At 45.7% G+C, this 71,541-nt stretch overlaps 2 protein-coding genes across 6 annotated transcripts; both read right to left on the minus strand.

Annotated features, from left to right (window-relative positions):
- Positions 1 to 6,409: 6,409 nt before the first annotated feature.
- LOC106634197 (putative high mobility group protein B1-like 1) lies at positions 6,410 to 7,652 on the minus strand. The gene is given in 2 exon segments (XM_014343100.4): positions 6,410 to 7,433; positions 7,436 to 7,652. Coding segments are annotated over 2 exon segments (615 nt in total). The 3' UTR covers positions 6,410 to 7,035.
- Positions 7,653 to 15,001: 7,349 nt separating this feature from the next.
- Positions 15,002 to 44,362, minus strand: CTCFL (CCCTC-binding factor like). 5 transcript variants are annotated; one of them, XM_003806164.3, is made up of 11 exons: positions 43,726 to 44,186; positions 42,358 to 42,911; positions 41,763 to 41,973; positions 37,904 to 38,074; positions 37,455 to 37,588; positions 34,416 to 34,536; positions 33,320 to 33,469; positions 31,325 to 31,485; positions 27,319 to 27,501; positions 21,989 to 22,154; positions 15,002 to 17,261 (listed from the first exon to the last, which is right to left on the minus strand). In XM_003806164.3, exons 2-11 carry the CDS (start codon positions 42,898 to 42,900, stop codon positions 17,110 to 17,112), a joined length of 1,992 nt encoding a protein of 663 aa, XP_003806212.2. In that variant the 5' UTR covers positions 42,901 to 42,911; positions 43,726 to 44,186; the 3' UTR covers positions 15,002 to 17,109. The 5 variants fall into 5 exon arrangements, with proteins under 5 accessions (XP_003806212.2, XP_034803035.2, XP_003806213.2 ...); XM_034947144.2 differs by having other exon boundaries at positions 15,002 to 17,258; positions 43,726 to 43,853; XM_003806165.4 differs by lacking the exon at positions 33,320 to 33,469 and having other exon boundaries at positions 43,726 to 44,362.
- Between the last annotated feature and the right edge of the window lie 27,179 nt (positions 44,363 to 71,541).

The following is a 71,541-nucleotide window of genomic DNA, read 5'->3' on the forward strand; positions in this document are numbered from 1 at the left end:
AGATGTTCCCTGGGACACCTGCCCCCAGCTCTAGTCCACATAATGCTGCCCTCCACCTCCAGACCCAGGGGAGGGGAGTGGCCAGGGCCGGCCAAGCCAAGCACTGTATGGCCGGCCCCTGGTTCAGGACATCGCTGGGACCCAGAGGCCAGAGACCTTCAGCTGGGATCCCCAAGGATCCCTTGGGGCCCCTGGGACTGTTGTCCACCTCTGTGCCACCAGGAGAGGAGAGCCCCACTAAGACTGGAGTGACACCGGAAGGTGCAACCAAGAGCAGGCGCTGCCGGAGCCCCTGCCCTGGGCTGTGTCGGGGTAGCTACTGTGGAACTTTCTGTCTATGCAGGCTCAGCAGGCCGCAGTGTGCACCACCCGGCTCCTACCAGTGAGCCTACAAACGCTGATGGCTAGATTATTTGCATATGTGTTGTTAAATATGGCCAATATTAAAATTAAATGATACAAACATGTAATTAAAGGAATTACATTAAAAACAGAGATAATAGCTCCTCAGGACACCTCACTCCCTAATTAGCATACTGCACTTCACCATTCCCCAGGCTCTTGAGGTGCCACCTCGGCTGCATTTGGGGGAAGGAAATGCTTTAGGTCTGGACGTGCATTCCTGTGCGTCCTCTGGATAGCAGGAAATCTGCCAGCATGGAAATGGGCAAATGCTACAAACAGGGGTCCCCCCAAAGCCATTGCTTCCCAGCATGCCTCTGAGAGAAGCCCTGTAACACAGGCCAGGGGGCACCTGCTCTGCAGGACCCCAAGCAACAGGAAGGAAACAGGAAGGAGAAGGGGAGGAGAGGGGGAGGAGAGGGGGAGGAGAGGGGGAGAGGGGAAGGAGAGGGCAAGGAGAGGTCTTCGGCATCCTTATGGTGAAAACCACATTTTCTCTTCCCCATTTCCCTGGTAGCTAGGAAGCGCATTCAATTAACGTGTATCGATTGGCTTGAGGAAATCGGGCTCCCAGAAGTCTAGGGCCTTGCTTAAGGTCACCTAGCGGTGGGGCAGGAACTGGGACACAGTTTTAATTTGACTCCGGAGCCCTGGACTGGCCTTGTAATTGGTACTTCTTGTGCAGTGCTCACGGACACCTCAGCTGAATGAAGGCCCTGCAGGTGGCTGGACAGAAACGCCCTGTAGCCCGCATCCCTCACGTTCAAGGCTTCTGTTTTGAGCACTCATTTCTAAGTGGCTTGCAACCTTGCAAGATGAATTGTGGAAGTGCATGGGCACAGTACTTAAAAACATGGAGTCCCGAGCTGAGGCAGGTCTGCCCTTTCCAGTTATTTTCCAATCCTTGTGATTACAAAGAGGTTTCTTATTTAGGGGTGAGCCTGACTTTCACACTCGGGCAGGCTCCACTGGCAGCCTCCTGTGTCCCAGCCTCCAACAGAAGTTAAAGACACGAGGAGGGTTCAATGCATTCACTTTGGGGGATCCCTCCTGCTTATTAAGAAAATGATTTTCCACTTTTGGTAACAGTAGAGTTTTCTTTTAAAATTATTTAAGTAAATTTGGGGAGCAAATGCTACAGATAGTTATGGAAGGCATCCTGAGCTGATGGGCAGTTGTTGGATTTGATGGGAAACCAGGGTCCAATTCAATTTCCCAGAGAACCCGAGGCCTGGTGCGGGCAGGGAGGGTCAAGGAAGGGAGGAGCCCAGGGTCCGGCCCTCAGCCCCACTCAGGGAATGCGGCTGCCTCAGAAAATGCTGGCTTTCGTATGTCAGGGACAAAAGGGACCCTTTTTTCTCCCCTTTTTTTAGTTAGAAGGAAACCTTTGAGCCATTTATAAAGACAGGCTCGCTGACTTATGGGAAAGTGGGCTTCTCTGCTGTCATTTACTAACTGGTATGCTTTAGCTCTGTGTCCCCACCTGAATCTCATCTTGAATTATACTCCCATAATTCCCACGTGTTGTGGGAGGGACATGGTGGGAGATAATTTGAATCATGGGGGCAGTTTCCCCCATACTGTTCTCATGGTAGTGAATAAGTCTCATGAGATCTGATGGTTTGATCAGGGGTTTCCGCTTTTGCATCTTCCTTATTTTCTCTTGCCGCCGCCAAGTAAGAAGTGTCTTTCACCTCGCGCCATGATTGTGAGGCCTCCCCAGCCATGTGGAACTGTAAGTCCAATTAAACCACTTTTACTTTCCAGTCTCGGGTGTGTGTTTATCAGCAGTATGAAAACCGACTAATACGCTGTCATGTGTCTGGACGTGCAAAAAATCCCTAAATGGGTGAGAATCATGTGTTTCTGCTACGCTCTGTTGCAGCAATGCAAGTCTTGGGATGGATTAGATCAACCTTAAGTAGTAAGAACAAACCCAGTCTTCAGAAAACTTTTGGGGGTTCCAATAGCATTTACCATGGGGCCTGGTGAAACATGAGCTTTGTTTCATCCGGCTGCTGCTTTGCGGGAGGATGGAGCAGAGCAGGAGGGGGCATGGCTCCAGACAGGTCGGGAACATTCTCAGAGTTGGGCCCCTGGATGACCCTGTCCTGGTCAATGCAAATACAGAGCCCCACCCTGGCAAGAGGGGAGAGGCACTGCCGTGATTTCAGTTTGTCTTCTGTCATGTTCTGGCGACCTCTCAACAGTGCTGTGGTCCTTGGGGCATGTGCACTGGGAGTGGGGGGCTTTTCGCTCACCTCTGAGGAGATTCTTTCTCCCTCCAGTGTTGATTCATTCTCATTTAATTAAACTTCAAGTTTTAAAAATGAGAACTGTCCAACCCAAGTGTCATCAATAGATAAACAGATAAAATGTGATCCCCCTCATGCAAAGGAAAATTATTCACCCTTAAAAAGGTAAAAAAAATTCTGACACAGGCTACAGCATGGATGAACCTCAGTGAATTATGCTCAGTGAAATAACCCAGGCACATAGAGTAGTGAAATTCATAAGGGATGGGAAGGAGAATGGAGGTCTCCAGGGGCTGGGTGGAGGGGGATAGGGAGTTAATGTTTAATGGGGGCAGAGTTTCAGTTCGGCAAGATGAAAAGAGTTCTGGAGATGGGAGTACAACAAGGGGAATGTGCCTAACACCCCTGAACTGTACGTATCATGGCTAAGATGGCCAATTTTCTTTTTTTTTTTTAAGACGGAGTCTTGCTCTGTCGCCCAGGCTGGAGTGCCGTGGCGTGATCTCGGCTCACTGCAAGCTCCACCTCCTGGGTTCACACCATTCTCCTGCCTTGGCCTCCTGAGTAGCTGGGACTACAGGCACCCACAACCACGCCCGGCTAATGTTTTTTTTTTTTTTTTTTTAGTAGAGACGGGGTTTCACTGTATTAGCCAGGATGGTCTTGATCTCCTGACCTCGTGATCTGCGCACCTCGGCCTCCCAAAGTGCTGGGATTACAGGCTTGAGCCACCGCGCCCGGTAAGACGGCCAATTTTATGTGTATCTTCCTACCACTTACAAAAAGGAGACCGTCAAGAGCAGTGGAAGTCTGTTTGCCAGCGTGCTGGGTCCTAACAAAAGACCCCACTGACTTCAGTCCTGCCCAGCTTGCTCACTGCAGCCTGCTCTGGGCTCTGATGTTCATCATGGCTTGGAGTTGCTTCCCCAGACAGAGTACAGCGTAGCTGAAAGTTCACTGTTAGCAGGTTATTGGAGGAGAGCGCTTACCAGCGGCTCACCTCTGCTGACTGCTGTGCCAGGCTGTGTGAAGCACTGTACTCCCATTCTCACCACAGCCACAGAGGACAGCCCGTGGTCACTCCTGGGGAAAAGCAGACAGCCGAGGCTCTGATGGGCCATAAAAAATAATCCAAAAAGTGGCAAGGAAAAAGAGAAAACAATACAACTACAGAAATAATAACATTACATGTAAGTGGTCCAAATATACCAATTGAAACACAAAGATGGTTGGACTGGATGAAAAAGAAACTGTATAAATAATAAACACCTATTTTAAATATGAAGATATGTCATTTAAATAAAATAGAAATAAGTAAATATAAGTATGTGAGAGTAAAGAGAAAATAACTAGAATAAAGAAATAGAAATTTTAAAACATGTCCTTAATCTGATAAAGAGTACCTACAAGGGTACTTGATATGATTTTGATTTTCTTCAATTTATTGAGACTTGTTTTGTGGCCTATCATATGGTCTGTCCTGGAGAATGTTCCATGTGCTGGTGAAGAGAGTGTATATTCTGCAGTTGTTGGGTAGAGGGTCCTGTAAATAGCTGTTAAGTCCATTTGTTCTGGGGTATAGTTTAAGTCCATTGTTTCTTTGCTGACTTTCTTTCTTGACAACATGTCTAGTGCTGTCAGTGGAGTACTGAAGTCCCCCACTACTATTTTGTGTTGCCATCGAACTCATTTCTTAGGTCTAGTAGTAATTGTTTTATGAATTTGGGAGCTCCAGTGTTAGATGCATATATATTTAGAATTGTGATATTTTCCTGTTGGACTCATCCTTTCACCATTATATAATGTCCCTCTTTGTCTTTTTTTCCCCCACCGTTGTTGTTTTTAAGTCTGTTTTGTCTGACGTAAGAATAGCTACTCCTGCTTACTTTTGGCTTCCATTTGCATGGAATATCTTTTTCCACCCCTCTACCTTAAGTTCTATGTGTTAGGTGAGTCTCTTGAAGACGGCAGATACTTGGTTGGTAGATTTTTAGCCAGTCTGCCATTCTGTATCTTTTAAGTGGAGTATTTAGGCCATTTACATTCAAGAAGAGCCTGCATAGCCAAAGCAATACTAAGCAAAAAGAACAACTCTGGAGGCACACATTACATAGTCTTCAAACTATACTACAAGGCCATCCTTATCAAAACAGCATGATTCTGGTATAAAAACAGGTATATAGACCAATGTAATATAACAGAGAATAAAGAAATAAAGTCCAGTACTTAAAGCCAACTGACCTTTGACAAATCAAACAAAAACATAAAGTGGGGAAAGGACACCCTATTCAACAAATGGTGCCAGGATAATTGGCAAGCCACATGTAGAAGAATGAAACTGGACCCTCATCTCTCACCTTATACAAAAATCAACTCAAGATGGATCAAAGACTTAAATCTAAGGCCTGAAACCGTAACAATTCTAGAAGATAATATTGGAAAAACTCTTGTAGACATTGGGTTGGGCAAAGAGTTCATAACCAAGAACCCAAAAGCAAATGCAACAAAAACAAAAATAAATAGATGGGATTTAATTAAACCAAGAAGTTTCTGCACAGAAAAATAAATAATCAGCAGAGTAAACAGGCAACCCACATAGTGGGAGAAAATATTTGTAAATTATACATGTGACAAACGACTAATATTCAGAATCTACAAGGAACTCAAACAAATCAGCAAGAAAAAAACAAATGATCCCATCAAAAAGTGGGTAAAGAACATGAACAGACAATTCTCAAAAAAATATATAAATGGCCAACAAACATGACAAATGCTCAACATTGCTAATTATCAGAGAAATACAAATTGAAACCACAATGAGATGCCACCTTACTCCTACAAGAATGGCCATCATTAAAAAATAAAAAAAATAGATGTTGGTGTAGATGTGGTAAAAAGGGAACACTTTACTGCTGGTGGGAATGTAAACTAGTATAACTAGTATAACTAGTACGGAGAATCCTTAAAGAACTAAAAGTAGAACTACCATTTGATCTAGCAATCCCAGTACTAGGTATCTAGCCAGAGGAAAAGAAGTCATTATATGAAAAAGACAGTTGCACATGCATGTTTACAGCAGCACAATTTGCAACTGCAAAAATATAGAACTGGCCTAAATGCCCATTAACCAATGAGTGAATAAACAAAATGTGGTATATATATACCATGGAATACTACTCAACCATTAAAAGGAATGAAATAATGGCATTCATAGCAACATGGATGGAGTTGGAGACCATTATTCTAAGTGAAGTAACTCAGGAATGGAAAACCAAATATCGTTATGTTCTCACTTATAAGTGGGAACTAAGCTATGAGGACACAGAGGCATAAGAATGATACAATGGTCTTTGGGGACTCGGTCGAGGGGAAGGGTGAAAGAGGGGTGAGGGATAAAGGACTCCGTATTGGGTACAGCGTATGCTGCTCAGGTGATGGGTGCACCAAAATCTCAGAAATCACCACCAAAGAACTCATCCATGAAACCAAAAATCACCTGTTCCCCAAAAACTCTTGAAATAAAATGTAAAAAACAGTACCTACAAAAACTTACAGCTAGCATCATACTTAATGGCAAAAAACTCAATGATCTTCCACTAAACTGGAAACAAGGCAAAGATGTCCGCTCACCGCACTCCTGTTCAACATCATGTCCGAGGTCCTAGCAAGTGCCATATGGCAAGAAAATGAAAACAGACACATACAGTTTGGAAACGGGAAAATAAAACAGTCTCTATTTGCAGATGGCATGATTATCTATACAGAAAACCCCAAGGAATCTACAAATAAACAATTTCAACTCACACGTGAGTTTAGCCAGGCTGCAGGTTACAAGGTCAATGAACAAAAATTAACTATACTAGCACCAAAGAACTGGAAATTGAAATTGCAAAAACAGTACGATTTATTTTTTTATTTTTTTAATAAAAAAATTGTATTTACTTAGAAGCATTCAGAATGTCAACAAAACAGCTGCAACTTTTTTTTTTTTTTTTTGCAATTACAGAGTGGTATTCAGTTAACAGAACAATTATTTCATATAAGCTGCATCAGAGACAACTGAAGATGAAAAAACTACCATCCCCATATATAACTAATTTGTGCTGCGCACCAACAAGAACCCGCTTTAAATTTCCATGCCAATTTACAGCCCCCATACTCTACCAGGCAAGGTTAGTGACTATTGAAAATACCACCAGGACAGGGCCATCTAAAGACACATTTGGTAGTGTGTTAACCATACAAAAAAAAGACACTGTACAGTTTAAAACAAATCTTACACAGCCTTACATTTCAATTTTTTTCTTTAAAAGGAGTGAGTTGTGTACAGGGGGGTTAAATGCTTTAAGACAAGAAAAAAAACTGCGCTAGAACCAACTTATTCATCATCATCTTCATCTTCCTCCTCATCCTCTTCATCTTCCTCATCTTCCTCCTCTTCCTTCTTTTTCTTGCTTTTTTCAGCTTTGACAACTCCCTTTTTTGCTGCCTCAGGCTTTCCTTTAGCTTGATATGCAGCAATATCCTTTTCGTATTTTTCCTTCAGCTTCGCAGCCTTCTTTTCACCAGGCTGCTTGTCATCTGCGGCAGTGTTATTCCACATCTCTCCCAGTTTCTTCGCAACATCACCAATGGACAGGCCAGGATGTTCTCCTTTGATTTTTGGGTGATACTCAGAGTAGAACAGGAAGAAGGCCAAAGGAGGCCTCTTGGGTGCATTGGGATCCTTGAACTTCTTTTTTGTCTCCCCTTTGGGAGGGATATAGGTTTTCATTTTCTTTCATAATGGGTCTTGTCCGCCTTTGCCATATCCTCAAATTTTCCTTTCTCTTTAGCAGACATGGTCTTCCACCTCTCTGAGCACTTCTTAGAAAACTCTGAGAAGTTGACTGAAGCATCTGGGTGCTTCTTCTTATGCTCCTCCCGACAAGTTTGCACAAAAAATGCATATGATGACACATTGCCTCTCGGCTTCTTAGGATCTCCTTTGCCCATGTTTAGTTATTTTTCCTCAGTGAGGCACAGAGTCGCCCAGTGCCCGTACGGCTCTCACTTGCCCCGGCGCTGTCTCTATGGAGCTCAATGTACTGCAGTGGCTAACAGTACGATTTATAATAGCACTCTCCCCAAAGGAAAATCCACGACAAACTTTGATACAGATCCAACGTCTGTGCAAGATGTCTACGATACATACAAAACAATGATGAAAGAAATCAAAGAAGGCCTAGATGATTGGAGGGTTACACTCTTCTGTTCACGGATTGGGAGATTCAGTATTGTTAAAGTGTAAAATTCTTTCCAAATTGATCTATACATTCATTCCCCCAAAGATCTCAGCAACATTTTCTTTTTGCATAAATTCACAAGTGGATTTGAAAATTTAGATGGAAAGGCAAAGGATTCAGAATCACCAAAAACAACTTTAGAAAAGAAGAACAAAGCTGGAGGACTTGCATTATCTGAGTTTGAGGCTGACTATACGCCCTCATCAAGACAGCCTGGTTCTGATGAAGGACTAGCTTGGGAAAGAATGGAGCTAAAACACCCACACATGTGGCCAATACTTTTTTTTTTTTTTGAGACGAAGTCTCACTGTAGCCCAGGCTGGAGTGCAGTGGTGTGATCTTGGCTCACGACAACCTCCGCCTCCACGGCTCAAGCCATTCTCGTGCCTCAGCCTCTGAGGAGCAGGGACTACAGGTGTGCGCCACCACACCCAGATAATATTTTGTATTTTAGTAGAGATGAGGTTTCACCATGTTGCCCAGGGTGGTTTCAAACTCCTGAGCTCAGGCGATCTGTCCTCCTCGGCCTCCCAAAGTGCTGGGATTACAGGCGTGAGCCACCGTGCCTGTCAATACATTTTAATACAGCTGCAAAGAGAAGTCAAGGGACAAGGGATAGTTTTTAAAATAAATGGTGCTAAAACGATACATCAACCATGTGTGGAAAAGCGAACCTTGATCCACACCTTGGGTCATAAGCGCTGTTTGGCTCAAAAGGAATCACAGACTTAAATGTAAAACATAACATTGTAAAACTTCCAGAAGTAAACCTGGGAAAAGACCTTCACAACCTTGAGTTATGCAAAAGATTTCTTAGATAATGACATCAAAAGAATGATTCATTGGTCGGGCGTGGTGGCTCACGCCTGTAATCCCAGCACTTTGGGAGGCCAAGGTGGGTGGATCACAAGGTCAGGAGATCGAGACCATCCTGGCTAACATGGTGAAACCCTGTCTCTACTAAAAATACAAAAAATTAGCCGGGCATGGTGGCGGGTGCGGTGGCGGGCGCCTGTAGTCCCAGCTACTCGGGAGGCTGAGGTAGGAGAATGGCGTGAACCTGGGAAGTGGAGCTTGCAGTGAGCTGAGATCGCGCCGCTGCACTCCAGCCTGGGCGACAGAGCGAGACTCTGTCTCAAAAAAAAAAAAAAAAAAAAAAAAAAAAAGAATGATTCATCAAAGAAAAACAGCAGATAAATTAGACTTCATCAAAATTGAAAAAAATTTTGCTGTTTGAAAGACACCATTAAGTGAATGAAAAGACAAGACACAGACTGGAAGAAAATATTTACAAAACATATGTCTGATAAAGAACTTGTGTCCAGAATACATAAATAAGTCTCAAACAACCCAGAGTACAAAATGTCAAAAGCTATGAACAGGCACCTCACAGAAACCATCTGCAGATGGCAAATAAGCATGTGAAAAGATTTTCCAAATCATTGGCTATTAGTGAAATGCAAATTAAAACTGCAGTGAGATGTCACTACATGAGTAGTAGAAAGGCTAAAATTAAAAACAAAAACAAGGCCGGGTGCAGTGGCTCATGCCTGTAATCCCAGCACTTTGGGAGGCCGAGGTGGGCGGATCACGAGGTCAGGAGATCGAGACCATCCTGGCTAACATGGTGAAACCCTGTCTCTACTAAAAATACAAAAAAAAAAAAAAAAAAATTAGCCACGCATGGTGGGGGGCTCCTGTGGTCCCAGCTGCTCGGGAGGCTGAGGCAGGACAATGGCGTGAACCTGGGAGGCAGAGTTTGCAGTGAGCCGAGATCACAGCCACTGCACTCCAGCCTGGGAGACAGAGCCTGACTCCGTCTCAAAATAAATAAATAAATAAACAGAAAAATAAAAAAATAAAAATAAAAACGAAAACAAAAGTGTGACTGGGCATGGTGGCTCACGCCTGTAATCCCAGCACTTTGGGAGGCCGAGGTGGGTAGATTACTTGAGATCAGGAGTTCAGGACCAGCCTGGCCAACATGGTGAAACCCCGTCTCTACTAAAAATATAAAAATTGGCTGGGCGTGGTGGCACACACCTGTAGTCCCAGCTACTCGGGAGGCTGAGGCAGGAGAATTGCTTGAACCCAGGAGGCAGAGGTTGCAGCCAGCAGAGATCATGCCACTGCACTCCAGCCTGGGTGACAGAATGAGACTCTGTCTAAAAAAAGAAAAAAAAAAAAGCCTGACAATGCCAAGTGGTGGCGAATATTTCTGATGGGGCTGTGGGCATGCTTGGACCTTGCTGGTGGGAGTGCAGAGTGGTGCATTCACGTCAGAAGACGGTTTGGCAATTTCGTATAAACATACATCTACCTAGTGACTTAGAAATCTCACCCCTAGGTATTTGCCCAAGGGAAAGAAAAATGTCTGTTTACACAAAACCTGTATGCAAATGTTTATAATGGCTTAATTCATAAACCTCTCAAATTGGAAAGAAAGCCAACGTCCTCGAACTGGTGAATGATAAAGCAATTGTGGAGGGATCAGACAATGGAATATCGCTCAACAATCAAAAGAAAGGAACAGTGAGCCACCAAAGAGCAGGAAGAATCTTGAAGTCATTTGTTGAATGAAAAAAGCCACATGCAAATATATACTGTAGGATTCCAAGTATGTGACATTCTGGAAAAGACAAAACTATATAGGACAATTGAAGCAAAATCCGGTGCTGGGGGCCGGGAGTAGGGGTAGTGCTTGACTACAAAAGAGTATTACAGAACCAAACTGGGGTCTGTTTGCCATAGTCAAACTGGACATTTACACCAAGGTTTCCAGTGATAGGAAGAAAGGTTTTTATTGTAGGGTGTTGAGTATGGAGAACTAGGCAGCTGAATGTTTAAATTCTGACCTCCCCGATGACTTGCAGGTAAGGATTTTTAAAGGTGGGTGGAAAGTAACAGTTATAGGCAAAATTATAAATTAATAAAGAAGGTTCTATTGTTGGTTGGTTTAGACTTAAAAGGGCCAGGATGTCTTCAAGTGTAGGCTTACAGGTTGTAGATGGATTCAAAGGTTTTCTGATTTGCAATTGGTTAAGGAAGAGAAGCTTTGTTTAACGATCTGGGGTCAGTAGAAAAATGTTCCCTGGCTAGGGGGAGTGACCGCTTAGAACAAAGGATGATGAATAAAGTTTAGTTTTTACTTTTCTTAAATTTGAGGTTTATGTGTCTGGATCTGTCTGATGGGAGATCTTAGAGGGGTTCTGAGGTTTTGAACGACTCAGTAACATAGGTTGAGGTGTGTCTTTGGGTTTTACAGGGAAAGTAAACATTTTGGGGACTTCTTCAACTTTTTTAGTTATTGTCTTAGCTTATTATTTTGTTTTAGCAAGTTCTTTACTTTTGGGGCTAGCTAGGTGTCTGGATTTCTTTTTGAAGGAACTCAGGGCTTTTTATGTGTGGGGTCCACAGGCCCCTAAAAAGGGGATCCCTGTTCTAATTTTGGGATCACAGTCGGATGCCTGGGGTGATGGAGGTGCCCCGTGTCTTGGCTGCAGCGGTGATTACGTGACCATTCATTTGTCAAAACTCATAGATACTTAAAAGGGGGAGTTTTACTGTATGTAAGTTATATCTCAGAAAAGTTTTTTAAAGACTTAAAAATACGTAAAACAATGCATTGTTGGAAAATTGCACTAAGAAGAATTCTGCTTTGCACTTCACTGAGCTCAAAAGCTGCGTGAGGAAACTCACTTCTGTTTGCCCAAGTGGAGGCCTCACTTTCTCACGACTGATTTCTGATTCTTTATGGAATTAAAAAAACATATCTATCAGGAACTATCTACCTGTCTGCATCCATCCATCCAAACATCTGAAGTCATCCTACTCATGGCAATACATGGTAAGGATAATTTTTAAAAAGCACCAGTTGCTCTTATTTGGAAATGGGTCCGTATCACCAAAGGTGGAATATTACCCAGATATAAGACCAAACAAGCTCCAAACAAACTCGCAGAGTCAGACAGATGAGTTGATGAATCCTGCCCACACTCCACGTGACTGCATCTGCCTCCAGGTGGAAGAGGAAACTGTGTAGTCAGACCCCCAGTCTTCTTGCTGCCTCCCTCCAGTCCCCCGGGCCTTGCCTGGCCACTGCAAACCTGGGGTCTCGTTGGCTCCCCTCCCATGTCACCTGGGCATGCAACTGTGCTGGTCACTCCATGGAGGAGGCCTGGCAAATTCCACAGCATGGGTCATGTGTCACTTCCAGAGGCTCTGGAACAAAGACTGGGTGACAGGCCAGCAGAGAGATGCTGAATTGCTCTTTTGGGTTGAACCACCCAGAATAAAATGCTAAGGGCCTGGCTACTGAGAGAATCTCCGGTTTTTCGAACATCTGTGAAAGCAGGAGGTTAAGGCTGCAGTGCCTGAGGCTGCTTGCACCACTGCGCTCCAGCCTGAGTGACACAGCAAGACCCTATCTCAAACAAAAAAACCCTTTAATTGTGCCACAGTGGATGAAAGCTGGCTGCAGAGTTCATATAGAAAGGCTGCTAATAGCTCCTCTCAGCCTCCTGAGTAGCTAGGACCACAGTCACTTGTCACTGCACCCAGCTAATTTTTTAAGTTTTTATTTTCTGTAGCAATGGGGTGTCCCTATGTTGCCCACGTTGGTCTTGAGCTCCTGGGCTCAAGCTATCCTCCTGCCTCTGCTCCCAAAGTGCTGGGTGCCTGGTCTCAATTAAGATTTTTTATTTTTTTGAGACAGGGTCTCATTCCGCTGCCCAGGCTGAAGTGCAGTGAGGTCATTAAGGCTCACTACAGCCTCAACCTCCCTGGCTCAGGTGATCCTCCCACCTCAGCCCCCTGAGTAGCTAGGACTATAGGTGCATACCACCACATCTGGCTAGTGTGTGTGTGTGTGTGTGTGTGTGTGTGTGTATATATATATATATATATATATATATATATATATTTTTTTTTTTTTTTGTAAAGACATGGTTTCACCATGTTGCCCAGACTGGTCTTTAACTCCTGGACTCAAGCAACCCTGCCCGCCTTGGTCTTCCAAAGTGCTGGGATTACAGGCATGAGCCACCAGACCCAGCCTAATTAAGTTTGTTGATGGCACTTTTTGTCCTGACACAGCGCAGTGAGCATCCCATATAGTAATCGATCTGCCATGCACAGAAAAATAAACATATGCATCTTAAAATGCTAAATTATGCATACTTTAAAAGATAATGATTTAAAGGAACCAGGTTCATAATCACACCCATGCCTTGGAAATGGTTCAAAAGTTACTAAAAATAGCATAAACTAGGCTGCCACTTAAAATCTGTGTTTATCTGATACTGTCAATTAAAAATAAACTGCAGTGAAAGCATGAGGAGATGCGGAAAGTCGATTTGATAAGCCAAATGTCCCGAGGCTTGAATGGAACATATTTAAGCAGAACTAACAATGCCCTTTAGTGACTAATAGTCATAAAGAATGCATTTACAGGGACTATTCAATGGTTATCAGAAAAAAATTAAACATTTATACTGGAAATAATATCTGGAAAATATCTTGCCATTTTCAAAAGGTAGGCTGTCAAACTTTATCATATAAAATGACTTCAGTTTCATCACGCCTATCCAGCCTTTTCGGTGACTGATCTCAAACAATAGAGGCTGTTAACATGCATCAGCCAGGTCTTAGGTTTGTTTAAAAGCCATCCTTTATATAGTAAAACTGTTGTCAAACAATGTTGTAATTTAAACACCCCCTCCCTGCAAAACAGAGATGTTACACTGTGCAAGAGGTGTACATTCCGGAATTATTTCCTGCTGGATCTCAAAACTATTTTAAGCAAAAGCATGTCACTCACCAAGCATTCACGAACTCAGAGCCAACTAGTGTCCTCACTCCCAGGTTTTGCAAAGGTCCCTTCTCTTCCTTGGCAAGGAAAAAATGTTCTCTTTCTGTATCGCGGAATTAATAAAATTGCCAAGACTTTGCTATAACTTTCCGTGCTTCCTACTCTCGAATAGTGAACCTGTCTCAATATTGGAAAAGACAGAAGCGACTGCCCTCTTGCGGGCACTATTGTCACTGCATCTATTTTGGTATCAAAGGCACTAACTGCACTTGAGGACCAGGTGTTTCACCTTCTTGCCAGGTGTGGGTGAGAGTCACGCACGTAACTGAGTAGGTATTGATCATCTCATCTGAATTTTGTTCTACATCTCAACAGGTGTTGCACACACGAAACACTGCAACTATTTATAAAAGTGTGCTTATAGGAGCTTTCATCTTGAGACGGAGTCTCACTCTATTGCCCAGGCTGGAGTGCAGTGGTGCGATCTCGGCTCACTGCAACCTCCGCCTCCCGGGTTCAAGTGATTCTCCTGCCTCCGCCCCCCAAGTAGCTGGGATTGCAGGCACCTGTCATCACGCCCGGCTAAATTTTATATTTTTAACAGAGATGGGATTTCACTATGTTGGCCAAGCTGGCCTCAAACTCCCGACCTCAGGTCATCCACCTGCCTCGGCCTCCCATAGTGCTGGGATTACAGGAGTGAGCCACTGCACCCGGCCTAGGAGTTTTATTTATTTATTTAAAACAGTGTTTAGATACCAACTTGGCTTGCATTTTCAAACATGTTTATGTTATCTGTTTTTGAAATTAACATACATTTGGTTGTAGTAAAATACATGATATAGTTTGGATATTTGTCCCTGGCCAAAGCTCATGTTGAATTGTAATCCCCAATGTTGGAGGTGGGGCCTGGTAAGAGGTGACTGGATCACGGGGGCGGCTTCTTAGGAATGATTTAGCACCATCCCCTTGGTGCTGTCCTCATGACAGTGGCAGTTCTCAAGGAATCTGGTCGTTCAGAAGAGTGCGGCACCTCCCCCTCTCTCGCTCCTGCTTTCACCATGTGACGCGCCTACTCCCTCTTCGCCTTCCGCCTTGATTGTAAGTTTCCTGAGGCCTCCCCAGAAGCCAGGCAGATACCAACATCATTCTTCCTGTACAGCCTGCGGAACTATGAGTCAATTAAAACTCTTTTCTTTATAAATTACCCAGTTTCAGGTATTTCTTTATAGCAATGTGAGAAAGGACTAATACTACATAAAATTTACCATTTTAGCTATTTTTAAATGTATGGCTCAGTGGAATGATTAGGTAGATTCACACTGTTGTGTGGCCATCACCATGACTGATCTCCAGAACTCTTTCTTCATCCCAAATAAACTGTGTCCACTAAACACTAACTCTCCATTCTCCCTCACCCCTCAGTGCTTGGCAAACAAACATCACTTTACCGTCTGTCTCTATGACTCTGACTATTCTAGATACCTCCTATAAGTAAGATCATATAATACTTGTCCTTTTGTGACTAGCCGATTTCACTCAGCATAACGTCCTCAAGGTTCCCCCATGTTGTAGCATGTGTGAGGGTCTCCCTCCTTTTGAAGGCTACATAATATTCCACTGCATGTATATACCACATTTTGTTTACCCATTTACCCGTCCATGGAATTTGGGTTGTTTTCATCTTTGACTATTTTGAAAAATGCTGCTATGAACATAGGTGTGCAAATACCTCTTTCAGACTCTGCTTTTAGTTCTTCTGGGTATACGGTCTATCTGGAAGTGGGACTGGTGGGTCAGATACTCATTCTATTTCCATTTTTTTTTTTTTTTTTTGAGAAACTGCCATACTGCTTTCCCCAGCGGCTGCACCATTTAACATTCCCACCAACAGTGCACAACGGTTCCAATTTCTCCACATTCTCTCCAGACAAAGAAGATGTTTTTAAAGACCAATGCTGACATATAACAAATATAGCAATTTTAAGTCATTTCATTTTATTGAATTATGTAAAACATCTTTAAATAACAGTAAAAAAATTAAGAAACCATTGCACAAATTCAGTCACAATGATGGCATACTACAGCCCACAGAATTTAAATCTCATGTGAGTTGAGTTGAATTAATTTGCTGGTACAAAGAGAATATAATGCTCTTCCTGCTGGGAAATTATTTCTACATATTCACATTGTATAGGGATTCTGAACTTGTGATATTTTCAATAAAAGGTCCATATCTTAAGAATTTGAATTTAGGGCTTATCAATGATCTTGAAATACAGGAGTGGAGACAGGTTGGCAGCAAAACAAACTGCTCAACTAAGCAATGAAGAAAAATCTGGCTCTGTATACAGATAGAAATTAATTTCAAGTGTTAAAGAGGCATCTCTCATGCTGCTCGAGGGTGGAAAAATCTTGTCAACTGGCAAAAGGGAAATACTCACTAATCACTGGGCATTATGAAAAAGTACAAATTCCTTACAGGTACACATTTGCCTTATTTGATTTTATGTTTCTTCTCACTCTGCCAATTATTTTAAAAATATAAGAAGAGTAGTTTTAGCAGAAAAAAGGGTTATGGAGTGAAATACTAATAAGCAATAATGGAATGTAACCAGGGCAATTTCATACCTGCCAAGGAGCATAATTAAAAGAGAATACAAAAATCTAAAGGTGAACCTTGCTCCTATACCAAAGTAAAATCGATTTATTCCTTATTTTCTAGTCTAATCTAGTATTTCATTTCCTACTCAGTTTTCCTTTTTATAAGAGTAAAACATTTTTGGTTGAATTTAGAACTAATTAAAAGCATTATGGTAGCTTTAAATTTTGTAGAAAATTCATTTGTATAAAAACATTTGTCTTTAATGTTTAAAACCATATATTATTAGAAATATCATGGGTGTATATAATGCAACATAAAAATGTCCAGCTTTGACTGTGGAAGCACTAGCTGGTCTAGACTATTTTGAAATATCCAAAAATCACTACTCACTCATTGTGGGCCACCTTGCCAATATCAAGTGAATGAATCCATAGGTTTGAGGTGTTACCCTCTCATTCAAGGTTTAAAACTTTTATAAAATACCTGCAATGTTTCTTTGAAATATCCAGCTACAAACAGGAGAACAATTCTAGACACTACCTCAAACTTGTGTCATCCATTGTCATGAACTTAATTGTTTCAAAGAAAATGCTAAAAATTTCTAACTTGCTTTAGGAATTAGGGGCAGTGAACATGCAACCTGACTCTCTCTCACTTATCCATCGTGTTGAGGAGCATTTCACACCTTAAATGCTCAAAACTTCTAACTTGCTTTAGGAATTGGGGGCAGTGAACGTGCAACCCGAATCCCTCTCACTTATCCATCATGTTGAGGAGCATTTCACAGGTCACGCCTTCATCCACTTCCTCTTTGACTCTGGCTGTGGTTTCTCTGCAGGCGACAGGAAACATCTCTCCTGGGAACTGTTCTCCCTTCGTGGTGGAAGCCTCCTCAGCAGCAGCTTCTTGAGAAAAAGTCCAGGATGAGCAAATTTATCAGAAAGCTAAGGAATTGGAATTTATAAACTGTGCAAATATATTTTGGAAACCATCACTTAAATTTGAACACGGCAGCAAGCATGTTAGGAAACAATCTAATTGATAAGATGGTACTATTCTGATCTCAACTACTGCCTTCAGTCAGGGCTTCTTAGCCTCAGCGCTACAGACGTTTGGGGCCAGAGAGCTGTCTGCTGGGGGCAGGGCGCTGTTCTGGGCACTGTAGGATGTTAGCAGCGACCCTGGCCTCTACCACTAGATGCCAGTAGCACCCTCCTCTCCAGCTGCAAAAACCATAAAAATGTCTCCAGACATTGCCAGTGTCCCCTGAAGGTGACGGGGGGGGGGGGGGACACAGTCATTCCCAGCTGGCATCAGCTGCTATAGGTGAATGTGGATCTTACAGATTTATATCGAGGCGGATCTCAGAGATTTATATCGTGGCTGAGCTGCTCACCTAAGTCTTGTCCCAGTACCCGTGTAATGATGCTGCCTACATGAAGAAAGCCAGTTGCCTGCAGGACATTTGTCCCTTTGGCCAATCGACATATACTGAGTACTGATTCTGGGTTGCACGTTCTGCTAGGGATGCTGGGGCCAACGCCAGGCGTGTATCCATAACCTGCTCCCCCTCCAGCAGCTCAGGAGCCAGTCTGCACAACTTAGTGGGTTTAAAACAGACCACTGTGAGCCGACCCATATTCAACCCTCTACTGTCCCCAACCTTTTCAGTACCAGGGAACACTCTTGTGGAAGACAATTTTTCCATGAACTGGTTGGGGTGCGGGGGTTGGTTGTGGGATGGTTCAAGCACATTACATTTCTTATGTACTTTATTTTTATTATTACATTGTGATATATAATGAAATAATTATACAGCTCACCATAATGTAGAATCAGTGGGAGCCCTGGGCTTGTTTTCCTGCATCTAGACAGTCCCATCTGGGGGTGATGGGAGACAGTGACAGATCGTCGGGCATTAGATTCTCGTAAGGAGTGTGCAGCCTAGATCCCTTGCACGTGCAGAGTTCACAACAGGGTTCACACTCATGAGAATCTAACGCTGCCGCTGATCTGACAGGAGGCGGAGCTCAGGCGGTGATGCGCGCGATGGGGAGCGGCTGTCAATACAAAGCTTCACTCCCTCACCCACTGCTCACCTCCTGCTGGGAGGCCCAGTTCCTAACAGCCCACAGGTCCACGGCTGGGGGGTTGGGGAGCCCTGCTCTACTCATTTTCCAAATTACTTTCCCAAACATCCACAGAGCGCCACACTGAAGAACGTGACTGTCTCATGTTCTAACTTGTCTGAGGATATTTTTGTCCATGCTTCCTTGAAGTATTTTTTTTTTTTTTTGGTGGATGGAGGGAGATAAGAAGACCCAGTTCTTGGATATGAAAAGAAACACTGAGATCCACAAAACTGGTGCCATCAGGCCAGGCACAGGGGCTCATGCCTGTAATCCCACCACTTTGGGAGGCCGAGGCGGGCAGATCACTTGAGGTCAGGAGTTTGAGACATGGTAAAACCCCATCTCTACTAAAAATAATAGAACAATTAGCCAGGCGTGGTGGCGGGCATCTGTAATCCCAGCTCCTTGGGAGACTGAGGCATGAGAATCACTTGAACCCAGGAGGCAGAGGTTGCGGTGAGCTGAGATCATACCTGGAGTATAAAGTGAAACTCTGTCTTAAAAAAACAAAAACAAAAACTGGTGCTATCAGAGAGTCACCCATCGAGATCTGTCAATGAACTGGAGGTGCTGCGTGCTGGTGTACCGGCAGAGCAGACACAGAAGTGAGACAATTGTCTGGATAACACAGGCTACAAAGATCCTGAAATGCAGATTAAGTCATATTTTTTGCCAGGTTATTTGCCTTAATTCACACTTGCTTTGGATATGACCGCTGACCATCAAAAATATGAAAAAAGTTTGTATATGTACAATTCCTATCATCAGTTTTTAAGCCTATAAGAACCTTCTCAACTCTTCTCCACAGCAAAAATGTCACCGACTGAGGGTGACATGTTCAAAATTCACCCCAAATCATTTGGTCTTCTGGAGGTTTAAGAGATAATTAACAACAACAAAAAACCAAAAACCAAACCAAAACCAAACAAAAACAAAACAAAACCACTACATTTAGGTGTCAAGGTGTGGAGAACTGCACAAGTGTCCTTCAGGTGCGGAATCAGCGGGGAAGTCACGTTTCTCCAGGGACCCTTTAGGATCTGACTTAAACTCAGAGCCGAGGCGGCCAGTCGCCCGGCCTTGGGTTTCTACAATGCGCGCTGATGAACTGAGGGTCAAATTTCACCGGTCTGTCTTCTCCAGTAAAGGACTGTGCTTACTATTCACTCGTTTATTCAACAAGTGGTGACTTCACGAGCAATGCTGAGGCCAGGCCTAGTGCCAGGAGCTGGGGACGGACCCGATGGGCCAGGCCCGCCTTGGAGGAGCCTGCGGTGCCCTGCATGTGGGAATCCGGCACTTATGAAAGAACCAAATAAGCGTGAAGTGCGCAGGAGGGGCAGCGCAGGACCAGGTGGGTGGTCGTGCGAAGTGCTTTTATTTTTCTGAAGACACGGAGCATGTTTAAGGCTGATAGGAAAGAGCAGGCCTGCAGGGGTGAGTTGGCTGAGGAGGGTGGGTGGGGGACATAAAGCTGCTCATCTGGGGGGTGGGTTCCAGACTCAGAGTCAGAAGGGGCCTTAGATGGGAGGGGTGGCTCCTCCAGCCCCTTCCTCCATTAAAAAATGTGAAAAATGATATTTTACAACATCATTGGTGTAAAGGAATCCAAATGGAATGCAGGCTGCATTCATTGCTTGATACCCATCAGTGAGACACTGGTTTTTCTTCTGATCTGCCCCTATGAGCACTGTGGACAGCCCTGTGCCCTGCGGGGCCGGATGGAGAAGCCCCAGGAGCTGGCGGAGGATGGCGGGAACTCCAGCTGGGAGTGGGATGACACAGGAATGCCGGGGCAGCGGGCAGCAGAGCCCATCTGCTGGTGCAGAGTCAGTGAGGCCTCCACCCAGAGGGAGGGAGGCAGGGGCTGGGAGTTTGGGATGAAGGTGCTCACTGGAAATCAGCGGAAAAGTTATTGGTGCTGAGGTTCAGAATGAGGGCTCTGGGCACCTGGGCAGGCTCGTCCCCACCCTGTGATGGAGCTCTCTCCCTGTCAGATGGATGACAGTGCCCCCTGCAGAGGCCTGTGGTCATGATAAGAAGGGACTTGCATGAGCTCAGTGGTAATTGCTGATGCCTGGAGGAGAAAGGAGGGTGCTCTGCGCATTGTTCAGTGTGCACAATTCTGGAGAGTTCCAACTGAGCTGAGCAATGGGGCACTGCCTGGGACCCCTCAGTCTCACCAGTTCCCTGCCAGGCAGGGCCTGGCTGTGTGACGCAGGCATGGGAAAGGCAGGCCAGGGGCACACCCAGGCTTAGGGCTTTGCCAGATGGTGAGACGCAGAGAAAGAGTGGGGGAGTGCTGCCTGTGGACAGAGCGACTGGAACCAGGGACCCAGAACCGACTCCACACAGAGGGAGTGGGAAGGACTGCAGGAAGCCCGCTTCTACCTGAGTTTCAGATACATGATGAACATTTTTTTTTAGTATAAGTATATCCCAAATAGTGCATGGGACACATTTACACAATGATTCACTGTGTATCTGAAGTTCAGATTGAGCTGGGCATCCTCTATCTGATCTGGTAACTCTTGAGGAAAGGCAGGTGGAGGGCGACCGTCATCTGTGGGAACATTCGCAAGGCAGGGACTGAGTCTGGAATCAGAATGTGGGGTATTTGCTTGTGCCGTAAAAGTCTGGACAGTTTCCAGTCATCTACGGTTCTAAGGTTCTCAGAGGAAAGGAATGGAGAAGGTGAACAGTGCAGGTGTTCACCTGTGCAGGTGTCAGGTTGGGCCCTCTTACAGCAGAGCCATTCACAGGACACACAGGACAGGGCCCAGCTTCAGCCAACCTAGGAACTCACTTCAGCTCCCAGAGGCCAGAGGACGAAGACTGTGATGGCTGTGGGGGCTGAATGGTGACCCCTAAAAGGATATGTCCATATCCTAAGCCCCATAGCTGACCTCCTTTTTTCAAAAGAAGTCCTAAATCCTAAATGATAAATGTCTTTGTAAGAGGCAGAAGAGAAGGCCCACACACAGAAGAGAGGAGAGAGCGAGGAAAAGACAGAGGCAGAGACTGGAGGATGTGGCCACAAACTGAGGAATGGTGGAGCCACCAGAGCTGCAAGAGGCTAGGAGGGACCCTCCCCTAGGTCCCCCGAGGGAGGGCGGCCCTGCCCACACCTGGATTGAGGATTTCTGGCCTCTAGAGCTATTTGAAAATCAATTTCTGTTGTCCCAAGCCACTCAGCTTGTGGTCATCTATTGCAACAGCCCAGGACAGTCCCTGTAGCTGCAGGCGACAGTCCAATGCGATGGAAGAGGGCTCCTCGGGGTGGGGGCCACACATGGACCTGCGTGGGGCTCTCACACTGACTTTCTCACGCTATGCTCACTGCCATTCTGAGAGATCTGGCACAAGCCACCTTGCAGGACCGACTGGTGGACAAATAGGGGCTCTGGACACATCCCCTGGACAGTAACACTCGGCACCCAGGATAGTCACAACCAGAAAATCACTGAGGCGGTAAAAACAAATCTGCGTAAAATCAGTACCGTCTCCGTTCGCGGCTTCCTTCCATCCCTTCGCAGCTTCCTTCTGACCCTTTGTGGCTTCCTTCAGGATGGTCTGCTTCCTCTTTCTTGTTCTTCTTCCTTTTCCTGAAGCAGCCGACTTTGCTTCCCCTGATCCACACTTCTCCGAATGTCTGTGCAGGTTAATCTGTCGGAGAATTGACACAGAACACACAAGGCGAGTGAGATGGGGCAGGGACCCCTCTTTAAGGGACTGTGGGGACCCCAAGCATGGAAAGAAAGAAAAATCCTGAGTTCTTTCGAGGGAAATTCCACACACCTCGCTAGCCCTAAGAAGTAAATAAGCAACTTGATAAGCAAGAAGGTAATAGGAGGCCAGGCACTGTGACTCGCATATGTAATCCCAGTACTTTAGGAGGCCCAGGAGGGAGGGCTGCTTGAGCCCAGGAGTTTGAGACCAGCCTGGGCAACAACAGTGAGACCCTATCTCTACAAAAGATAAAACATAAAAAGTTAGCCAGCTGTGGTGGCATGTGCCTTGAGATCCCAGCTACTCATGAGGCTGAGGTGGGAGGATTGCTTTAGCCCAGGAGGTCGAGGCTGCAGTGAGCTGACTGTACCACTGCACTCCAGCCTGAGTGACAGAAAAAAAAAAAAAAGAAAGAAAAGAAAAGGTGATAGAAACCTAAAACAATAGCCAAGGAAGCTACACTCAGGATGTTTGGGGCACTCGCCCAGGCTGGAGTGCAGTGGCGCCATCTCGGCTCACTGCAAGCTCCGCCTCCTGGGTTCACGTCATTCTCCTGCCTCAGCCTCCCAAGTAGCTGGGACTACAGGCACCCGTCACCACGCCCGGCTGATTTTTTATATTTTTAGTAGAGACGGGGTTTCACCGTGTTAGCCAGGATGGTCTCGATCTCCTGACATTGTAATCTGCCCACTTCGGCCTCCCAAAGTGCTGGGATTACAGGCATGAGCCACTGCACCCACCCCCACTCTCCTTTTTTTTTTTGAGATGGGAGTCTTGCTCTGTCACCCAGGCTGGAGTGCAGTGGCATGGTGTCAGCTCACTGCAACCTCTACTTCCCAGGTTCAAGCGATTCTCCTGCCTTAGCCTCCCAAGTAGGTGGGACTATAGGCGAGTGCCACCACACCCAGCTAATTTTTGTTATTTTTAGTAGAGACAGTGTTCCACCATGCTGGCCAGGCTGGACTCAAAACTCCTGACCTCAAGTGATCCACCTGCCTTGGCCTCCCAAAGTGCTGAGATTACAGGCGTGAGCCACCGCACTGGCCAAGATAACATCCTAACATCCGTCCCTGAGTTGTTTTTTAGAAACCTGGCTCTTTACCAAACAGGTCCACCGGCAGGGAGACCTAAGATAAGGAGGACCTGGGGGCTGAAATCTGACCACTGCTAAATTTGTTCTAATTTTGTTCTTAATTTCCTCCTGAGAGGCCTAGAGGAGGTCATGCCCCGTGAACCAGAGCTAATACTCTTTTCTCAAAATTTTAAACAAAACTTCTCTTCCTTAACCAATTGCAAACCAGTCTCTGAATCTACCTACAACCTGTAAGCCCTTGCTGCAAGATATCCTGCCCTTTTAGGGCAAGGTATCCTCCATGCGCTGATTTATAATTTTGTCTGTAGCTTCTGCTTCCTTGGCACCCTGCAAATAAACTCCTGCTGCAAACTGTGGTGTGGATATCTGGTCTTACTGCACCAGGCAAGCAGACCCCAGTTTGGTTCTATAACAAGAGTCGGCTTCCCCAAAGGCACTGAAAAATGCACAGTTAAAGAGATGGGCTTTGGGAAAACTGTGGGTAGCATGCACCTTTGATAATCTTGTGCAAAAATGATGACTTTTTAAAGGTGACCCTTTCTGTTGTGCTTAGGTCTAGCCAAAAGCTAGCTTGCTTTAAGTATTTTTTTTAAATAATAGAAATCAATGAGAAGACAAAATTTATTTATTTATTTATTTATTTTTTGAGACGGAGTCTTGCTCTTTCGTCTAGGCTGGAGTGCAGTGGCACGATCTCTGCTCACTGCAAGCTCCGCCTCCCGGGTTCATGCCATTCTCCTGCCTCAGCCTCCCGAGTAGCTGGGACTACAGGCATGTGCCACCACGCCCGGCTAATTTTTTGTATTTTTTAGTAGAGATGGGGTTTCACCATGTTAGCCAGGATGGTCTCAATCTCCTGACCTCGTGATCCGCCCGCCTCGGCCTCCCAAAATGCTGGGATTACAGGCGTGAGCCACCGCGCCCGGCCTTAAAATTTATTTTTCTAGAATGTTTCTACTCTCTAAAGTGAAGACTGATGTTGAACCAAAAATTCAATACATCAGTCAATTTTATAACCATCAACTACATACCATAAAGGTTTTACTTTTCTGTTAGCTACTCTCTTGAAGCTACTGAGCAGAGGTCATGGGTGGCAGTTATGAAACTGTATACAACATTCAGGAATAAAAGCCAAAGACTTCCCCTAGTCAAGCCTACTCGTGACATAGTCTCATCTAACAAACACTCAGGATAATCTTAAGTCAGAAAATTTTCACTTTTTGAAAAGGTCCCAGGCAAAAGTAAAAAAACTGGCAACAGGTGTTGAAATTTGCAAATTATGCGAAACATCCTGCCTGATTCCCATTTTGACTTTCCCACTGTGCTTAACAGGACTGTCTGCGTTTATGATGGAAGAAGGAAGAATTTACACATAATGGGGGTGATGGAACAGGTTGTTTAAACTTCTTCCATTTTATGCTTAGACACTGGGGTTGGCAAACGACAACCAGTGGGTCAAATCTGGCTGCCAACTGTTTGTGAAAGCAAGTTTTACTGGAACACAGCCATGTCTATTCATTTACACACTGCATCCACAGCTGCTTCCATGACACAAGGGCAGACTCAAGAAGTCGTGGCAGAAACTGATTTGCGTTGCCCTGGTGATTAATGACGCTGCGCTTACTGGCCACCTGTATGTCTTCTTTGGAGAAAGGTCTATTTAGATACTTTAACTGTTTTGTTTTGTTTTTTCCTGAGACAGTCTCGCTCTGTTGCCCAGGCTGGACTGTAGTGGCACAATCTCAGCTCACTGCAACCTCCACCTCCTGGGTTCAAGCAATTCTCCTGCCTCAGCCTCCTGAGCAGCTAGGATTACAGGCATGTGCCACCACGCCCAGCTAATTTTTGTATTTGTAGTAGAGATGGGGTTTCATCATTTTGGCCAGGCTGGTCTTGAACTGCTGACCTTGTGATCCACCTGCCTCTGCCTCCCAAAGTGCTGGGATTACAGGTGTGAACCACCGCGCCTGGCCTAGATACTTTACCTGTTTTTCATTGGGTATCTGTCTATTTACTGAGTTATAAGAGTTCTTTTTGTATTTTAGACACAAGTCCAAATATGCTTTCTTGAATCGGAATTTCAAAAATTTTATGTTCTGAGGGACTGCATGAGGCGGACTTGTTCTTTTCTCTACATTTTTATTTCTTGCACCAAAGAGCAGTTTTTTCTCTTTAGAATTCTACTCGTTAATTTTAACTCTTCACAATTTTTGCATGAGCAATGGTGTTTTGGGAGCACTGCCACAGCTTTTATTTGAAATTTTAAACTAATAGGGTTGACATTCCAGAACTATCCCACTGTGCTACTCAGAAAAACACAACTACACTACTGTTTTAAGAAGAAATATTTAAAAAAAAAATAGTCAACTTCAGGAAATTCAACTTTTATAAAACTTTTATAAAGTTAGGCTGAAGCCTACATGGTCCAAGGATCTAGCTAGCCATGTGCAGTGGTTTTTAAATGTCCTGAAATTCTTTGATGCTGTTCCTTTCAAAAGAAACTTCATTCCCCACTCCTTGAGTGTGGATGGGACTTCATGGTTCATTTCTTGTGACTAGAAGTAATGTGCCACTTTTTTTTTTTTTTTTTTTTTTTTGAGACAGAGTCTTGCTCTGTCACCCAGGCTGGAGGCCAGTGGCGCAATCTCAGCTCACTGCAACCTCTGTCTCCTGGGTTCAAGTGATCCTCCCGTCCCAACCACCCAAGTAGCTGGGATTACAAGCGTGCACTACCACGCCTAGCTAGTTTTTGTTTTTGTTTTTGTTTTTGTTTTAAAGTAGAGACAGGGTTTCACCATGTTGGCCAGGCTGGTCTTGAGCTCCTGGCCTCAAGTTATCCACCTGCCTTGGCCTCCCGAAGTACTGGGATTACAGGTGTGAGCCCCCACACCTGGCTGTTGTGCCGCTTTTAGGACTAGACTGCAAAAGGCACCATGGCTTCCTACTTGCACTCTCTCACTTGCTCTGAGTCAGGAGGACACTCAAGCAGCCCTGCAGAGAGGTCCCTGTAGCAAGGAACTGAGGCCGGTGCCAGCAGTTGTGTGGCGGAGCTGTCCTGGAAGTGGATCCTCTGGCCCCAGTCCAGCCTTCGGATGATGCAGCCCTGGCGGACATCCTGACTGCAGCCTCAGGAGTGGCCCTGAGCCAGGACCACCCAGTTCAGCCACTTCCGAGTTCCCAACCCAGAGAATCTGTCAGGTGATAAATGTTTGTGGTTTTAAGCCACTCCATTTTGAGGTAATCTGTCATGCAGAAATAGATAACTAATACAACACCTAAAAGAATAAAACCATAAATGTATTGCTTAGTCCAGTACCAACAGCACTATTCTTTTTTTTTAATTAAAAAAGTTATTTTAGAGACAGGGTCTCACTCTGTCTTTGAGGCCAGAGTGCAGTGGTGCGATCGTGACTCACTGTAGCCTCCAACTCCTGGGCTCAAGTGGTCCTCCTGTCTCAGCCTCCTGAGCAGCTAGGCCTACAGGGGTGCACCACCACAACCAGCTAATTTTTTTGGAGGGATGGGGGTCTCCCTGTGTTGCCCAGGCTGATCTCAAACTCCTGGCCTCAAGTAATCCTCCCACCTTGGCCTCTCAAGTAGCTGGGATTATAGACACCAATAACATTATTCTAGGGACATCTGAAAAAATGTGTGAAAACTGCATTCTCTCTGTCAAGTAGCCTAAATCTAGTTCACTGTTTGAAAATATTACACTAAAAGCTGGGGTTCTTTGGGGAGTCTGATAACTCTCTATTGTAAGATTTTGTGTGTTGGATTGTCCTTTTTTTTTTTTTTTTTTTAGGGGATGAGAAGACCACACTTTCATAGGATTCTTCAAGAATTCTGTGATTTTAAAAAACTAATAACCACTTTCCTAAGGCATGACAGATGCTCCTGAAGTCCTGGCAGGTTTCTATAATCAGGTTTAAACTCTCCTGGTGTGACACTGTCCTCCTGAGATAGAGGGATCTTTCCATGGGGGATTTACTGTGACTTAAGTAAGCTTACCCAGCGGGAAAAGCCTTTGCCACACTTGGAGCATTTGTAAACAGTCGGGACGAAATTTGCATCGTGGTATTTCCTGAAGTGAGCGTTTAGAAGTTGCTTCTGTCGGAAACATTTATTGCAAGAAAGGCAGGTGAATGGTTTCTCTCCAGTGTGGGTACGAATGTGAGCGGTCATATGACGTTCCTAAGAGGGAAGGGGAAGAAAGCAGCTTGTCTAGTTCAAAGGGTTTTCTCGATATTAGACATTGTTTATCGTACAATACCTTTTATTTCCCTCCCCAAAGATGAGTCCACTATTAAGCAGAATTACTGCAAACACATTCTGAACAAGGCAGCATTCACTCTCAGTAAGTGGCCGCCTAGGAAACAAAACTCGTATGCAGCAGCAGCAGCAAGTGACAAACGTCTTGCAGTGGATTCCTTGCTGGCTCTCCTGTCCTGTTGGGATGTGGGAGTACACACCGCAGGGCGTGAAAGGATGGTCCTTTGTCCTCTCATTACTGGGAGTCCTCCTTCTATACAACTATTTACAATTACCTGAATTTACAAACGGCAAATAGAACCTGCAAACTTAAAAATCAAATGTCAGAGTTTAAATTCAGCAGACCTTTGGGGTTGCAAGTACCTTAAGTATCAACATTTTTCCATTTACTTCCCAATAGTATCGTAACAGATCTTAATACCGATTTTTTTTTTTTTTTTTGAGACAGGGTCTTGCTCTGTCACCCAGGCTGGAATACAATGGAACAATCATAGCTCACTGCAATCTCAAACTCCTGGGCCCAAGTGATCCTCCTGCCTCAGCCTCCTGAGTAGCTGGGACTGTGGACGCATGCCACTATGCTCGGCTCAGTTTGTATTTTTTGTAGAGACAGGGTCTCACTATGTTGCCCAGGCTGGTCTCAAACTCCTAGCCTCAAGCAATTCTCCTGCCTTAGCCTCCCAAAGTGCTGGGATTATAGGTGTGAGCCACTGTACCTGGCCTAAATAGAGATTTTATCTTAGACAGGAGAAAATAATTTGGGAAATCAGGAAAAAAATATGTATGAAGTCAAGCAAAAGTACACATTTTGTTTGATTTAAAATGTGATGATTATTTGGATTAAATATATATTCGGCCATTTCTGCATTACTGTCAGTGGCCTAACTGATGGTCTTTCTTCTAATCTTTCTCTCACCCAATTCACTAAACACCCTCTTCCACGCACAGCTTTCACCTTGTCACCCTCCTTTGGGACAGCATCTCTGGCGCTCCCTGCTGGGAGCCTGACTCTCCAGGACCGCGGCAGCCAGGAGCACCCAGCAGTGCTCCAAGCCTCTGCCCACGGCCACGGCCTGCCTGGCTGCTCTCTACTCCCACATACCTGCTGTATGCCTGCTCCAGGGCCCCCTCATCCTTTCCAAGTCCTATCCATCTTTCAGGAAGCCCTCCTAGTTCATTTGAATAAATATGAGCCTGAGGCCTCAGAATATTCTTTGTTCAAAATCTACCAGAAAAGCTCCTTTTCCCTTATTCAAAGCATTTACAGTTTACAGCCCACACTTCAAAACACACAGTAAGCACTGATTTTCACCTTTGGTAACCAATAGCATGCAATACTTTGAAGCAGTGTTTTGGTTTTCAAACTTCTACTCTGAGGGCCTTTTATACTTTAAAAAATTACTGTGGCCTCTGAAGAGCTTTTATTTATACAGGTGGCATGTATTAGTATTTACTTTCTTAGAAAGCAAACCTGGGGAATTCTTAAGTGTTTTTTAAAATAAAACAATTTATTAACTCATTTAAAAATAAAAACAAACCAACTACATATTATTTCTGTAAAATTATCTATTTTTCAAAACAAAAATAACCTAACGTCTGTCTTAATAGATAAGGTTTCCAGTTAAAATACAGGCTGCAACTACTTGTATATAAAACTATTTGTTGTTGTCTGAAATTCAAATGTCACTAAGTGTGCTGTATTTTTATTTGCTAAGTCTGACAGCTCTATTAAAAGCATTCGGGGCCAGGTGCGGTGGCTCACGCCTATAATCCCAGCACTTTGGGAGGCCGAGGCGGGCAGATCACGAGGTCAGGAGATCGAGACCATCCTGGCTAACATGGTGAAACCCCATCTCTACTAAAAATACAAAAAATAAGCCAGGCGTGGTGGGGGCCGCCTGTAGTCCCAGCTACTCAGGAGGCTGAGGCAGGAGAATGGCGTGAACCCAGGAGGCGGAGTTTGCAGTGATCGCGCCACTGCACTCTAGCCTGGGCAACAGAGTGAGACTCCGTCTAAAAAATAAAAAAAGAAAAAAAGAATTCAGATGGATTCCTATCTCTGCTCTTCCCTCAGTCCACTGGAGTATGTTAAGTGATAAAGAAAATTTGGTCTCATAGACATGTAGTTTGAAAAGAGAGCAACATTTCACTAGCTCTTCCAAATAACTGTGGGCATTCTTCTCTCACTAAAATTCAGTTAGTAGTAATTTCTTTTTTTAGGGTCTCACTCAGTTGTCCGTGCTGGAGTGCAGTGGTATGAACACAGCTTACTGCAGCCTCAACCTCCTGGGCTTAAGTGATCCTCCAACCTTAGCCTCCTGAGTAGCTGGGACAGATATGCACCACCACCCACAGCTAATTTTTGTATTTTTTTGTAGAGACGGGGTCTCATTATGTTGCCCAGGTTGGTCTTGAATTCCTGAGCTCAAGAGTTCTGTCCATCTCGGCCTCCCAAAGTGTTGGGACTATAGGTGTGAGCCAGTGTGTCTGGCCATGGTAATTTCTTACCATGGGTTGCAATGTGGAATCTGAAACCGTGCCAAAGAACTTGTGCTCCTCTGCGACATTATAACCTCTTGGTCTATCTTTTACTTTGAATGGATCTTTTACCTGTGTGTGAGTCTGTAACATCATGGATTGGTCATTTGGAAAATACTAGTTCACTTGAGTTATGCAGATCTTCTAAATGCTGACATATTTCATTACACAATATAAAAGTTGCTTTAAAAAAAATCACTCTAATCCCTTTTTTTTTTTTTTTTTGAGATGGAGTTTTGCTCTGTCGCCCAGGCTGGAGTGCAGTGGCGCGATCTCGGCTCACTGCAACCTCCGCCTCCCAGGTTCAAGCAATTCTCCTGCCTCAGCCTCCTGAGTAGCTGGGACTACAGGTGTGTGCCACCACGCCCAACTAATTTTTGTATTTTTTAATAGAGACGGGGTTTCACCATATTGGCCAGGCTGGTCTCAAACTCCTGACCTCAAGTGATCCACATGCCTCGGCCTCCCAAAGTGCTGGGATTGCAGGTGTGAGCCACCGCACTTGGCCTACATTGTTCATTTTTTTAAAAAATGTCCACCAACGCCCAATGACTGAGTAAACAGAATTTGTTTATCTTGTTCCTTTCTTAGTGAAAATGACATTCACTGAGAAAGTGGCTACTTGAGCTGGAAATTCAAACAAACCCCCAGGTGCTTTTCCTCCAAGCTTTGGAAGACAGTGGAGGTGCGTATGCTGGCTTCTCATCTCATCACAAAGATTATTGAAAAGAAAGTATTCCAGGTAAAGACTGAATAAAGTTAACAACTTTAACTGCCTCTTCAAGCACGCTGTCATGTAAAACTGCCCTTTATTTTTGCTGCCAGTGTGTGAAGGTGAAGAATACCACAACCACCAATTCCACTGGGTGTCACTGCCTTGATCCAGGCTAAGGACCACCACTACTTTGGCACCAAAAGGGCAAATGTCAATGTCTCAAAAGGGCAAATGACACCTTTCCATTATCATAACAAAGGCTTGGCTCTTGTGGGGCCCTAGTTGGTCACAGGGAGCTCTGGGGATACGTGAACATACTTTAAGAACTGTTGTTTTGAATGACTGGCTCACAGTTGCTTTCTGGTTATTCTGAATAGGCTACTCTAGTAAAAGCATGACTTTTCTCAATATCTTCAAGGTGGTAGAGAATCCCACCCAGCCCTCCATTCTTCCACACACCACTGCCTCTCCAAATTAAGTAAAGTACAATACCTGCTTGCAGGCATAACTGCAGTGTTTGCACTTGAACCTCTTCTCATTTTTATGAGTTTTCTGGTGCTGAATGAGGGCATAGCGTTCATGGAAGACAGCAGGACAGTAGCGGCATTTCAGCTCTGCAGCGCTGTAAGCATGCAAGTTGCGCATATGCACACCTAAAATGGTCACAGAACATTATATACTTCAAGAGTGTTGTTTTCTGTTAGCCTGCTTCCCCTCTCCTCTAAACCGGGGTTTCTCAGCCTTGGCACTGGAACATGCTAGTTCCTTCCTGGGCAGGGCAGGGTGGGCTATCCTGTGCATTGTAGGATGTTAAGCAGCATTCCCGGTGTCTGTCTACCAGATGCCAGCAGCACCTCTTTCTCCCCGGTTGTGAAAGCCAAAATACCTCTAGATATCACCGCCTGTCTTCTGGGTGGTAAAATCATTCTCAGCTGAGAACCACTGCTTTAAACGAACAGAATGCTGAAATATCATTTTAATACTCTCAGTATGGAGTTAAATATTATATAAGGTATGTCACACCGGACCTAAAATGTTCATTGAACAAAGCACTTTGAGAACTATTATGGGGTAGGTGAATTTTAGGATGATGTTAAGGTGGTTTTATTTAAAAAGATATAATATCTTTATTTTACCTTAAATAATCCACTCGTTGTTAGAAGTCAGTGCCCTGTTATTTCCTATGTTGAAATTAACCTGAGACACATGGTAAGGTCTGGCTGAGTTTGCTCATCTAAGTCTAAAGCATGATGGTCTTGTGATACTTGTGTAAGAAGCCAAATGACAATGGACAGCTGTGTGATGGAGCTACTCCACCTTACCCACAGTGACTCAGACATTTAGAGAGCTTGATTTCTCATATAGTCATGGGAAGGAAGAATTAATGTGTTTATAAAGCATCTTACAGGGCTATGTGGAGTGTATCACCCACTGGCATGAGATGGATATAAACCATGTTACTTTGCCATGGTGTCAAAAAAGTCTAGCAACTGGCTAGACTTGTGCCCCACCAAGCCCCACTGGACTGTGTTTTGTGATGTGCTGGTATCTACGGCAACAATGACAGAATGGTCCAGATGAAAAATAAAAGTGAAGACTTTGTGGAACACCTTTCGCCTTTCAGAAAGGTTTTCAAAAAAATTCAATTCATCTCCAGAATTTCTTTGGGCAAAAGGGTCAATTTTTTTGTTTTGCTAACATATTTTGTGTATCACAGTGTCATACATTTTGGAAAGAGAAATAAGATCGTGGAAAAGGGAGGCCCAGGAATCCTGAAACAAAGAAGAGGCTCGTTCACTCATGCTTCCCACACCCTCCCTCCCATTGCTCAACACTGGCTGGCTTCCCCACAGGCAGTATCAAATCCCAGCTCCTAGGCCTGCTGTTCCAAGACCCTCTGGATTCCCTCTCCCACTCTGCGGGGTGTGACAGTTAAAAGGCTCACCATGGTAGATGCGGATTACACATTACAGGCCCGCCTCCTTTCCCGAAGTGACTGTCTTAAGGGGAAAACTGTGTCTTTTGAAACTTCTGCTTCCAAAACTTCTTAGGCCCACAGCCAGGGTTTAACAAAAGCTTGCTGGGTGTCATAGAGCACTGATAAATAGGAACCCAGAATCCAGCCACCTCCTAGCACCCTTGGTTCATATGACTCCCAGGCAGGTTACTCTATGTCTCTGATCCCCAGTGTCCTCATCTGAAAAATAGGCCCAATGTGGAATGAAGTAATACCCATCTGTGAAAGGTCTTATCACGTGCATACGGAACAGGCCTGGGCCCGGATTCTAAAAACATGCTATAAAATGCACTTATGAGATCCAGCCACCAGATGGTGCGACAGGACTTCTGGAAGAAAATTCGTCCCAGGGCCAAGTTCCCGAAGACCAGGCCTCCCAGTATCAGGGCCAGTACTTTGCAGGTTTATAGGGCCTCACTCCAAAGAGCCCGCAAATGCTGTAGTAAAAGAAAGATCGCTAAACCACTCACGTAGGTCGCTTTTCCGTGCAATGATGGTGGCACAATGGGGACACTGGTATTTGGGGACATTTTCGCCATGTTTCTGCAGAATATGTATTTTCATGGTCCCGCTCTGGGTGAAGCGGGTGTGGCAGATGTGGCATTCGTAAGGCTTCTCACCTGAGATGCAGACAACAAAGTGATTCCCCCTCCAGGCCTGATCCTTGCCAAAGGCCACCTGTGCTGAAAGTGTTTCTTTTGCCCCAAGCCTCCTTTATCAACCCCCTTCTCACCGGACAACCCCCAATTAGTATGAGACTCCCGAATCAAGCCCAGACAGCTTATGTCAAGTACAGCTGTGTCCATGATGGACTAGAGACATGACTTCCCCGCATCTGGTGGCTACGCAAGAGTTCAAGGTGGTTCACATCCATGGGGCTGTATGAATAACCAAGAAGTACACATAAACGTATTCTTAACACAAGACATCAAGTACCTCTGTTACAAAACCAGCACACTTTATGTTTTGCCTTGAAGTTGAAGAATGAATTAAGGAGTTGACTTTTATTTATTTTTATTTACTTTTTTTTTGAGACAGGTTCTCACTGTCACCCAGGCTGGAGTGTAGTGGCGCAATCCCGGCTCACTGCAGCCTCAACCTCCTGGGTTCAAGTGATTCTCCTGCTTCAGCCTCCCAAGTAGCTGGGATCACGCCACCAGGCCCAGCTAATTTTTAAATTACTCGTAGAGACAGGGTCTCCCTATGTTGACCAGGCTGGTCTCAAACTCCTGGACTCAAGGGATCCTCCTGCCTCAGCCTCCCAAAGTGCTGGGATTACAGGTTTGAGCCACCATGCCTGGCCAGGAGTTGAGTTTTAAATACCTGAAAAATCTACGGAAGCAAATATTTTGTGTTTTACTCCACAAAGTGGGGTTGTGGCACAGTATCTATGCAGACTCTCTTACTGCTAAATAAAGGTACAGATCAAGATTCTCGTATCATGAAGGCACGCAAAAATCCACTTTTACCTTTGAACTTTAATTGTGCCAATAAAAAGTAATTTTTTAAAGCTTGCTTTAAGAGTTAACACTGTAGGTATCAGGCCTTCAGCACCAGAGCCCTTACCTGAGTGCGTTCTCATGTGGCGTTTCAGCTTGTAGGTGTCTCTGCTGGCATAGCTGCACTGGCAACACTGAAAGGGGCGCTCCCCAGTGTGGGATCGGACATGGCGCTTCAATTTACTTGCCTAATGAATACATAAATGATGTTCGTTGCAATAGAAACTAAAAAATGGCAGAGTCTTCCATTAATCAGCATTGTAAAAGAGATTTAAATTAATCATATTTTAACATCAGAGCACCAGAGCATATTTCACTCACTGAAAAAACATGAAAAAGTCATCACTTTTGATCATTTGTTATGGGCGATTTTATCTCATTTGATGTGTGTGTGTATAAGCTCCTTTAGGGAAAATGAGCAGCAGTTCTGAGAGACTTTCGCGTTCACCTTCACTTTAAGCCTACCTGCCGAATGCCATACAAGATTTTGTTGTCATTTCTAAGGCAATATATGCTCAATAGTTACAAAATTTAGATTACACTGTAAAAGCACAAAGGCAAACATTTTTTTTTCCTTGCATAAAGTGAAAATCTTGAAACTCTAGCTCTTGTTGGGTGTGGTGGCTCACGCCTGTAATCCCAGCACTTTGGGAGGCTGAGAGGGGTGGATCACCTGAGCTGAGGAGTTTGAGACCAGCCTGGGCAACACAGCAAAACCCTGTCTCCACCAAAAATTAAAAATGAGCTAGGTATGGTGGCACACACCTGTGGTCCCAGCTACTCGAGAGGCTGAGGTGGCAGGACTGTTTGAGCCTGGGAGGCTGAGGCTGCAAAGAGCCAAGATCACACCACTGCACTCCAACCAGGGTAACAGAGTCAGACCATGTCTCAAAAAAAAATAAAATAAAATAAAAACGAAACCCTAGCTCTTTAATGGAGGAACATCTGTATGTCTTGCCTCATGGTCACAAGTCCTGCAGACTCCACCCTGGCTGGCCCCAGGGTAACAGTGTGAGTGGAGGAAGGTGTCCCTGGCTATTCAGCATTGGTGCCATGTGACAGCGGGTTCCTAAGAAGAATTAAGTTTTAAGTAGAAGAAATTAAATTCTAATTTGAGTAATTATGTATCCCAGGCAATCAGTTAAATAGCAAACAACATAATACCTCCCATTTGAGCATTCACTGCCTGACTCGTTGATTGCCTTCTAGAACTATTCTTATTCTGTATTCGTGTATCACAGGCCCTTATCTACTGCTAGCAGGAAATGGGGGCATCAGCTACACGTGGACTACAGACATCAGGAAGCTGCATCAGTCCTGCTGGTGACCCAGGGATGCCACACTCCATCTGCCTCCCCAGTAAGTGATGAGCGCACAGAAGCCTAAGGAACACTCGAGAACAAAAGAAGGCTTAGAATGGAAAACAACAGCCAAGCCAAAAAATTTCACTTAGGTTTTCAGAAGAAAAGTGAATGCCTTCAAGTATATTAGAAAGCAAAACAAAAAGAATTTTAAAAACTGTATAGCATGAAAGTTTTGAGGAGGGTAAGTGGTGTGAATGAGCAAAGAAGGCCATTAAAAAAGACTCTGGATGACTCTTAAAGGTGGGATGGGAGGACAATGGGAGTTCAAATGCTTTTTTTTTTTTTTTTTTTGAGACGGTGTCTCACTCTCGTCCAGACTGGATCACGCGATTTCGGCTCACTGGAACCTCTGCTTCCCAGATTCAAGTGATTTTCCTGCCTCAGCCTCCTGAGTAGCTAGGACTACAGGCATGTGCCACCACACCTGGCTAAGTTTTTGTATTTTTAGTAGAGACAGGGTTTCACCATGTTGGCCAGGCTGGTTTTGAACTCCTGACCTCAAGCAATACGCTCACCTTGGCCTCCCAAAGTGCTGGGATTGCAGGCGTGAGCCACCGCACCCGGCCAATTCAAAAGCTTTTTTTAAAAAAGGGGCACATCTGCACCACAGCTTTGATACGTTCCTGCTGCCATTTTTGTCACGGGATGGGATGAGGGAACAAACAAGCATGGCAAGACTTGAGGAGACTGCAAAAATGGGGGGCTATGGCAGCAATAGAGACCCCTGTGCTGAGGCTACCTCCCACAGGCTGCGTGCAGACCGCTGGCACTGGGGGAGGGTCTCGTGGACCTAGGAAGTTTGTACTAAGCACTGGCAGGACACCAACAAAAAGTCCACTCCAGGCTTAGGATCCCCAGGTGACTCTGTTCCCTGAACCCTCTATTTTGCATTCTCATACTACAATCACAACCTTTAACTCAGATGAGAAATAATTTTTTTAAAAATAGTAACAGCAGAAAAAAGTTCTTGGAATCAAATTCTGACCCTAACCATGAAATTTCCCAATTTGTGAAACCCGGCTGCACTGTTACTATATTTAATCTTCAGCTGTTCCCTTTAACTTAGTTCCATTTGGGTGTACTGTCGACCCAGTCCCGACCAGGCTCAAAACCGGGCCTCAGCCTGTTTCCCAGCGCACAGTGAGACCCTGACAATTAACTGGTAGAAACTGGTACTGACTAGTAAAAGCAGTGCTCTGCCTGTTTCACGTGAGTACCGCCAAACCTGTTAGAAGGTACAAATAAAGCAAATTAATTAAAATGACTATGGCACACCTGAAGTTTGAAAAGGGTGGTCTCTCTGTAATTAAAAACAGAAACGTCTATGCTTAAATCTTCGAGCAAGCTGCTTTGTATCTAATCAAGCTCAAAAATTTCAGCCAACATTGAGACTGGATCTGCATTCTACGTTAGAGCAAATACATTTTGATTTTGTGGCCCAGAGTACTAGATAAAATGCAGAACTTTTAAACAAATCTGGGACTTATTTCTTGACCACAGATGGTTTATTTGTAATTTGTAGACCTTTACATATTATTTTCACTAATTAGTAATCAAAGAAACAAATCCAATTTTCTATTTTAACTTCATAAAAGAGAATGCATATTATTTCCTGCATAAATTTTATATGAATAATAAAAAGCCTGTTTGTAACAGATTCTACTGTTAGTTACACTTGGAGTAACTTGTACAGCAGCCTCTACTAAGATGCCATGAAGCTTCAAGTCCAAGAATGGCTTTACCTCCACACTGGCATACTTGCACATGGAACATTTAAAGGGTTTCTCATGAGTATGTTTATAGCGCGTGTGTCGGACGAGTTCTCCACTGGTGACAAATGCCATGTTGCAGTCGTTACACTTGTAAGGCCTGGTTCCTGTAAAATCACATAGTTCATACTTTCAAAACAAGACTTAACCAGAAACATTCCAAGGAATTCATAGCTTTTTAATTACACTCAGTCTCAAAAATGCTTTAAAAATTAAGAAGAGGCTCCTTAAACTATAAATACCACAGATGCATGTGAGAAAAATCTTTGTAACAGTATTTTTAATGGAAATTCAAGAAAAAGAAGACAAAACTAAAGTATAAAATGTTACACGATTCTACTGTGGAAACAGGTGGATTCACATTCTTAACATAAGCCTTAACACACATCATTCCAGAGAAACAGCCTTCCCGGCAGTTTTACCTGTGTGGGTGTTAACATGGTTCCGCAGCAGAGTGACCGTACGGAAGGTTTTCAGGCAGAGGTGACACAGGTGAGGCTTCTCATTGGTGTGAGTTTTCATATGACGATTAAAACTCGACATTCTAGAAGAGGTGAACATGCAGACATCACAGTGGAAGGTTTGTTTTGCTCCTATAGGGAGGAAATAGACAGTTTATGTATTTGTTAGAGGTTCAAATTCCATTTAAATACGTGAAAGTAAATCAGCACATCGTCCTTTCAACTAACGTGGGAACTGAACAATAGCAAATGCTATTTATATCCACAAGCTGATCGAAGCAATTCAGGACACCATGTTCCTGGATAATGAACAATGCATTTTCGCTGTTTCAAGATGGGCCGATGTCTGTTTCTGGGCACAGAGTGGACTAGGTACTCTGCTCATCCTTCTTGCTGAGAAAAAAAATGCTAGGGAGGAGATGCCTGAACATTTCAGAATGTCTTGTAGACCTAAGGAGAGATGAGAAAAGGCACACCGCCTACCTGAAGTGGGGCGCCCGAGAAATGTGGCCCTGCATTCTCTGTAGGGTGAACTAAAGATAACCCGCCCCATCTCTGCATCCTTCTCTCTAGCCAGGGGACTGCAAGAAAAACCATCTAGAATGGTGCCATCCAAAACCACAGCCATAAGTCATGTGTGACTCTTAAATTTGGACTTAATTAAAATTAAATATAATTAAACATTTAGTTTCTCTGTTGTAAGCCGCATTTCAACTGCCCAAAGGCCACACGGAGATAGTGGGCACCGTACTGAACAGGGCAGATAAAGACCATTTCCATCAGCAAAGGAAGTTCTCTTGGATGATGCTGGTCTAGCACTGATGGAGAGGTGAAAACATTTGCCCTAAGAAGATGGCTCCAAAGAGGGAAGGTGGCCCCAGTGAGCATGTCCTGGGTGGTTCTAACAGTAACCCTTGGGGGATCTGGTTTAAGACAGTTTTTGACCATCACTGCCTGGCAGAAATTAATATATACCATCCCTTGAAGAACCCACTTTCACCCCAGGCTTCAAGGGATTCCCATAGATAACAGTAAAAAGAACCAATCAGCTCACAGTGATAAATAAGATGCCAGTGCAAGGGCACCGGAAACAAACAGAAGACTCAGACCTACAAAGACTTCAGATGTTGGAATCATCAAATACAGAATATAGCTGAGATGTTATTCTCAAAATCCATCCCTCCATAAAAGCAATGAAAACAACTGGCAAAAAAATGTCACAAGCAACTTTTTCAGGACCCTGGAAACTAACTGGAAGCTTCCAGCAACCAGGGGAAACAATTTAAAAAATCTAGCTGAGTCTCAGTAAAAAAGAGAGCTTGGTGGAATTCTAACTTATTCTGGTTCCATTCTCTGCTCCCTAGCTCAGGGGTGGCCTTGAAAATAACAATCCAAGCTATATTAACAGAATGATGAAAAAGCAACAACACATGATCATCTCAATAGATGCAGAAAAAGCATTTCATATAATCCAACACCGTTTTCTTGATAAAATACTCAACCAACTTGGAATAGAAGGTTTATGGGTTGAGTTGTGACCCCTGCAAAAATACGTGAAGTCCTCATGCCAGATACCTGTGAATGTGATCTTATGTGCAGAAAGGGTCTTTGCAGATGCGATCAAGCTAAGCTGAGGTCATGCTGGATGAAGGTGGGTCATAAGCCAATATGACTGGCGTCCTTATAAGAAGACGAAAAGAGATGTAGAGACATACAGGAATAATTCCATGTGATAACAGAGGCAGAGATTGGAGTAATGCATCTGCAAGCCAATGAATGGCACGACTGCTGGCAATACCAGAAGCTAAGAGAAAGGCATGAAATATATTCTCCTCGACAGCCTTGCAAGAGAGCACGGCTTTGCCAACACCTCAATTTCACACTCGTAGCTTCTACAACTGTGAGAGGTATGTTTCTGTTGTTTGAAGCCACTCAGTTTGTGGCACTTTGTCATGGCGTCCCTGGGAAGCTAACACAGTGCCAGTTAAAAATGGGCCAAAGATTTGAATAGCCATTTTTTCCAAAGAAGATACGTAAGTGACCAATGAAAACATGAAGAGATAGTCAACACCCTTCGTCATTAGAGAAATGGAAACCAAAACTACAACGAGATACCTCTTCACACCTGCTAGGATGGCTATAATTAAACAATAACAACAAATGGAAAACAAGCGTTGGTGAGGATGTGGAGAAACTGGAAGCTACACACACTGCTGGTGCAAATTCAAATTGGTGCAGCTGCTATGGAAAATAGTGTGGTAGCTCCTCAAAAAATTAAACATAGAGTAACCACACCATCCAGCAATTCCACTCCTAAGTATATACGCAAAAGAATTGGAAACAGGTGCTCAAACAAAAAACTTGTACACAGATGGTCATAAGAGCACCATTCACACTTGCTGAAAGGTGGACACAATTGCAGTGTGCATCAGTGAATGAATGGATAAATAAAATGTGCTATACCCATACAGGGATTATTACTTAGCCATTAAAAACGAATGAAGCGCTGACACATGCTACAATACCAACAAACCCTGCAAACATGATGCTAAGCTCAAGAATCTAGACACGAAAGGCACATGGTATACATATATGATTCAACTTCTGGAAAATGTCCAGAACAGGAAAATCTATGGAAACAAAAAGTAGATTAGTGGTAGCCAGGGGCTAGGAGGAACAGAGTAGGAAGTGACTGCCTAATCGGTACAGGCCTCTTATTGGGGTGATAAAAATATTCTGGAATTTAGACAGTGTTGATGGGTCTACAAATTTGAATATATCAAAAACCTAAAAATGAGCTAGAAATTGTAAAACTTGGGGTGCAAAGCTCTTGACTTAAACATATGAGAAACTACCATGTACCAAAAGGCTGCAAACTCAACCACCTATGGAAGGCAGAGGCAAGAAACCTAAGTGAAGGGCCCTGACCACATGTAAGAATGGGGTGGTGGTGGCAGTGTGTTTGGTTGGCATTCTCCTTTTCTAAACTGAGTCACCTTCCAATCCCAGGCACCTGATGCCAGGAGGAAGGAAAACTGTGCCAAATGTTGCCGGATATAATTTAAAAGAGCTAGAAATTGAAATTTTGGGGGTGAAATATGTTGATTTAAATAAGTGAGAAACTAATATTTTTAAAAAATAAGCCAAACAAATTATTTTCATAGGACAAATTCATCCTGTGGGCTGCTGGAATGCAATCTCAGTTTAATATGCCTTTAATATTGCTTCAGAGTCTTCCTAATCTGGACCCATCCACCTCTCTGAGCACCCACCCAGCTCTACAGACACAGCAGAGCTCTCCACCCTCAGATACAAAGTAAATACTTCCAGAGCTACACGCCCAGACCACTTCCTAGTACTTGGAATCCTGATCCCCATCTTAGTGGCTTCTTTGTCCTGGACTCACCTAAATATCACCTCCCTTAGAAGGAACCCTCTACGGCTTCCTGAAGGAGGAATCACTCCTTCTCTTGGCCCTGAAGCACACGAGGCCTCATCACCTGTCCTGTAATGACTTGTCCCCCATATCCCTCTGGGGCTGCAAACTAGGCAGCAGAGACCAGGGCTTGGTCTTCTATGCTTACGTGCACAAGGCTTTGTGGGAACATTTTTACTGTGCTTTCAAAACGTTTGTGTGTAAAGTGCAAAACCCTTCTGGATTTGATTCACAATACAGAACATTAGTTTAAAATTTCTCCCATTTCCTGACATTTTGAAAGTAAAAGTCAACCACTTAAAACTTCAATTACCATCACCTGCCCATAAAGAAAAACACCAGCCCAGTTTTAGGGAGTCTATTCTATGAGATGAACTGGCCTACCCTTTGTCTTTCTTTGATTTTTTGTAGATCTGGCCTTTTCAGCATCTGCTTGACCAGCTGTAGGTTGATCCTCTTGTTCTTCCACATTTGAATTTGAAACTGTGAGAACAATTTCGTCACTTCTTTCATCTCCTGACATTGTTTCCACAAAAAAGAGCTGCTCCTTTGTTCTTTCAGCCAATAACTGGTTCTTCTCCTGCCCTTCCTCGACCTAATAAACAACAACAAATATTCAAATATGATACTATTAATTTCAGTATAGTTAGACTTTTGCCTGGATGAAGTACAGAAAACAAGAAAAGCAAAAGTTGAAGATTATGCATCACAATGTTAATTATTTCGCATCAGGGTTGTGGCAGTGAAACTTAACACTTTTTTTTAAAACATAATGCGCCTTACACTATTCCAATTAGCACCACTTTTAAAACTCTTTTTAAAAAAAGAACCTAAGAACTCTCAAGATTTTCCTAGGAAGTATTTGTACTGTCTTTAATTTGCAACTGCAAAATACCTTGTCCAGACATAATATTGCATAAAAGCCGACTTGAATTTTTTCTTTTTCATGTAAGGGGTTGTTTATTAAAACCAACTGTACCTTGATCAGTCCAGCAGTTTCAGCCAGGCTCACCGCTAACTTACTGTCTTCACTGGCCACCATCACATTCTCCTCTAGAGCGTGGAACTGTAACACCTCTATCTCTTGCAGGGAGTACAGCTCTTGCTGGATACCAATGGCCGCATACTGCTGCAGGCTCTGCCGGGGCCCTTCCTCAAGCCACAGCAACCCAGGGCCAGGCTGCTGCACCACCACCTGCACCCCTTCTTGCTGCTGTATGCTCAGCAAGCTCATATCCTGCAACTCCACAGCTTCAGAAGTGAAGTGCACCGTCTGCAGGGTCAGGATGTGTTTCTCGCTCTCCTCCGAGGGGGCCAGCACCAGCTCCACTTCTTCCTCCAGGACGCTGTCCTGGAAGGCCCCAGAGGTACGCTCGGCCTCCAACTCACTAGGGCTCCGATGGTCTTTCTCTCTGCACACTCCGTCTTTTTCCTCCTCCTTCAGGCCTTTTTCCGGCATCAACTCGAGTTCTTTGATTTTGGTGAATTGCTCAGAAAGGACAGAGATCTCAGTGGCTGCCATAATGACTTGGCCTGTTTGAAAAATAAGCAAGCGGTTTTCATAGGGGGAGAAGGGGGTGGTATGAGGAGGGATGGGGGGTGCTGGAACCGAGCAGGCTTTGGAGTTGAAACAAGGTCTAGCCTCAAAAGGTTTTGGACCTGGTAGGGTCAGAACAATGCTGATCTGGCCTGGGTCTAGGAGCGGGTCAAGGCTAAGCAGGATTTAGGCTAAAGCAGGATTTTGTACAAAACCCTAGAACGAACAGGTTTGGGCCTCAGCAGGCTTTGGGCCAGCACACATCCTGCGCCCGGCAAGGTTCCGCCTGAGCACACTCTGGCCCAGTGCATATCCTGGGCCTAGCAAGGTTAGGCCTGAGCCGGTTCAGTCAGTGAACACCCCGGGCCTAGTAAGGTTTGGGCCCAGCAGGCTCTCGGCCAGTGCACATCCTGGGCCTAGCAAGTTTCAGGTCCAAGCAGGCCCCGGGCCAGTGCACAACCTGGGCCTAGCGAGGTTCGGGCCCGAGGAGGCCTTCCCCTCGTGCACGGTTCTAGACCTAGCACCCTCAGAGCCAGGCAGGCTTTGGGCCTAGTGGCCTCGAGCCCACCCAGACTTGGCCAAGCAGCCCTCAGCCAGACCAAGCACACTCCTTCGGAGGCCTGGCAGGGCCCCTGCTTTACCCTGCCCCCCACGCCCCGCCCCGCCCCGACCCTCCCAGGCAGCCCCTCAGCGTCTGCCGCCCGCCCTTGGGCCTTTCCGGCCAGCCCCTCCCTCCGCCCACGCCCAGAACAGCCCATGTTCTTGGAGGAGAGCAGGTGGGCTTGACCCTGCCCGGGACTGGCCCCTCACCGCGGAAGGCGGGGCCGGAATGCCCGGCCCACTCCGTCTTTCGCTTGTGGGCTCTGCCTCGTGCACCGCGTGCTGCAGCCCACAGCCGACCGCCGCAGGGCTGGCGCGAGAGTGGAGGGTGGCAGTGCGCAGGCGCGGAGCGGAAAAGAGGGGGCGTGAAGGGGGCGGAGCCAGGCAGGGTTGGGGGAGGGGTGATGTACTGTGGGGGCAGGGGGGAAGGGGAGTAGGGAGGGGGAGGGGGAGCACGGATGAGGAGGACCCCGCAGGCGGCACTGGTGGACCTGGGGGGGTGGATGAGGAGGGGAGGAGGGTCCCATACAGGGCACTGGGAGACCTGGGGTGGGGGTGGATAAGGAGGGGAGGAGAGCCTGCAGGGGGCACTGGAAGACCGGGTTGGTGGGCGGGGGGGGCGCCTAAGGAGGGGAGGAGGGTCCTGCAGGCGCACGGAAATACCTTGGGGTTGAAGTGGATGAGGAAGGGAGGAGGGCCCCGCAGGGGGTGCTGGGAGACGGGGGGGGGGGGGGAACTAAGGAGGGCACGAGGGCCTGCAGGGGGCCTGGGAGACCTGAGGGGCAATGGATAAGGAGGGGAGGAGGGCCCACAGGAGGCACTGAGATACTGGGGGGAGGGGTGGAATGAGGGGGGGAGGGGTGGAATGAGGCGGGGAGGATAGCCCTGCAGGGGGGCTGGGAGACCCGAGGGGGGTGGTGGGTAATGGATAAGGAGGGGAGGGGGGCCTGCAGGGGGCCTGTGACACCTAGGGGAGGGGAATGGATAAGGAGGGTAGGAGGGCCAACAGGAGGCACTGAGATACCGGGGGGAGGGGTGGAATGAGGAGGGGAGAGCCCTGCAGGGGGGCGGGGAGACCTGAGGTGAGGGTAATGGATAAGGAGGGGAGGAGGGTCTGCAGGGGTTCTTGGGAGACCTGGGGGATGGATAGGAGAGGACGAGGGGAGGAGGGTCTGCAGGGGGCCCTGGGAGCCCTGCGGGGGGCGAGGGGTGGGGGAATGGATGAGGAGGGGAGGAGGGCCTGCAGGAGGCACTGAGGTACTCGGGGGATTGGTGGAATGAGGAGGGAAGGAAAGCCCTGAAGGGGGCACTGGGAGACCTCGTGGGGGAATGGATAAGAGGGGAGCAGGGCCCGCAGGGGGCGCTGGGAGACCTTGGAGGGGAATAGATAAGGAGGGGAGGAGGTCCTGCAAGGGGTGCTGGGAGACCTGGGGGACGGGAATGGATAAGGAGGGGAGGAGGTCCTGCAAGGGGTGCTGGGAGACCTGGGGGAGGGGAATGGATAAGGAGGGGAGGAGGGCCTGCAAGGGGTGCTGGGAGACCTGGGGGAGGGGAATGGATAAGGAGAGGAGGAGGGCCCGCAGGAGGCACTGAGATACTGGGGGAGGGGTGGAATGAGGAGAGGAGGAGAGCCCTGCAGGGGGCGCTGGGATACCTTGTAGGGGAATGGATAAGGAGGGGAGGGGGTCCTGCAGGGGGCGCTGGGAGACCTAGGGGAGGGGAATGGATAAGGATGGGAGGAGGGCCCGCAGGATGCACTGAGATACTGGGGGGAGGAGTGGAATGAGGAGGGGAGGAGAGCCCTGTAGGGGGCGCTGGGAGACCTTGGGGGGAATGGATAAGGAGGGGAAGAGGGCCCTCAGGGGGCGCTGGGAGACCTGGGGGGGAAATGGATAAGGAGGAGAGGATGGCCGCAGGGGGCGCTGGGAGATGTTGGCGGGGAATGGATAAGGAGTGGAGGGGGGCCTGCAAGGGGCGCTGGGAGACCTGGAGGGGAATGGATAAGGAGGGAGGAGGGCCTGGAGGGGGCGCTGGGAGACTTGGGCGGGGGTGGAGGGAATGGATAAGGAGGGGAGAAGGGCCTGCAGGGGGCACTGAGACCTGGTGGGGAATGGATAAGGAGGGAGGAGGGCCTGCAGGGGGCGCTGGGGAACCTGGGGGGCTTGGATAAGAAGGGGAGGAGGGCCTGCAGGGGGCGCTGGGAGACCTGGGCGGGGCGGGGGTGGGGAATGGGTAAGGAGGGAAGAAGGGCCTTGCAGGGGGCGCTGGGAGACCTGGGGTCGGGGGGAGGATAAGGAGGGGAAATGGGAGAGGATGGGGAATGGGGTGCTTAGAGACTTGGGTGGGAAATGGACGCAGCAGGGACTGGGCGGGGAGAGACCTTACAAGGGTTCCAGGAGATGGGTTGGGGTGGGCTGGACAGGGCAGAGTGGAGGGTGAGGAGGGCCCTCTGTGAGCCACGGAGACCTGAGCAGGAGCTAGGTGGGGGCTGGGAATGTGCAGGAAAGGAGACGTGGAAGGAGGGGGAGATAGGGCGGCAGGGGTGATGGAGATTGACAGGGACCCCAGACATGGGGGTCGGGAAATGGGGATGGAAATAAATGGAAAAAAAGAGGCTTCGTGGTGGGAAAGGGGAGGAACTCCGAGGGCTCTGGGGCACTGAGGTGTGCAGAGTTGCCGGGTCCTGAGTACCCTCGAGGGAGCAGAGGGAGCTCGAGGAACGAGGAAGAGAGGGGACGACGAGGGCAAAGAAGGGAGAACGTAGGCGGGTGTGGAGGAGGATGAGCGTCCGAGGGAGAAGATGGGGGAGTTGAGCAGAGAAAGGGCAGGAATGTGGGGGCTGGAAAGGGAGAGGAGGCAGCCGATGGAGCAGGGGTGCATCGGAGTTCATGGGTACTTCCCAGGAGCTCATTTAAGGCAGGTGGGAGGGCGGGGGATGTGGAGGGGCGGCAACACTGTGAACGGACTGAAGCCCACTTAACTGTTCACTCTAAAGTGGTTCATTTCGTTACGTGTGTTTTCACTTCAATCAATTGCTTTTAATGGAAATTATTCATATTGATGGTCTCCAGAAGAAGTTGGGTTGATACCTGCAACCAGATTTTAAAAATGCAAATTTGGAGCCAATGAGTGAATGAAATAATTTGTACCTCACTGATTCTTTTAAGGCACAGCTTACAACGTTCCAGAAACTGTTCTATTTGTTTTCACTTTTGTTTCAAAATCTTAATGGCATTTTGTTTGCTGATTGTGAATAAATATTTGTATGCTGCGAAAAGCAAATCCAAAACCAACAGCTCAAAGGAGAAAGTGTGGCAAACAGGAGATTGGAGATTGGACCCCAAAACTCCTGGAGTGACGAAAATTGACCTGGATGAAGAAATGGCTTTCTCTTGGCCTTCTTTTGTTTAAACATATCTTCCAGGCCTGGGGATGGATTTCCCTCCCATCCATAGCCAGAGAACTTTCTGTATCCATCAAAGTGCTTTCTATGTTTGCCCGCTCTCCACAGCTCCCTCTTTGTCATTCGCGAATAGTATATAATCAAATTTTGTTTTCATTTTCAATAATATAAAAGATAGAACTAAATTCAGCTTTGAAAGACACCCATGTACCAGTGGGTACTGGTACACTTGCCAGTGACTTACTTGGCTCCCTAGTTTCTGCGTGGTGTCTGGGGTTTCCGTCACAGTATATGTACTATACAAAGAAAATAAATATTTGAAGGTCACTGGGAAAGTAGTGTGCTATAATGACTTACTTTAAATCATTTAAATGAGTTTTTCTGCTTGAGTAATCAGCACCTATTTAGTGCCTCCTTGAGTAATTTTGCGTGATGGCTGTGACATGCTGCTAGGAAGTTTTTCAGAGTTTGTATTATAGAATCATGTTTAGAAAATTTCAAATACCAATTTAAAAGGCATTTTTTAAAAGGAGATATAAAGCCAGTGGGAGGAGGGATAGAGAAAGGGGAAACTGAGTTAAATTTGAAGGGGACAAAAGGGCTTAAAAAGAGAAAGAGAGGGAAAGGGAGGGATGAGGAGGAGGAGAGAGGGCCAAGCAGGCAGGGGAGGCAGGCCTGCAGTTGCTAAACTTTGCTCCTTCCCCGTGTTCTTGGATAATATTTGTGGGGAGGCACTCCAAGCCAGACCTGCTGGATTTCCTGCTCATAGGCCTGTGCGGCCCAGGAAACTGTTCAGAAAAGTAGGAGGTAGGATCCTATTTGTACCCTGAGCGTGTGGAGCAGTTTCTACCAGGTAAACCTTCCATCCCTGTTTTTTAGGGGATCAAGATAGACTGCAAGGCAAGGTGCTTGCATTTAGTCTCAGATGAAAAGAACAGTGGACTCCTGGGCCCTCATCCTCCTTGTCAAGTCTCAATTCCTCAGATGGGCTTCAGTTCCCTCTTTAACCAATGCTGTGCACCTGTCCAGCCTTTTCATCTACAGAGTTCTGTCTCTGCTCCATCCAGACCCATCTCCTCCTTATCCCCAGGGGCTGTGCTAGAAGTGGATGTAAGGGGACAGAGTGTGTCTTGTTCCTTGCATCCAAAACCTGCTGAGACCCAGGCCCTCCTCGTAGCAAATGCCATTCGGTCTCTTACAGACGCCCAGGTGTGGTGACGGGCCAGCCATGGGTTCCCCCAGTGCCTGCTGTGGAGCTTGGTCACTTGCATCCTCCGGGTGACAATGATATTTATTATGCCTTTTGTACCCGATGTTTGGGGATTTCCATGTGGTGGACAGGTGAGCTTTGCTCTCCCAGCTGCCAACTGGCTGTAGTGCACATGTTTTGCAGGTGGTATTGCTTCGTGGTGGGTCCACACTATGAGCTTATCAGGCAATGTGCTCAAAGGAAAGGAAGGCCTTGAGAAGTATGTGGCACAGGTAGGGGCTATACGCATATTACTGTGTCCCCCCAAATTCATATGTTGAAGTCCCAACCCCCCGTACCTGGGGGTAAAAAATGTCACGATATTTAGAGGTAGGACCTTTAAAGAGGTAATTCAGTTTGAACAAAGGCCACGGGGGGCAGTAGGGGTGGGGGAGAACTAAGCCACCTGACTGTGTTAGGGCCTCCAAAGAAGTGATTATTAAAATGATGGCAAGAGATGGGGTCCCAAGCCTACCTGGCTGAGGTCCTTATAAGAAGAGAAGACACCAGAGAAGGGCACACACAGAGGAAAGGCTGCGTGAGAGCAGCAAGAAGATGGCTTTGTGTGAGCCAAGAAGGGGGCCTCGGGAGAACCAAACTTGCCAACACCTTGCTCTTGTACTTCCAGCCTCCAGAACTGTGAGAAATAAATGTCTGTTTTCTTAGCCACTCAGTCTGTGGTGTTTTGTTACGGCAGCTCTAGCACACCAGTGCAGGTACACACCAGGACAGGCTCACACCAGTGCAAGCTCACACCATTGCAGGCTCATATCAGTGCAGGCACACACCAGGACAGGCTCAAACCAATGCAGGCACACACCAATGCAGGCTCACACCAATGCAGGCTTACACCAGTGCAGGCACACACCAGTGCAGGCTCACACCAATGCAGGCTCACACCAATGCAGGCTTACACCAGTGCAGGCACACACCAGTGCAGGCTCACACCAATGCAGGCTCACACCAATGCAGGCTTACACCAGTGCAGGCACACACCAGTGCAGGCTCACACCAATGCAGGCACACACCAGTGCAGGCTCACACCAATGCAGGCTCACACCATGCAAATGGGACCGAGTGTGGGAGGCTGTGCTACTGCATGGCTGCGGAAAGCAAATGTTGGAAAACATATTCCACTTAGCCCTTTGGGCTAAGAATTATCCCCAGCACGTGTGCTTGACCGGGTGGGCATGGGGACAGATGAGCTCTAGAGCATTATTTGGAACTGGCATAGATTCAAATAGAGATGGACAAATCAGAAATGTAAAATATTTTGAAAAAAAATTCTATGAGGCAGCAATGGACGAGACAGGCCATTGAGTGCTGTCATTGTCTTTAAAAAATACCATGTTCACTGCTTTCAAAGTAAGTGTCATGAGGTTTATTACTTAGTGGTTCCCTGGCTCCCCTAAGTTGACTGTAAAATCTTTATGAGGCACTTGGTAAGCACATAAGTATTTGAAGTACCCAAGGGATAAAAGAGCTCGATAGTGAAATGGTGAGTGAAGGCTGGAATTGCCCTAAAGTCTGGGTAGGAAGGGGGCCTCCAGCCGAGTATGCCAAGCAAGTAAGATGAATTATCTCTCAAATCTTCTAGAAAGCCCTATGAGGGGGCAGTATCCCTTTTCACAGAGAAAGAAATGGAAAGGTTAAGAAACTTGCTCAAGGCCAGACACGGTGGTTCACACCTGCAATCCCAGTGCTTTGGGAGGCTGAGGCCAGAGGATCACTCGAGGACAGGAGTTTGAGACCAGCCTGGGCAACATAGCGAGACTCAGTTTCTACAAAAACAAAAAAACCAAAAAAGTAAAAAATAAAAACTTGCTGAAGTGGTGGAAACAGTGATTCAGGGATCTCTGTCTTAAATACTTTGTAATGTGTTATTTATTATGCTTCTTGTTAATTTCTACGTGGGAAATTATATATATGTTTATGTTTTTAAATATATATTATATATACTTCTATATTAAATACGTATTTCTACATATGTTTCCCATATATGTGCTATGTAATATACACGGTAAGAAAGCTCAACATGGGTAAGGATCTTTGTGAGTTTTGTTAACTGTTGTATCCAAAGTGCCTGGGACAGGACCCTTGACAACAATTTGTGGAATAACTGAGTGTTGGAGTCCATTGGCCTTCGACCACTCTTTTTTACAGCCCCTCTGGCATACATGAAGGGTGAATCTGAGTTTTATATCCCACAGCCTTACACAAATAAATGTCATGATGCGTTTTCTCTTGTTGTTCTGCAGTGATATTTACCTGGACAGTTTAATGATGTCTCTGACCTCTTCATTTTAAGAAACCTTTCAAGAACTTTTTACTTCATTCAACAGTTGTCTATTCATGCCATAGGTATTTATAATGAACTGTGATATCTATATTGTGGAGAAACGGGGTGCTCAGAAAGCTTTTCTTTTTCTTTTTCTTTTCTTTTTTTTTTTTTATTCTGAGATGGAGTCTCACTCTGTCACCTAGGCTGGAGTGCAGTGGCATGATCTCGGCTCACTGCAACCTCCGCCTCCTGGTTTCAAGTGATTTTCCTGCCTCAGCCTCCTAAGTAGCTGGGATTACAGGTGCACGCCACCATGCCCGGCTAATTTTTGTATTTTTAGTAGAGATGTGGGGTCTCATCATGTTGGCCAGGCTGGTCTCTAACTCCTGACCTCAAGTGATCCACCCACCTTGGCCTCCCAAAGTGCTGGGATTACAGGCATGAGCCACCACACCCAGCCCAGAAGTCGTTTCTGAAATGTAATCTGGTAACCAGAATTTCCAGCTTTGACACTTTATGTGTCAGTTCCCCTAGATATACTATGGACCTGCATTAAGGCAAAGAGAATTTAACACATTCCAGGCCAGGAAATAGGTCTTAGCGTTAAGTTTTATTAGTACTGCCTCAACTGCATGCACTACTATAATCAGCTCAATTCTCAGGAAAAACAGCTGGGAGTGGGTTGCTACCTTGTCAAATGGCAGAACTAGAGGGTAGACACCAAGTTTTTCTTCTGCACAGTTGATTCTTCTGTATTTATTTATTATCACTCTGAAGCCTGACCAGCAGCTGGAATGTAAACTGTTATTTCATCCACGCTTACGTGGTGCTTGGCTCCTCTTAGTGTTATAATTTGTACCAAAAAAGTACATAAACAGTTTAGTTCCCTTTCACCTGATTTCAACCAATGAATGGCAAAGGAGTGTCCATTTCAGAGCATGTCAGTTAACCTGTTGGGCAAATGTTGTTTATATACAGAGCACTATACTTTGAACTTTGATATGAACACAGAGAGGGTGTACCCTTATTGAACAAGCAGTTCAGCTTTGCTCATGGAATTGGCCACAGAGGTGAGGAGTTTTGGGACACATGAAGCCCCAGAGAGAATTTTTAAGACTGTTTGTAATGTTTGTGAAGAGGAAGAGGTGGAGTAAAGAATGGGAATTCGACTGTACAAGTGCGCCAGGTGTTCTGGAACTCCCCAGAACTTTATCATTAAAACCTCTTCCTTCTCCTACTTATCCATGAAGAAGCATTTGGTAAATAAGCAAATAAAAGCTTTATTACCTTCCTACCTTCCCTCCTTGGATTGCAGGTGTGAGCCACCCTGCCTGGCCTTGAGCAAGCTTCTTAAACTTTCTATTTCTTTCTCCATGAAAAGGGGATTATGATACTGCCCCCCATAGGACTTTCTGGAACATTTGAGAAGTAACTCATGTCTCATGCTTAGCATACTCAGCTGGAGGTCCCCTTTCTGCCCACATTAAATGGGGTCTGAAAGCAAGCATCTTGGGGGAGAAGAATCTGGAAAGTGCATTTTAACCCATAAATGGTCATTTGGGTGGCAGATGGTGAAGGGGCTGATGTGAAGGACGACTTTTTCTCCTTTGCATAATTGCTTTGAAAAGTACACATTAATAGTGCAAAGAGAAAGGTAAGAATCTTGAGGTGGGAAGATTATCCTGGATTCTTCAGGTGGGCCTAATGTCATCCCAAGGGTTGATAAAAGGGAGGCAGGAGAATCCGAGTCAGAAGGAGATGTGAAAAGGAAGCAGAGAGACAGAGATTAGAAGACCAGAGGCAGCTGGCTTTGAGATGGAGGAAGGGAACACAAGCCGAGGAATGGTGGTGGCCTCTAGAAGCTGGAAAAGGCAAAGAAAGAGATTTTCCCCTAGAGCCTCCAAAAGGGATACAGCTCTGCTGACCCATTTTAGACTTCTGACCTCCAGAACTTTAGGCCACTCAGTCTGTGGTCATTTATTACAGCCGCTGGGGAAACTCATACAGGAGTTTCCTGCATCCAGGATGCCCCACACCTCTGCTTCTCCCTCCTCACGGCTACCCCCTCATCTCGGTGCTGCTTCCGGTTTCTCCTCCTGGCCTTTCAAGGAGAGATGGGGGAACCCAGGCACAGCCCTTGGATCTTTCCTCTCCCCACACTCTCCCTTGGGGATCTTATCCAGTTTCGATGTTTTCAGTGAACTGTGTATGCATGATGGCTTCCCGTCTCCAATGGGGACCGCTTCCCTGCCTCCAGACCCTGGGACCCATCTGCCCCCATCATCCCTGTCAAAATGTCTAATGGGCAAATGTAGCTTGTCCAAGGCAGAACACTTGCTCCCTCCACCTGAATGCTGTTTTACCTAGTCTTCCCATCACAGCTAATGGGGATCCTTCTAGATGCTCTGGCTGAACACCTTAGAGGTTCCTCTTTCTCTCACAGATGAATCTATTCCATCAGCAAATGCATCTACCTCAAAAGTGTCTTCAGAATCTGGCCACCTCTCCTTACCTCCTGGCCCCCACCCTGATCCGTCTATCATGCCACTACTCCAGATGCCACCACTCCAAATGCCACCACTCCAAATGCCACCATGCCCAATGCCACCACACCCAAGCAGGAACCTTCCACGGTGCCCTTCTCCTCTCAGACATCACAGTGGGCCACCCTATCTTCCACCTGCTCCCACCTTGTGGCCTCTTGCTGTTGCTCAGACACCCCAAGCTGGCTGATACCCCAGGGACTTGGCATTTGATGTTCCTTCTGTGGGTATGCTCTTCCCCCCAGTAGCAATACTTGTTCTTCCAATTTCTGCAAGTCTTTGTTCAACTGCTCTGTCTCTGAGGCCTTCCCAGTCCTCCCTATTAAAAATTACAACCACAGGAGGATTGCTTGAGCCCAGGAGGTCGAGGCTGCAGTGAGCTGTGATTGTGCCACTGAACTCTGGTCTGGGCAAGAGAATGAGACCCTGTCTTAAAAAAAAAAGAAAAAAATTGCAACCCCAGTTTTCCTTGTCTCCTTTATTTTTCCCAGGATTAAAAGTTGCTGGGGCCAGGCACAGTGGCTCACTTCTGTAATCCCAGCACTTTGGGAGGCTGAGGTGGGCGGATCACTTGAGCCCATGAGTTGACCATCCTGGGTAACATAGCAAAACTCCATCTCTACCAAAAAAAAAAAAAAGCAAAAATTAGCTGGGTGTAGTGATGCATGACAGTGTTCAAGTTACTCGGGAGGCTGATGTGGGAGGATGGCTTGAGCCCAGGAGGCAGAGGCTGCACCGAACCATGATGACACCACTGCATTCCAACCTCGGTGAAAGAGTAAGACCTTGTCTCAAAAAAAAAAAAAAAAAAAAAGAGTTGCTGGTATCTCCTCCAAAAATTGGGTGCTGGTGGTCTGCTATGGATACATGTAATTAAAATGTACAATGTGCCTAGGACAAGGTGAGGGTTCTTTCTGCTTTGGTTCTCTCCCCAATACCAGATCAGTGCACGCCACATAGCAGTCAATCAACAGATGTCTGTTGAATGAATGAACCTGAACGTATAATTGTGCAATAAGCTTACCTGGTTCTAAGAGCTGAGTGTTCAAAATAAATTTGCAGTGGGTTTGGTTTATCTCTAAGATTAGTTGTCTATATTTAAGTTTAACATAATATGCACCTTAGCACTTCTTTAACATCTCTGTTTATAGAACTTATAAAGGCTGTTTACTATAATAAAACAATATAAAACAGAATCCCCAAACTGAAGCTGAAAATATATTCACAGTTTACCTTTCCTGCTCTAATTACCTCTGGCTTCTTCTTGATACAGGTTCCAAAACATATTTTCTCCAGAATTAAAATTCAGAATCATTGCCCTGGACAAGGAAGGGACAATTTTCATTTGGAACAAGGGCTACATTTAGGTCGATAAGAGAACTCATGGGAAGAGACTGCTTTGTCTTCCATATGCTGAGGAGCAGGAGCTCCTCCTCAATTCTGGGTCTTCAGGGCTGCCCTGGGGAGAGGCTGACCAAGTATCTGCAAAGCAAAGGAAGGAAAGAAGGACAGAGCAGGCTGTCAGTGAACAAGCAGCCCACCATGGGTCAGAGGGAGGCTGGAGAAGGCTGATAAAGCTGGACTCCCAAAGGGTGCGGCTCCAGCCAGAAACACACTCTCAGAGCCAGGGACCAGGGGAGAGGTACGCTCTCAGAACCAGGGACCAGGAGAGAGGACGTTGTTTGGTGCAGCTTGCCCTATTCTTCTCTTGACAGCAGAACTGTCCTGATTCAGGAAATCACCTTGACAGTTTATCTGAGGGTGGAAGGAAAGACCCCGATCAAGACACGAAGGGAGAAAGCCAAAAGACTCCATGTTAGAAAGGGAGAACTCCTCACTTTTGCTTTTTGTTTTTTTGTGTGTATGATTTCAAAGGGGTGGGACACGAAAAGAACAGAGAGGAAGTGGGGAAAGTGGATAACCAAACCGTCCTGCGAAATGGCCGAAATATTGTTTAAAGATGTATCTTACTAAAGGACTGGTTGTGCGTGCCTCCTTCAAGCCGTCAGCCTGCTGTGGGGCACTCTCAAAAGCCTTGGGGAATGGTTTCTTGTGTGTTTGCTTGTGGTGCGGTGCAGCAAAGAGGCTGGTTCCTGACAGAGCAGGAGCACTGACATCTCGGACAAACACCGCCATTTTAAATTCCAGCTCCTTTTCTAGCCTCATGCATTTCAAGGAAATCACTTCTTTTCTAACTACAAGCAGCCGGAAAGAGCAGACAGTAAAACACAGAGAAGACAGCGCCCGCCCAGAGGGGAGGTGGGGGAAACTCTCTTGGGTAATTGCCAAACTTCACCCTCATACCATGGGCCCCAGTAAAACACTGGGCCTTAATAAGCACACTCCTTTCCCTTCAGGTGCACTAAGATAGGGAATGTAAAAGCAGACTCAGGGAGTATGCCTGCAGCTGCAGAAAGATGTATGGGAACAGACACACAACTCTCCCTCCCAGATAAGCACAACAAAGAGACACAGAAGGAGTCCAAGCCTCTGATCAACTCTCCCACCCTAAATCCTTAAAAACTCTTAGTCTGTAAGAAAGTGTGCCTCTGACGTAATGTGGCCAGATGTCCCTCTCAGGTTTGTTTTCTCTAAAATAATCCTGTCTTGACCATCAGGCTACCTTTCATGTTTCTTTCCTCTTTCTTTAATTCTTACAGTTCCCTGTCCATAGGAGCACGTGCAGGGCAGGACAACATCGTGGGAAGGGGAGGGTGATCAGCACCCAGAATCAACCCATAGTGGGGAGCTTGGGCACAATATCTACCACTGGGATTTTGCTTGTATTTTTCCAAAAAAACTTTTTGTTTTGAAAATAGTTATAGAGTCACAGGATATTGCAAAAAAAAAAAAAAGAAAAAAAGAAAAAAGAGTATGCAGGGAAGTTCCATGTATCCTTCCCTCAATTTCTCCTAATGGGCACTTCTTATGTGTTATTGTACAATATCAAAGCCAGGAAACTGACATTGGCACAATCCAGAGTTTGTTTAGACTTTCACCAATTTTCCCTGCACACGTTTGTGTGTGTGTGTGTGTGGTGTCTATCACATGTGAAACCACCACAATCAGGATGCAAAACAGCCAATCACCACACGGATCCCTTAAGCTACCCATTTATAGCCACATCCACCCTCTTCCCTCACCCCACCCAGATGACTGTAAGAATTTAACCCCTTTGGGAACTGGCAGAAGTCTTGGAAAGGACATTGGAATATTCCACAAGGCTCCTATGGAAGGTTCATGCCTATCTTATCTGGATATGAAGGGCCATCTGGGTTGCTGTACTGTAATGCTGGAACTATGTTGATGATACTGAAAAGAACATTCATCGATTTTAATCCTGAATAGCTCACACTCCAAAGTCCTCTCATTTCACAAAAACAGTGGTGCCCAACCCCTTTCTGCATTGGTAGACGGTCTCTGGTGAGGGGCAGGATGGTGCACAGGAGCCATCCTGAGGCTGGGTCCTTGAGCATGAGGGGTATCCATGGATAGGGAGAAGAAGGCATCAGGGAGGTGGTGAAGCATGGGAGGGGTTCATCTTTTTCAGCAGCCCCAAATCCTACTCAGTGCAGTGGCACTGATTGCGTAAATGAGACATCACAGGTTCCTACATTATGAATAAATGATATATTTTAAAACCTAGGACAAAGGTTACAGAGTGATTTGCCTGCAGGAACCAGGCAAGTTAATGACTTTGGCAGCTGGAGAGGGACAGGTGTCCTCTGTCCCAGGTAAGTTCTCCTGATTTTCAAACAATGACAATTAATTAAAAGAAATTTCAAATTCTCCCGTCAACCAGACAAAATATATGCATGAACTAGTTTTGGTCACTGCCAGCTGGTGACCTTTATCCTGGATATTTCTTCACAGGTTCTCTTCTTCCCTTCTTCCTTCCTTCCTTCCTTTCTTTCTTTCTCTCTTTTTCTTTCTTTCTTTCTCTCTCTTTCTTTTTCCTTCTTCCTATCTCTCTCTCTCTCTCGCTTTCATTTTTTTAAGTCACAGAACAAGAAGACACAGAAGGAAGAAATCATCCTGAAAGTACTTGTAAGCACTTTACTAACCCATTAAGTCATTGCTTTTCTGAAAGGAGAGCTCTGGAAATGATAATAATGAATATTTGCATAATGCTCTAAGGCTTACCAAAGTCATGTTGGAATACACCGCCTTGATTTTCCTCCTAGGGAGGAATGGATAGTTTGTCTAAGGCATGGATAGTTTGTCTAAGGTCTCAAGGCAGGGAGCTGGGTGATGTAACCAGGACTGGCACCCAAAACTGACTTCACATCCCATGCTCTATTTCAATCCCATACCCAATCCTCTTTTCTTTTGGCTCCCTCTCCCCAAACCAGTGTGCCTACAGCAGAGCTCAGTTTTCTTTGCCAGGCATTTCTGACCCTTCTCAATTGGCCCCAAGCTGGAGAATTCAGCTGCCACCACCCCACCAACTATGCCCACTCTCCCAAGTGAGTGTGGAGTTGAAGACATGAACCAGCAACTCACCCTCGGTCAGTTTCAGATACATGTTCTTCTTAGGGTGAGTCAATCTGAGGGGTTCAGCACTGTCCTCAAGTCTTAGCCCCGTATCAGTTTGAGCTCTCCTGGAAGCAGCACCAAGAGTCCAGGGCTTGGGTGCAGGTAGTTTATTTGGAGAGGATTCCAGAAGGAAGTGAGGGAGCAGGGAAATGACACGGGGAAGAAGGAAATCCAGCATAAGGGCAAATTATTGAGGCCTCTGCTGTAGTCCATGGATGCTTGAATGCCAGAAAAGCTTCCAGAATGCTTCCCAGATTGTCTGCCAGAAGGACTGTGGGCAAGGAGTGTTCGCCCACCCCCTCTCATGCTTGCAGTCAAGGGATGCTCTTGGGGTGTCCCCCCACTTTCTATGTTTGCACATGGATTAAAGGGGACACCCACACTGAGGAAGGCCCTTAGGCAGAGAAGGATACCCTGGGCTCCACATTGGAGCCTGGGGAGCCTGAACACACACGGAGCTGTCACCACAGGTATGTACAAAATCAGGGTGTGAGGGCACCTTAGGGGTCTTGCCAGAGCTCCCAGCGACATGACAATTACTTCCATGGTGCCAGCCAGAGAAATAGGGTCTGTTTCCAATACAGCGGAGCAGCTGGCTGTGCTGGACCTGTTGTGTTGAAACTGAGAGGTTATTGCAGCTTTTTGAGGAATTTTCATGTAGAATTTAGACCATATGTAATTTTGACTGTGTTCAGAACCTAATTCCCATAGGAAATTTTATCTCACCTCTTTCAAACACACCTTATTATAGACATCCGCCCTAACACACACACATTCACAGATGGAGAAACACACACACTGAGACACACACACACACACACACTCTGACACACGTTTCCTCCCCATGCTGTTTTTTCACTTGCCCCTCTCTTTATCTGAATCTAATCCAAGCATCCTGCATGACCCCTTCAAATCTCCCTTCCCCTGTATCTCCCTGGGTCCCACTGGCCGCTTCTGAGCCCCTTCTCCTCTCTCCTCCCTGTGTTCAGAGACTTGATGAGATTGGGGAAGAGACAGAGGCCAGCTCCTGTAGAGCTGTGTAGACAGACCCTGGTAAGGAGTTTGACTCTATTTATGTTCCCCAGGAAGCCATTGGAGGATTTAAGCCAGGGAATGACAAGAAGCCATAAACCATTTATATATTATTTATTTATTTATTTTTTGAGACAGAGTCTTAAACTGTCACCCAGGCTGGAGTGCAGTGGCACAAGCTCAGCTCACTACAGCCTCCACCTCCCCGGTTCAAGCGATTCTCCTGGCTCAGCCCCTGAGTAGCTGGGATTACAGGTGCACACCACCACGCCTGGCTAATTTTTGTATTTTTAGTAGAGACAGGGTTTCACCATGTTGGCCAGGCTGGTCTTGCACTCCTGACCTCAAGGGATCCACCTGCCTCGGCCTCCCAAAGTGCTGGAATTACAGGAGTGAGCCATTGCGACTGACTGAAACCATTTATATTTTAGAACATTCTTTTCTTGTTCTTTCTTGTCTTGTCTCCAGAGTACCTAGGATGGTGCTTTGACTTCATCATTATCGTTGTGATCTTTGCAGCTGGAACGTCTATGGTGTCTTCATGTCGGGGAAGGACAGACATCGATCGAGGTGTCCTTGTGCTGAGGGTGTTGCTAGCATGTGCTTTACTCAGTGAGCAGCAGTGACTCAGCACAGGGCAGGCCGGCCGCCGTCTGCGTCAGGAGGCTATAACTATTTTCTTACAGCTATAAAGGTCACAAACATGACCGAGCTGATCCCCATCTCGAGGCCTGACTGACACAAACATTGTTATGACTGAAACATTTTTCTTATCAGGTTATTCTTAACGGAGATGCCCACTTGGGACCTGTTTAGTCTTTATTGTTTTAAATAGCCTGGGCTGAAGCATAAGGGAATTAGTCTTTGGTTTGGTGACCTTGAAAATTTGATCTAGAAGGAGGATGAGGTGCTGGCTCCTTCTCAGATAGCATCGTTTTACCAGTGCTCACCATGTCGGTCACGTGCACCAGCTTGCCAGTGGCTCCTTCGGCCTGGTGCCTCCTTCCCTTCCTGCGACACTGCTCCCCGAGCTGCAGGCTCCCTAGCCTCAGCCTTCCTTATGAACACTCAGCTCTGGCCCACTTGAGGAGGCGATCTTCCCTGAGATGTAAAAGTGACCTGCTCCTTCTCATCCAAACTGCACAAAGTAACTGCTTTCTAAAATACTCCCCTTCCCCAGACACGATTTCTATCACAATCCCATGTTCTAGATCTTTCCTATCTGCTTTCTTGTTGATGTGTTTGCCTGTCGGTTGTTTGTTCCCCCTTAGCATGCAGACCCCAGGAAAGCAGGGCCCTGTCTGTCTTGCTCTCCATTTTCCTACAGAGCTTTGAGCAGTGTCTGGAACTCATCTGCTGCAAGGATGTAGAAAGTCCAAATGCCGCACACACGTCTGAGTCTTGAGTTCCTGCTGTGACCTGGAGCCAGGGCACTGCTGGTGTTTCTGACCTTGTGACAGACACAGCACATATAACTCCCTAACCTCAGTCTCCTCAGTCATCATCCCCATGAGAGCGTTCGGCTCGCGTGGACTCCATGGCACTGGGCATTCCAGGACCTCATGCACAGGCACGAGGCGGAGGGCTCTGGGCTCCGTGGTTAATGTGTACCAACGTACTTTTTATCTATAGCTGGCTTTGGCACCCTAGGCCTGCTTTCTTCCCAAGACTTTCCCCTGGCCTCTTTCCAGCAATCTGTCCGGGAGTTATAGACTAAGCTACCCTTCGGCAATTAGACTGGACTTTAGTCGTTTTTGAAAGATGAATTTAGAGGTAATTTTCTAATTACTAGCAGTTGTCAAATAAACTGAGACAAAAGACTGCTGAGTCTTTGCCTGGGCAGAAATGAGTCCTGGCTACAGCAGGAGCTGGTCCTGTGCCTTGGTGATGAATGCAGGGAGACAAGCAGCTTAGAAACCAATTAACTTTCTGCTTCTTTTGCTAATGTGGGGACAGTGCGGGGAAGAGTTTGGCTGCTTGAGAATGGAGTTCAAACAGGGCCAGCTGTGGAAGTTAAGCTAGCAGAACTGATGAAAGGAACACGCTTCAAGGACGTCTGCGTTCTTAGCAATATCAAAATGTTCATCTTCATTTGATGGAACACTTCTGAGTCTGAATTGTCAGTACAAACGTTAAAGATGTAATAGCTATTGACGCCTATTCTAGATAATAATGCCTAAAGATATCACTGGGACATTTTTTCATGGGAACTTTCAACTGTAAGTGAAAGTTTTCCTTTCAGTTGCTATCTGCAAAAATGTCAAACTTATACACAGTAATATTTATAAGGTGGCTTTTGTGTTTTCTTCTGCAATTGTGTGACATTTTGCTTGGTTAAGTGTTGCATCTTGTCATGGTTTGATGTCACGTGGCAACCAATGTCACAGAAGGCCTGGGGGTCACCTGGGAGCTGTTGCTTGGGCTTGGGGTCTGGTTTGCAGACTTGGAGGCCAGGAACCTGGTGCTGTCAGGACCCTATGGCAGAGCCAGACAGACTCAGAAGCACTAGTGTATCAATCAGGGGGCCAATGTCTTAGTTCACATCAAAAGCACCACTTTTCTGGGGAGACAGACCCCAAATCTGCCACCCAAGTTGCCCCACTCCTTGCAGCTACTGTTAGAGACAGTCATGACAGGTTAGAGACAGCCATGCTGGGGTGGAAAGGTAGAGCTGGTATAGAAGACTTGTCCCAGTTCCGCTAATGACCTTGGAGAAGCCTCAACCTTCCTGAGCCTCAGTTTCCTCATGTGTAAAATGGTGATCCAGTACTCCTATGACAGGACTTGTTGGAAAGCTAAAAGGAGAACACATATGTAAACTGCTGGGTCCAGGAGTAAGCACTGAATCATTTAATTGGGACAGGCAGATGCAGAGTACAGACTGGAGCCAGTGTGTGGATTCCTGATCCAATCGCATGGCCTGAAATAAACTCCTGTATATTTCTAAGATTTGGGATCTACAAACTAAATTGGGATCAGAATGTTATCTACTTCATAGGCTCGTCGCTGTTGTTGTATCAAATAAGATACTCTATAGAAAGCACATAGCATGATGATCATGGTACCCAGACACAGTAAGGGCTCAAATGAATGGGAGCTCTCATTGTTATTGGGAAGATTAATAGTTCTGATGGTAGAATAGTAGCAGCTGTTGTGGCACCACCAGCAACAAATACAAGCAGCCAGGAGGTGCAGGTCATTCGGCGACTATAAAATCGGAACAGAGGCGAACTGTGTAGAAGGCTTCTCAGCCCTGGCACTACTGATGTTTGGGGCTAGACAGATTGCTCTCATGCACTGTAGGGTGTTTAGAAGCATCTCTGGCCTCTACTCGCTAGGTGCCAATAGCACCACCCAGTTGTGACAACCAAAGACGTCTCTGGACACTGCCATTGTCTCTGGGCTGGGGGCAGAATCATCCCAGCTGAGAATGTCTAGGGGAATATGTCACCGAGATGACGGGGAAGCCTGTGGTCCTCCAAAACATGCCCCAGTGCCTGCACCTGTACACACTCCTACCTGCCCAATGCTTTGCTTCAGTTCTCTTTCCTAGATTTAGTCCATTAGATGACAAAGACTGAGTGGCCACTATGAACAAGCACCTGGGCATAATCTGTGGGAGAACAAAGTTTGGCCTCTGCCCTCCGGGACACCCCACAGACCTTTTCCCTTCACCCCCTTCTTTAGCACTGCCCTTCCTTATGTGAGGCACAATGCTGTTGACTAGATCACAGCTGTCTGAACGACACTGCTGTCTGTGGGAAGCCACCGCTCAGCCGTTCTCTGAAGGCAGAACTTCTCTGCAGTGTATTATTTAATACTTCTTCCAAGAGCGTGCCTTTTTCCTTGTGCAAATGCTCACGATATTTATTAGCATGAAAACCTTGGGGGAATGCATTAACCAACCTGGACCTCAAGTTCCTTTGCAAAATGGGGATAATGACACGCTCCCTTCAGCAGCGCTTGCAAGTGGATTCATTGAGATTCTGTAGGCTCCTACCCCTGTTCTCTCCCTTCCGATGATAACTTTATTCTAAATTGCAGAGGCACCTCACCATGCATGGCCTCTTGGTATTTACCGTAAGAGTTTTTAAGGACGGAAGTTAATGTAATGTGTCTAAACTTAAGTTTTTTGAGGATCCTGTTCTCCCTATGCCTGTATTTATCTACATTACTATCCAATTGAAAATGTTAACTTCTTTACCAACATACCTGAGTGGTTTGCAGATCTCTGTATCATGAGCAGAATAGCCCATCCCCTTGTAATTTGGACTAATGTCTGAGAAGGCCTGCATGAGTAAAAGTTCAAATTATTTTCCAGTTAAAAAGGAGAAATTTTATGACTTTCAAACCCAGCAAGAATGGGGCTAGGAAACTACGACAAAAAAAATCTTTAGGGAAACAGTAAGTAAACAGATGAGAATGATTCAGGACTCTGTTTTGTAAGCTCTGTATTGATGACTGTCTTTATGGCCATATACAATACCCACTGAGAAATGCTCATTTATAACTCCCGCCATGCTTACCATGTTTCAAAACAACTTATTGTTTTAAGTAGCTTCAACAGTCACCCGAAATCCTATTGACACTGTTAATTTGCTTAGCAAAGACTTTCTTTAAGATCTTAAAAGGTAAACTTTCACCCAGCCTCTGTCAGAATCACTATGGATTAGAGTTATCCAGAATTAAGAAGGTATAGTTAGCTCACTTCCATTCTATTGAACTTACTCAAAATGTCAGAACATTCTACATTTCTGACATATACAATGTTCATATGATGACAGTTTTTATAGATGCCTCACATCATTTAATTCCAGGCACCCCATTTTAATTGTGTCCTGTTTTATCTGTTGATTTTTTAATTGGCAAATAAATAATTTTAAAAGGAAATTTTAATTCATTTTCACATACGCTGGCTCTACTGGAGAGCTCATAGGGCCAGACAGCAACAGACCCAGCCAGATTTGAATTTTTATCTAAATTCTCAATCTGAACCTCACGCTTATAAATAAATGTGACTGCTGGAAAGAGTTTGAGTGTCGGAGTCAAGAGACCAGGCTCTAGTTCTTGGGCAAGTCTCCTAACCTCCTAGAGCCTCAGTTTCCTTGTCTAAATAGTAGGCAGTTCAATGGGGAGATTCTCGGCTGCCTTTCCAGCTCTTAGTACCCTGTGATTCCAAGATTCTCTTCTGGTCATTTTTCTTCCCAGCATCTATCCAGAAAACCCCACTCTGACATCTCCTTTCCAGTATTTACATGAAAAGAACTTATTTTGTTCTATAACTTGGGATGTTTACTGTATTGGGATTTCTTTGAGTGGGACATCCTTAATGCAGGACGTTCCTAATTATTCTTAAACTGTCCTGTACGATCCTAAAAGTACCCTGAAACTCCATGTATGGACTGCCTGAATTGTGAACATTAACCCACATTTATATAATCGCTTGGTTATGCAATCAGGCAATGAAGTTCAGGTTAAAAAGAGGAGTGTCTTGACTTTTGTCTTGGGTCCAGGATCCGCCCTTGGGACCCATTTATCACCTCATTTCCCTTCTTAACTCCTGTTTATCTCTCCGGTTCCTATTCAAAGGAACAGGAAAACACGCAGTACAGCACTCCATTTGATTACATTGATAGCTCTGAGTGAAAAACAAGGCTGTCCACTTGGAGCTGCGATAAGTCTTTTTTTCTGTGCTATGAGGACACTAGGTGCGAACAGATACTGACATCGAAAAGTAGAGGGTTGAGGAGGGGGGTAAGGAGGAAGGAAAGAATGGCAAAGGAGTTATGTTGCAGTCAGTAAAGGTTAGAAATGAATCACAAGATCGGGGTAGGAAACCAAGTAATAAAATAAGTGCATAATAGTGGGTTGCCAGGCAGACAGTGGGCTAATACCGAAGTGACAATGGCAGTGCAGCAGGGAGGCTGAGCAACAGAAAGGAGTGGGCGAGATGGAAAAATAAAGAGAGAATAATAAAAGCCAACACAGAGGGGGAGAGCAGAGGAGTCTGTCACTTTGTCTTAGGAGAAATTAAGAAGCCAGACAAATTATAAGTGTACTTTCATTTGGAAACATGATCAGACAGTCTGAGATGAGTGCTCCTGGATGAGGTGATCATGGCTTGTAGGGACCTGTGAGTGGCTCGCTCTGACCTGGCATGGGAAGGGCCAGGACTTGCCAACGTTTGCAGGTGGCAATGAAGTGCAAGACTGAGGGAATGCAAGGGGGCTCATTGGATCTCTTTGATTCTTCTGTTCAGAAAGAAAAGAGTGGAAGAAGATGGCTAACATTCTTAAGGGCCCAGGGCCAATGTGGGTGTTCCCATTGAATTCTCACCGGGGCCCTATGCAGTAGGTGCTGGTTTTATCCCTCTAGTTCAGATGAGAAAACTGAGGCCAGGAGCTTGTTCAAGATCACATGAGCAGCAAGGACTCTTGTTTCTGACCTCTCTGCCACCTGCCTGCCCAGGCTGCCTGCTGAAGCCACTGCATCACCGTGAATGCGCATCTCCCACGAGGGCTGGTGTGTGGTTTACAGCCACAGGGAGGCGTTTTCAGGGCCCATCTGGGGTTGGAAGACATTGCTTTCCTTTGTCCTGACACCAAAAAGGAAACCGGCGTGGCCACTCTGAACATTTTGTCTTCTTTGGCATTTGGTTGCCTTTTTTCCCTCTTCCATTGGCAATGGATCTATCAGGTTCTCAGTCAAAATGCCGCATTGCCCAAGCACAAATGTGACCCTTGGTGTGTCGTGGGAACACATTGCACAGAGAACTCCACCACACTCAAACACTGGCAGTGCCTTGCCAGCCCTGGTGGACTTGAAGTTTCGATGAGCTTTAAGTTCGTGGAGCAGCTTAGCTCTGGGATCGTGGCAAGAGTGGGATCTAGAGAGATGGGAGTTCCTCCTGCAAATGTGCTCTTGAGCCTATTTTGAGGTCACTAACCATGCTCAGCCACAGTGGCCTCTGCAGGTTGAGGAGGGATTCGCTGTCCTTCCAGAAGCTTCTCTCTAGTTTCAAATGTCATACCCAGATGAAGAAAGGAATGCTTCCTTTGAAATTGATGCCATCCTCAGAGCCACCACACTGAGTGCGGGCCTCTTGCACCCCCATGCAGGGTCCTGCTTTGCTCTTCCTGTCTTCCCTGCTGCAAGACCTCAGGGAATGCCCATGGACTGGGCACTTCCTGAGCAGGTTTTCACTAAAAGAAACACTCAGCAAAACAAAGAAAGTTCCTAGAGTACCGTCCAGGCCTAGCTAATGTTTCATGAGGACAATAGAAGGCATCATTTGTTTTCAGAGCATAATTTTATTATATCTTAATGCAAGAAAAGGTAAGATAAATTTCCTATTATTTTAAAATAACCGTGTCATTGTTATAATACCATACTATGATAATAACCATTTTACTGAAAATGATGAATATGTAATTGCCTTTCTTATATATTAGCATGTTATGATTTACTACCACAAATGTTGTTTTTCTTTTCTTAATTAATTTTTATACTTTCAGTATTGGAAAACTTTTCAGCATCTTCTAAATTGGCTCATTCAGGCTTGCACTGTAGACCTTTTGCAACAAGCCTATAGTTCTGCCATTGTCTCTCTTTTCGCATGGTAAATTGCCCTGAAAGGTTCAATGAATAAATGAATACATTAATTAACAATGCCCAGAAAAGGGTCTCATTAAAACAGTGTGTGTTTGGGATGCTTGGCTGGCATTTGGTGGATGGGGGCTGACTATCTTATGATGAAAGATGAACTTAAGCCCCCTGAACTCTCTCCTATGACTCACAAGAGTTTTTACTGGCATGGTTATGTAAACGAGCAGAGCATGAGGGAAATTATTGTTTAATTTCAAAAACATAACTGAATCACGAATACAAAGTGTGCTCTTGCTTCATGCTTTGATGTCTAAGGTGACTCACCGCATGGTACTGCACTTGAAAGGAGATGGAGCTTGGAGCAGGTTTGCTTGCCCGAGGGAGGTCATCCCATGTGCCAGGAGGATGCAAAGTACCTCTTGTGGGCAGGGTTCACCTTCAGTGCCCTCCTCCGAGACTAAAGGTGCAGAGACGCCCCGCAGGGCAGGGCTGTGACATGGCCTGTCCAGCATTCTGCACTACGTGAAGAATTTGCTACCCACCACATACCTGTAGCACTCCCCTAACTCTGTGGCAACCCCCCAGACTCCCGCATATTTCCAAAGGCAGCCCCTTGCCAGGTGGTGATGAGGGTTCTGCCTCAGTTTGAGAACATGTTGAGAAAGTAAGGTTCTGCCAAGTTCTAAAGATGCCATGTGCACAGGCTTCGAAGTGCCCATTTGTCTCTCTTGGATTAACTTGTAATCAATCTAATTTAGTGCTGTTTTTAAATCTAGCAAGACACATTTGTTTATTTTATTTTGTTTTCTAAATAAAGAATAATTGCAGAAAGAGGCTTGGGAGGTCTCAGGAAAATAGAGAGGTAAAGTGCTCCATGCAAATAAAACCCAGAACCTTCTCAATGATGTGTTTAGAGGCTGAAACAAGGTAGAGTAGTGCACAGAGGCGGAGCCTTGGCCAAGGTCTCCTGAGTGCATCGGGGAGATGCTCACGTCTACATGATCTTTCCAGGTGCCAGAGTTACTGACCTCCAGCTTTTCACATCTTGGGAGGAGATTGCTCTCAAAGGTACACTCATCTTAACCAAACTCAAGACAGCGATGTCTAGGACAAGAAAGCTGACATGCTGATCTGTGCTCAAACCAGAGTTGAGCTGGCTCCAAGAGCGTCTGGTCTCCAGGATCTGCACGGCCTTTGGAAACCAAAGCTCAATCCCAGGGGCTCAGGGCCAGAGAATCAAGCAAACATGCTGGTTACAGAAACTGAAATTATTCACTCATTCGACAAATATTAGTCAGCACCTACTCTGGTCTAGCAACTGTTTTCAGAGCTGTGACCAAGACAGACAACGTCTTTGTCGAGCTGGAGATTATGTTCTAGTTAGTCGTAGATTCTGGGATTGAACCCCTAGACAAGTGAAGAAGGCAACATCAAATAGTAACTGTCAGAAAGGAAACATAACAGGGGCATGTGTTGCAGGAGCTGGGAAAGGCTGAGACCCGGATGACACGAAGGCCCGTCCATGTGCAGGCCAGGAAGGGTGCTCCATGCAGAAGCACAGCAGGTGCAAAGGCCCTGAACTGGGGAGGAGGGTGGCTCAAGGATGCGATCAAGTTCAACTCACAAAGGGGAAGCCGATTGTGAAGTTCAAAGGAGATCCTTATAGCTTCCAAGGCTGGACCACGGTCTGAGACAGAGGAGAGAATCAGCAGACGGAACAGGTCAATAAAGCAATGCACTGGAATGTTCAGGATTCCTCTGGTTGTTCTATGTGATTTCCCATGGCTGTCTCACCCCTCAAAGCTGTTGGCAAGGTGCCCGGCCTGCGAACTGCACTCAGATACATGTTAACAAATGGTCACGGCACTGCAGAAAGAAGAATGGAGTGGAGTGGACAGCCCTGCAGTGGCTAAATGCTTTTGTTAGAATGCAAGTGTCTGTAGCCACAGATGATCAGCTTTCTCCCATCACCAAGATGGCCCATGCAGGCCCTGGCTTCCCGGGGAGAGTTAGATTTCATCTCTGACTTAGACTTTTTTTTGTTAAGGAAAAACACATGTCACATAAAACTTTTTTTTGACATGACAATACCTGGAATAATTAGATACATAAAGAACAATGAGGGAGCTGCGCTTTCCTGAGTGTATTTTGAGCAGTTATTACCCACCATCAGTGCCTTTCAAATGTCACTTGTGGAGTGTTCGTCTGTTTGTCATGAAGCACAAAACTTTTTCTCTATTCTTTCCCAAAGTAGTTGAGAGCATTTTAAATCTCTGTGTTGAACTATGGCAAGTCACTCCAAAATTAAAGTGCTCAAAACCTTTATTTTGAAAAGCCCGAACAGTGCCCATCAAAGCAGCACAGGGAACACTGTCTTTTCAGTACTCACCCAGCACATTCCTCTGGAAATGTCAGATATGCTCTCATTTAAATAATTTGACAGCTCACAAGAAGCCATCTGATGAGTATTGCATTCAATTGTTAAAAGTACAACAAAAAAAGTCAAGAAGTTTTTCTTCCAAAGAATTTATCATTAATAATTCACACAAGCTACTTTTTATGTGGTCGCCTACTGAATGCAATTATTTAATTTCTCTCTCTCCCTCTCCTTCTCTTTCTCTGCAAGTGGAGGCTGTGAAGACCCATTTTAATATAAAGGACACTCGGGAGTTTCACCTGAAATGAAAAAACAATGCATTAAGGCTGCTTAAGTAGGTTTCACACATGCAATATGCTTGCAGGAATGTCTAAACACAGAAGTGTTTGACACGTATAGAAAAATACATGTGTTTTTAAGACATACTTGACTCAAAGCACCTGAACATTTTATTTACCACCATGAGGCAGTGCACTGAATCCAGACCGGCCTGTTTTGTGGCTGCACACATTGCGTTTGGTTAAAGAAGCATTCAATGTACAGGGGTGGTTGTGCACCTCCTTAAACTTGTGTCCTGGACATTGAATTTGGCCGAATAGAAACGAACATGAGCCCCTGAAAGATGAGTTCATGGCCTGGGGATACAAATGCTGGGCTTTTTGTGGTTTGCAGTGTCTCAGGTTGAATGGATGTTGCAGGTCTAGGGGATGGATACTCAGGGACACAAGGGAGTCAGGGACTCCCTTACAGCTGTGCCCGCGCCTGTCATTCATTTAGCTCTTTAGCCTCTACTACGTCTTCCTCTTCTACTACTTACTTTCCATCTTTGGGTTAAAATGTGGAGAGATGACTTGAATGAGTAGCACACTCTCACACTCGGGCCAGCCCTCCACATCATGAGTGGGCTTCAGCCACCCCAGGCTTCTGGGGAATGAGGTGGGGTACGGGAAGCAATTAAGAAATTGCTAGGCCAGGCGCGGTGGCTCTCACCTGTAATCCCAGCACTTTGGGAGGCCAAGACTGGTGAATCATGAGGTCAGGAGATCGAGACCATCCTGGCTAACACGGTGAAACCCCGTCTCTACTAAAAAATACAAAAAATTAGCTGGGCATGGTGGTGGGCGCCTGCAGTCCCAGCTACTTGGGAGGCTGAGGCAGGAGAATGGCGTGAACCCAGGAGGCAGAGCTTGCAGTGAGCCCAGATCGCGCCACTGCACTCCAGCCTGGGCGACAGAGCGAGACTCTGTCTCAAAAAAAAAAAAAAAAAAAAGAAATTGCTTTGCTGACACAGCCCCCTTGTACAGAGCACCTTGTCTCTGAGGGAACAGCTGTCCTCTGTTGGGGAAAATCGGGCCCAGCCAGCCTGACTTGCTCTGCACATTTGGGATGTGGCTGGAGCCTCAGAATCCACTTGGGAGGGTGTGTACCGGCTGCCGTGTTTCCTTTTGGCAGGCTTAAATTAATTTCTTCAAATGTTCCCGTTTGTTAACAATGATTGATAGAGTGAAGATATTATTAATAAAAATTAGGTACCCAGCTAGGCAATGGACTTTTGTTCATGCCTCAGCACTCATCAAAGGGCAAATGAAAAAGGTGTTTTCAGCAGCATGCGATTGGAATGAGTCGGGCCAGGTGGAAAACGAATCTGGCCATTCATCAAAGCTGTCAGGACGGGTCTCTCACCAGAACTGTTTACCAGTGTTCACCATGAGCTTCCGAGTTCTGCTAATGGGAGCTTCGACTGTAACTCAGAGGACCTGGAAAACGACTTGGGTGACTTAGCGTACCTATGTTATTGAATTCACCTAAGTGTTGCGACTCTTGATGCTGACACTTACGAGAATGCACAGTGGGACTTCCAGAAAAGTTAACAGTGCAGTTTAGAAAAATGCCTCCATGGGGGTGGGGGGCTTTGAGGAAGTCCAGGTGGCGTGGGACTGGGGAGGGGAAGAAGCAAGGAGCACAGCGGCGTCGGGAGTGAAAAATGAGCCACTTATTCCACACACATAATAACATCAATCTGATTCAAAAAAATGAGAGACAAGGGGAGTCGACAGGAAAGCATACAGAAAAAGTTAAAGAAAAACCCAAGGTGCTATCACCGTGACTGTCTGTCTAGAGATGTACTGGGGAGTGGGTGTGTTTACTGTCCGTACAACACTTGTGGTTCTCAGTCATTCGTAGCATTGTGCAGCCCACGGGTGAGGAGCTGGTCTTCCTGGCTGGGCCTGGGCAGCAGACATTTGCTGAGCACCTACTATGTGCCAGGCGTGGTTTGGGGCAATGAGGATGCTAAGAGGAGTGAGAACGCAGACTCCTAGAAGTTGGCGGCTCAGCTTGGACTGTCTTGTCCCCTCCATACTGAGCACTCCATAGGAGCCAATTGTTAAATAAATAAAAAAATTTGCACCCAAAAAGAACTATGATTTTTATTTCCCCCTTCTAGAATTTAGGAGTGTCTGCTCAGATGTGCCTGGCACTATGTTAAGTATGTTTATTTGGGTTCCCAAATCTAATCCTTGTAAGTAACTACCCTATAAAGCAGGTACCGTAATTATCCTCATTTTGCAAATGAGGAAACTGAGGAAGCATAGAGAGGGTATGCCTTGGCCTAGGGCTACACAGTCAAGATGTAAAAGGAAACACCTGCCTCCAGAACCCACACTGTTGGCCGCTACATGGCACTGCCTCCCCAAACCACCCCATGGGCCCTACAGATAAAAAATATTGAGCCAATCTGTACCTCTTCTAAAAAATGATTTTTTTTAACATAGAGATGGGGTCTTGCTATGTTGCCCAGGCTAGTCTTGAACTCCTGGACTCAAACGATCTTCCCACCTCAGCCTATCAAAATGTTGGCATTACAGGCATGAGCCACCACACTTGGCCCAATCCTTACTTCTGATGCTGTTACTGGCCAAGTGGGATCAACTGCTCAGTGAGGTTGATTAGACTGTATAGAAGTTAGTGTCCAAAAGCCCAGGGACCCCATTGCCTTCC

The sequence above is a fragment of the Pan paniscus genome, chromosome 21 (genome assembly GCF_029289425.2).
Source record: "Pan paniscus chromosome 21, NHGRI_mPanPan1-v2.0_pri, whole genome shotgun sequence".
In the NCBI taxonomy this organism is placed as follows: domain Eukaryota; kingdom Metazoa; phylum Chordata; class Mammalia; order Primates; family Hominidae; genus Pan; species Pan paniscus.

What these genes read in the sequence shown, in the direction of transcription:
- CTCFL (XM_003806164.3), bottom strand. Translation starts at nt 42,900, where the DNA reads ATGGCAGCCACTGAGATCTCTGTCCTTTCTGAGCAATTCACCAAAATC. An exon ending in AAACTGCTGGACTGATCAAG is followed by an intron (nt 41,974 to 42,357) that starts GTACAGTTGGTT and finishes GTTGTTTATTAG; the next exon opens with GTCGAGGAAGGGCAGGAGAA. An exon ending in CCACATGAGAACGCACTCAG is followed by an intron (nt 33,470 to 34,415) that starts GTAAGGGCTCTG and finishes TCTGCATCTCAG; the next exon opens with GTGAGAAGCCTTACGAATGC.